Genomic DNA, 72,089 nt, shown 5'->3' with positions numbered 1-72,089 from the left:
TAGACCGGGCGTTCATACGCATGATGTCTCGACTTATGTCGAATCATTTCGCGTTGAACGCTCATTTGCAGCGTATAACTCTGGCTCAGACGAAGGTGTGTGGCTGCGGTGACGGATTTCACGATGTGGATCACCTTCTGTGGTCCTGCGTGGAGTTTGAAACCGCAAGACCCTCCTTGTTGGGCGCAGTCGAGAGCATCGGCAGACGACCGGGTACAGAAATAAGAGAAATTTTGGCGACTAGGGACCTCACCTACATGAGGCTCATCTTCCGATTCGCCAAAGACAACGGTCTTATCCTTTGATTCCACATCCTCATTATCCTTCCAAACCATATCCGCCATTCCTTTTTTGTTATTCGTTGTGTTGTCTTGGTCTTAAGTGTTTTTTTTTTTTTCTTTGTTTTTTGGTAACGCCCGAGTGATCCGTTGACGGAACAATGGCATCCGGGCTCAATGACTGCGTTGTCGTAAAAAGAGGGGCAGACTTTGCAACAGTGTTCTTCATCCCAGTCCAGCCATGGTGAAGTGGGTTCGGCCTTGCTGGCGTTGGGTTCGGAGGTGGTCGGCGGGTTCGATATCGTGATTAGCAGAAAGCCTGCTGTTACGGGATAGAGCTCGCCGATAGCTTTTGAGTTCGATGCTGGCCTGGTCGAGCTTTGACTATCACTGCTTGGGCGCACTGGGCTGCTTGAGGAACACTGTTCACAGGCAATTGTGTGTGCTGTCTTGTTTGTTTTTTTTTTTTTTTGTTTTTTGTTATTGTTACAGCCGAGACCCGATAGACGGAAGGACGATGTCCAAATTCCGATCCGCCGACACCAGAACCCCAAATCCAGCCATCACATCCATAGGAAAAGCAATAGAACCGGATCCCGATAACAAACATCCCTATCATATACACCAACAACCTGGATACACACCCCGCAACCATCTCACACTCACAACCGAGCATGCCCGGGATAAGGCAAATAACAGGGAGGAAATGCCTTGTTAATTTTTGTTAATTTTTGTGAATTTGTAAAAGTCAACACATGCGGTGTTGACAATACGGCGTCAAGCCGTAATCCTAAAAATATAAATAAATAAATAAAATTTAGGCATCTAAAGTAGCTCACCTATTCAATATTTCCTTTACGAAACAAATGTTTTTGTCCTTGTAAAAAATCTCATAAACTAATAACAAATAAACAAACGAGTTTATAAAAAGGAAATTGATAAAACAGAAGACAACAAAATTCAGTAGATATGTTACCATCAAACGCAAAATTCAACTTAATGAAACGTTTAGAGAGTACATAAAGCTAAAATAAATAAATACTATATTGCACTGAAGAGGCGGTCCTGTAACCGAACCAATAACGGCGCCGGTCCTCACACGGCAGGGCCGGGGTTCAAATCCCTTCCAGACCACCTTCCCCGTACGTAGGGCTGACTACTTAACTACGAGTAAAATTCACTCACAAAAAGTCAGAAATGGCAAGCCCAGAGGCCTCTTGTGGATGTAGCAGAAGAACTTGGAAGCGGCAATCAACTCCTGATCAGATCTTCACGATGCTTGCAAATCTTGGAGAAGATGGCAGAACAGCAGCTCCACTCCTTCCATCTCTTCATTGATTTTTAAGCCGCATATGACAGAATAGCCAGGGTAAAGCTATACGACGCAATGAGCTCTTTTAGAATCCCGGCCAAGCTTACCAAGCTTGTACGAATGACGATGGCCAACATCACATGCCAGGTATCCACCTTCACCTGGAAAACTATAAGGGGCCCTTTGCTACCACCAAGGGCCTGCGCCAGGGAGATGGGCTTGACTGTCTCCTTTCCAACCTGGCGCTACAGAGAGAGCCTTCCGCGACTCGGAGGTGGAAACTTCGGGGAAACCATCTTCTAAAAGTAAATCTAGTATTTCGCATACACTGAAGGAATGTACAACATTCGTTTAGAGGCTCTCCTATGGTAACAAACATTGATTTACGCAAGGTTGAGTTACTTATAGGAGATTGAACTGAGACAAGGACCCTGTCCAAAACATTACAAAACCCTCGTAGCCGCGTTTGATTGGAAACTGATCGGAAGGATTTTTAGCTCCGTATGTGTCGAAGGACATTGGAGGATCCGTTGCAATGACGAGCCCTACGAGCGTACAGACGCTGATCTCACTATCTTGGTTGGCTTAGAGACTCCAGTCAGGTCAAGAGAATGACATCGGACCATCCCGTAAAGTCCTTTTAGACCGTCCCAACGGGCAGAGGATACGTGCTAGGACCAAACTGTGATGGGCCTCCACCGGAACGGCCAGAATAATTGATTGGCAGTTGACGGTATCGAGAGATTTTCTAAAATTACTTAAATATTGATAAAAGCTATAAAAAATCTCAAAACAAAGGCTATGAAGTTTTTCAACTTAAATCTAATGTTTTTTTAACAAAATCATAAATCTCTAATTAAGGACTATATATTCTTACTAACACGTCAAACAATAACATAAAAAACAATTCCACAAAGTTTATTTAAAATTATCTTCGCTTCGTTCCGATGGAAACAGCCATACGTCTTCTTCCTTTCTTATGCTATAGATAAAATCGTTTGAACAATTTCAAAGTTCTTATATTCTTCCTTTCCCATTCCCGCTTTTCTTAAATTCCTCTATCCCTCCCTACTTCTCCGTATCGCACGCAGGATGTAATCCTCAATAGTAAAATTGAGATTTTCAAACAGCTTCCTATTGGTGCCCTCTTTACAACCGGGGTTTTACACCGACTGGCTTCCTTTGACAAAAAGGCTGAAGCACCACCATCGTTGGAGACAGTACGAAAAAAAAAGTGTATCTATTGTGCCCTGTAATAGGACACACCAACAACAACTCCACATACACTGAGAGAGGGACAGAAAAAAACCGACACCCATCGAGGTGTTTTCCATCCTTCGAAACGGAAGAATTCGATTGATCGCGAAACGCCTGAATGACAATCAATATCATCTCCGCCGTCACTGCACGGGAGCCAGCATCCTCTAAACGGCACCCACCCATTTCACATTCCCCCCAAGCTTTTTTTCCTACTCGTTTTTCTATGGATTTCATTTCGGTTTCTATTGAACCAACGGCACCAACCTCGGCCGCGCGTCGAACGGAACTGTGACGGATTGTTGGGAGCTACACGATCACGGATATTGTTTCCCACTGAGGTGCGCTTGGTCATGAAAAGTGGAAACGTGGCAAAAAGGGAAAACAACAAACGAGATGAAATGGATCCAATTTAATCAAACAAAGCAACTGATTGTGCTGATGGGAGGGTACGAAATCAAAGAAGCGGTTTTAAGGGAACAGAAAAAAAGTGCTTTAAAAAAAGTCAAAGCTTTAAGTGAGAAGTTGTTTCGCTTAAAATTGAGGCACGCGATGAGGTTGTTAAATTTTAAGCATCCTTTCGCCACCGAATGACAGATGAAATTAATCTTCTGAAGAAGCAGTGAGCGATGATGAAGCCAGCTCCATTCCGGGCCGGCCCCGGCAGCTTAAGATTATGGAGCTTTTGCTCGCCCTTTTTTTACTATCTTCCACTCAGGCCCCTTACGCTCAAGAAACCAACGCTAAATGGTTTGGGGTGAAAAATAAAATTGCTCACATTTCCCTTAGCTTCATTTCACCGGCCAAGGAAAAGAGAGAGGTTTTATTCCACTATTTCCAGCAACCCTTTTTTTCTGTTGCTCACCCGAGCCCTTTTTATGATTATCCCTTTTCGTGTGTTTTTTCCTTTCGGTCTTTCATCCTCCACGTGGCATAGAAATGTCCTCCACGAAAGGCTTTCGGCAGGCCTTCCGCACGATCACCGCACCGTGTCGGTTAATTACAAAAGTTCAAATCGTTCTAAGCTGATTTATTTTGTTTTATTACATTTTCATATCAGCCAGGCCGAGGCTGTGCCCACGTGAGCGATGCTGCCGCCTCGGTGTAGCTACAGTAGGCAGTTTTTTAACATCCCGTCGAGTTGGCTGTAATCCTGGTTTTTTCTCTCTCTCTCAATGGGTACATCTCAACCATTGGATACAGCCCATGAAGCATTTATGTAATGCAGAGTTTTTTTTTTGTTTGCTGTCTTCCTTCCGTTAATGATTCACTGCTCGTAGGTTAAGCCTTTGCGCGGTTCCTGGTCGGTAAATACCAACGAACAGGCTGGTTGTGGCGAGATAAGCATGAAATCCGTTTACAGGATTTATACATTTAAAATGGATGTGAAAGTACTAGATAAGAGTTATGTTAAGTGATGTTGAATAAATTATAGTTGGTAGGGATTTAAACCAAAAAAACATACCGTTTATAATTCTCATTAATTTTAACCCAAAATTTAATATAATTTAACCATGCATTCCATCATCCGTCATTTCCGCTGACTTTAACCGAAGAGTTCGTCTTATTGTTGTCACATAAAAAAAGCACTTTTTTAATTTAAAAAAACTTGTTTTAAACCCAAAAACCTGATCAATAAAACCACATCTAAATAAAATCAATTAATGAGAGGAATTCAAAGGAGTAACGGAGCGGATAGGCTCAACTCAAACTTCACAATGACACCAATCAATGATGAATGATGAAAGCAAACAACAACATTATTCTAAACGAGTAATTCTTATTCAATTCCTATCAAATCCCTATCAAAACCCAATCGAATCCTAATCGAATCCCTTTCGATTTCCGATCGAATCCCTATCGAATTTCAATCGTATCCCAATAGAATCTCAATCGAATCCTAATGGAATCCCAATCGAATGTCAATGGAATCCCAATTGAATCCCAATTGAATCCCAATGGAAACCCCATTGAATCGTAATCGAATCCCAATTGAATCCCAATCGAATCCTTATCGAATCTAAATCGGATTCGAACCGGATTTGGATCGAAGTTGAATCGAATTCAGATTCGAATTGGATTTGGATCGGATTCAGATATTTGTCGAGTCTGAGTCGGGTCAAGATTCATAACGATTCCGAATCTGATTAGAGTCCTTCATTTAGGATCCAATCGGATTCGAATATTTCTAGGGATTGGAGCTTCGAATCTTCCGAATTCCGAATCTTTATTTAAAAATATTCTATTACAGACAATGTTCCACTGATGAAAAGCGAGTTAAATCGCCTTGACATAGTTGATTTCAGTACAGAAAATCAGAAATAGTCATTGCATCAAATACGGGAAAAAACACATCCCAAAAGAACTGTTTACCCCAGCAAAAGAAGTAAACACTCCCGACCGGTGACGTAGCACTGTGCATTGTGTTGCGACCAATGTTTGTTCCAACAATCGTAAGCACAAACACAAACTCTCCAAACATTCGTATCAAGATGCGAACACCAAGCTCAAGCACACCATCATCCGTCCAGTAATCAAATACCGGACCACGCGTCCCGAGGCCTGCTAGCGTAAAAATAATCACTGATTACCACCCAGATGCAGTTGCACAATCGAAACGCGTCTGGCGATGATGCACCGGGTGATGCAAAACCACAATCAGCTTTTCCAAGACAAACAAAACCGAACACAATTATCGGTCTGTTTTCGGAAAGAAGCGTAAATATTGATCCGTTCCCTCAGACACTCGACGATAATCGTCAGAGGTCGTCTGTGATTATGATGATGATGATGATGGGGCCCTTAAAATAGCTTCATTCCAATACTGATCGATCGTTATCAGGGATGCAAATGTTTGTGTCACCTTGTCCTCGCTTTTCCGAATCTGGATCGCAATCAGGATGGATGGTGTCTTTCCTTTGCTCTGTATACGAATCAGTTCCTGGGTGAGAGATAATGGGGGAAGCACTGAACTGCACAAAAAACGATTTCGGAAGCTATCAATCAAGACCGAATGCTGCGGGTGCCTTAGCTCGATTCATAGCCAAAAGCGTCCAAACCAAAGGAACAAACTGTTAAATCCTTTCAATGTGTCTCAATGTGTCCTCCAAAACAAAAACAAAACGGCACCAATAGACATTCAGCGCAAAAAAACAAACGAACATTGACAAACAGGATAAACAAAAAGTCGTTAGTTGTGTTGGCCGTGCGAGAGAGTTCCTCAGCTTCCGCTAACCCTCTACGTCTCTTTCTCTCTTTCTCACTCTCTTAACCCAAAAAAGGGTGTAAAAATTTGTTTTTCTAATTACACAACCCTTTCGCGGGGTGCCTTGCCGCGAATTTTCCCTCCCGATGGGTAGGGGGTTTTCAGCAAAAAAGGGATTTTCCCCGGGTTAGACAGTGCACTGCGATGGAGATTTGTTTCGGCGGGTTCGAGCTAGCCTGCTGTAGCACGAAGCCACGGGGCGTGCCTTGCTGATCATCAATCATTTTTATTAAATTTACTAGATTAAAACGGAAAACGGTGCTTTCCAGTGCTGGGTGCCGCATTGTTTTTTTTCCCCTGGCCACGGTTTGTTGTTTTTTCTGCGCATTTGGATTTTTGTTTGTCTTTGTCGTTTTTTGGGGATTTCTCTGGGTGGAATGCAAGAACTAGAACTGGATTTTCAAACAACTCGTTTGACCATTAAAAGAGAGAGAGAAAGCAAAAACATTCCAACCGTACGACAAATGACTTTAGGAACAGGGCGAAATGTTTCAAATGAGTATTAAAAGCTAGTAATCTCGCTGATTTATTAGTGTACAGAAGCAAACCTGGGCGCTTATATTTGTGTGTGTGTGTGCTTTGTAAGAGTTTTTTTAGCAGCATAGTAACGACGAATGATACATTTTGTTTGGGAGTTTAGTAAAGGGAAGAAAAACTGTACTCCACTTGTTCACTGTTTTGGGTTTTTTTCTTCTAATCGGAAAAAGATTAAAATTTTTGGGGAAATGTGTTACCTTCCTATGAAGTTTCAAAGCAAGAAATGTTTTGGAGGTGGTTTTTACAAAGTTTTTTAGCTTGTGATAAATTTTTCGTTAGCAATAAATATGCGTGAAAGCACAGTTTATAATTTTCACTGGAAAACATTAAAAGGTGTTGTAGAACTGTTACTGTTTGATGATTGCTTTCATCATGCCTGCTCTGGAGTAACTAATACCACTCACGTTGTAGTGCCTACATCTGCTAAACGAATGAATCGTTGTCTGCTTGGCTAACGATTGGAAGGATAACGCATCAACGTCGTCACACCATCTTCGTTTAGGTCTACCACACCTTACTCTGTCCATGTGGGCGTCCTAAAAGGACTTTACTGGATGGGTCGTTCGGTGCCATTCTCATGACATGACCGGTTTATAGGACCCTGCCGATTTTAATCCGCTGCAGTATGATAAGATCACCGTACAGTTCAGAGAGCTGGTTATTATAATGGCACCTCCATTGCTCATCCTAACTCCTTCCTCTTCTTCTTAGCTGAATAGCCTTCTGAGCTTCGCCAATTTACTTGTAGCTATCTGGACTTCTTAATACCTCGTAGTTGGCTAGAAAGTCCTCACTACGAGGGACTCTAGTCACCTTCCACTCCCACAAAGTTAAATATGCTTCTGATCATCTTGCTTTCGAAGGTTGCTAAGAGAGATATCATCAGTGTTGGATATAGTATAGGACTCAGAGGCTTATTTGAGCACGGGAACTACAAATGCTCTATACAATACCAGCTTTGTCCATCGCAACAAGAGTATTGAGTGGAGAACTACTACTGCCTATAGCAGCCTCAAAACTATGAAGTATAAGTCAGAAGTATATGAAACGATCGGTATATCGTATAGACGATAGAAGATCCCGAAATTTACACTTTCTAGTCAAACGAAGGGTTCACGGGAAGACAGACAAGCCCATCGCCCCGGCGAAGAACCTCGGTTGTAGTAGCGATTGTCCTGCGACCTATCCATCCACCTTCTCCTGACATTCTGGTGACGAGGGACTTTGTCGCTCATACCAACCTGGTCAGCTTAGCAAGGAATCCAGAAGAGAACATTGCTCCGAATACTTTTCTACCTAGCTATGACCTATCACCTCGACGCAAGGCTTCACTCGGATGGCTCAACCATACGCCACCCGTACGCAGGATTGAAAGTCAAGAACTCCTGAGGTTCCAGAGCCAAAGAAGAAAGGGGATGAAAAAATCTTCTCCAAAAATTAGCTTTCTTAACTAAGCACTTTTTAAGTACAATCATCTCACATAAATCAGCCCTTAAACTAATAAACTGTGAGAGTTTATTTACATTCAACCTGAGTTACTTACAGATTCATTTACTAAAACATAATTTTGGAAGCTTCTTTCTTCTTTATTAACTAATATCTTCAAGACTTCTCCCACCACCGTATCCTTTGAACATGCAATCGTAAGTAATTACAAAAAAGGACACTCCATGCAGCAATTCAAAACGGGAGCAAAAAACCGTCGCCATGCATTACAGTAATAATTTGCATTCATACAATTCATTCACTTTGCTTGCTCCACCCTTAAAAGAAAATCGCTTTCCAACAGCGGAATGCGTAAGACGTGCCTGCCTGCGCTTCCTTTGGAGACCACTTACTACTTCTAACAGTTTCCCGTTCGTGTCGCGTCTTGTTTGCTTGTTGAGATGCAGAACAAAAAATGGCGCAAGGTGAGCTTTGCTTCGCGAAAAAAACCGAACCCGGAGCGTCAAATGAATTACACTGAAGTGCAATTAGCTGCATTCATAGGATGCTGAGTGCAGACGGTCACTGCCGTTTTCTTAACCGTCCGTTTGCCAGAACGTTAAGACAAAATGGTCGGCTTTTTTTTTGCTTGCCACCTGTTCTTCTTGCCTTCTATTCATTGGCTTTATGGTTGCTGCAAGGCAAAGAAAGTAACAAACGTCCGGCGACCGGAACGCAGTAACTTTGCCATCATAATTTCCCTACCATCGTAAGATGCAATGCAGCACCGGGCAACTGTGCAGCACCAGTTACAGGCTTAATCTTTCGCAGCTCTTCACCCCAGCTTCTGGCTGGTCACAGACCAAAGTCGCAAGATGGCGTGCTCAAGATGGGACGGCTAGGTGTCGACAGCCATGGGAGGACAATGCCGGCCATTACTTGGTGCGTTTTATGAAGATTGGATTACTTAATTGCGATGGAGGCTAAAGTGCGAACAATAAAGTAGAAAAGCGATGCTGTGTCCCCCTTGCAGCAGAATGTGTGTTAAAAATAAATAAGTATTCCGAGAAAAGGAAAAGCTGTGTGGTGAGAAGTGTCGCTGGCTTTAAGGTAATTAAATTTAACAGAAAAAAAGAGCAGGAACACGACCAAAACAATGTCGGACTATTTTTACATAAAAGATAAAAAATAAAACAAGAAAAGACCCAATTTCGATCCATAATAGATAGCCTGGATCAGTGAAGGAGGTCACGCTGTCCTTCCTGTTGCCTAGTAAACAAGAGCAACGAGAGTAAAGCAACAACTAAATTAGCATGTTGATGGCTTTCTTCGCGCCAAGTGTTGCCCGAAGGTACGTTACGCTGCTGCTGCTGCGGTACTACTGCTTCACCCGAATGTCATATTTGCTGTGGATCTTTTCCAGTCTTTTTTCTCTCTCTCGAAGGTTCGAAGAAGTCCTTCGCGGTACGCCTCGCTGCAATTGAATTAGATGTGTCGCGGGCTCGCGTTATCCTCACGTAATGTTGTAATCTGTACGGTGAGTTGGAGGGTGAATTTGTTTTCTTCTTTTCACCTCCTGCACGACACACACACAACAACAACTCGAACCCCACTGCTCCGAGCCAACCAATCATCCAGTAATACAATTTTCCAAATTATTCAATTACAAAAATAAACAGTATCCTCCTGGCAGAGTCGCGCCGGGAATGGACCGATCGCAGAGGAGAACAAGGACAACAAACAACGTGTGACAGTTCAAAAATTTGCTTCAACCATTGTTCCGTGCTTTGTTTTCCATGGTCTGCAGGCTCGATTTTTCCTTTCTTTTTTTTATTTGCCCCCCTCCAGCCAATCTAAATGGTGCACTGTTTGCTTTTCAGCTGGACGATAAATTGCTTGTTTGTTTAATCGTGCCTCCATCGTGCCCGCCGGGTTTTGCTAGCAAGTTTGTTGTTACTTTGGTACAGGCACAGCTCTGGCACGTCATTACTGGCACGTCAATTGACACACTCGGTCTCCGCCACTTTCGTTTTCCTCCAAGCTCCCTTTTTCCCGGTTTGGTATGATCGGTGAAGGCATGTATTTCTTCCTATACATTTCCGGTCGTTGCGTGCATAATAATGCGAGCCAGTTGAGAGAAGGAAAGGGAAAACACACAAATACAACAAGTTGTTTCCAATTTTTTGTTTTGTTTTATTTCGAGTGACAAACGTTGACGGTGCACGAGGTGGACAATAAAACAAACGAAATCGTGAGATAATGTTTTGTTTGCTTTACTGTAATAAATGGAATAAACCGAAGGGCACGAGACTTGTTCAATTAAAAGCATTTTAAAACACAAACTTTTTTATTAAATTAAATTAAGAATACAAGTTCTTGTATGCTAAAACATAGATTAAATTAGTAAAAGTATATTATATTTATTATGTACCACCATTCTCAACCGTGTCTAATTTATCTCCGACCTCGAGGTAGTCCTTGACCAGAAATTAACTTCTAACGATCTCTTAAAGTGCATCGTTTCAAAAGCTAACCAACCCATGGAAATGATTCGTGGTCTCACACAGGAATTTACTGGATCTATTCTGCCTCAAAACATTTTACTTCACCCTTGTTCGTTCCTCTCTACACTATGCTTCGAATGTATGGTGTTCTACTAGCAGGACACTTAAGCACTAAAATTAAGCACGTTCAACGCTGCTCCTCCATGACGGTTATCAGACGATTTCGAGGCCGAGCGAGCTTGTCACTTCCATCCTATCAAGCTCGATGCTGGATGTTCAGTGTTGTGTCACTGGAGGATCGGCGTATTCCTTCGGAAGATAGTCCTGATATTCCGTCTCGTACTCCTTTGTACATCCCTTCCAGAATTCTGCGTCCTCATTTAATTCTTACCTTTCCTAATCGCGCTACTCGTTATGGAGCGTCGGACCCTTTCCTTCTAAGTCAGAGTCAATTTAATGTTTTCTATTTATGTGTTTGAATTTCCTTTTTTCTTCTGCTATCTTTTGTCGACTGATTTTAGACTCCTGTTGATTATTTATTTACAAATTTTATTATTTAATGTAAAGTTGTTCGTTAGTTTTTCTTTATGCGGGTATTTATTTTGTAAATTAAATTTTAAATCATTTTGCAAGTTTTCTTTGTTAAGTTGTGGTTGGCAAACAATAAGAAATTGAACTAAATTAAAATTTGAATAAACTTGAGATGAACATCAAAAATCCAAAAACAAAACAATGTAAATGCACACATAAAAAATATAGCTTAAAAATAAAATAAAAATGGCAGGATAACAGGTGATGCAAAATATAAAACTCAAGAAAGCGATAGCAAAAAAACATCAACCATAACTTTAAAATATTTAACGAAACCAATAGAAATGAATACAATATAAAGCAACTGAAATCAGACAGTAACATTTGTAGGTTTGACTAAACAAATTAAAATAAACAATAAGTATGAAAAGCAAAACAAGTCAAAAAAATAGTTAAGCTTTGTTTTGTCATTAGTTTAATTCGATAAAAGCAATAAAAATAGAGTAAAATTTGTACAAATTCAAGTAAGCTAAACAAATTAAAGTAACAAACAATTGAAACATAAATAAAAAAAGAACTGAATTAAGTTAAAAAATAATGCAATCAATTAAAATATATAAAAGTGAATAATATAAAAAGGGAAAAAGTCATGTTACTTAAACAATTTTATAAACTTTACAATAAAATGCGTTTGAATTTTTTTTAAACTCAACGAAACAGCGCATTCGGTGTTGACAATACAGCGTCAAGCCGTCATACTGAAAATTTAAGTATATAAAGTATACTTACGAAATACTTTGGTAAAGAAATGAGATCAAAACATACAGATTTTCTCACAAACATTTTCCACCTGCGATAATTCATCAAAAAGGATTAAATTTACATGCAAAAGAGCACAACACAATAATACATTTTTAAAAGCGCGTCACAAAACTGGCAACATTTCTGGACGGAGAAAACATCTACACTCAACCGAAGAGGATAATGTAAAGCCCTCTCGGAAGCTGAACCTTTGCAACTGTAGCAATGGAGTTGTAGCGAATGCGTCATCCTACCTCCCTTATTTCCATCCCCCAGCATTCACAAACCATCACCAGGGACCGAGTCAAAATTCATCCATCAACCCGGAATGCAAGCCCGGGCAGGATTAATTTCCCGAATCCTGCTGTAGCTGCAATCAGCAGCGTACCGAGCGCACAACCTAATAAGACTTACGCGCGTCGTCCTCGGCAACCTGAAATGAGCATCGCGCCAACACTAAATCCCACCCTTGGGTGGCACCGTCTCTTCATTACACATGGCGTGCGCTTGTGCGCCTTTGAAGCATTCCGACGCAACCCAAAACGGTGCTGGGAGCTCTAATCCTTTCGGTAAACCTCTTTTTCTGCTTGGAAGTAACAGTGTGCCCATGTCATATTTGCACACACACACGCACCACATACAGGCACAGCAATGCGGCTGATACCATCATCGATGAAAGGTGATTTACTCCATCTGGTGGCTGCGAGGTACTGAGATGCCGTCCTGCTTGATGTTTGGCAGTGCGCTAGATACACGTCAGTTGGGCAGATGGGATGGGTTTGAAAGGAATGTTTACCCGTAACAGATCCAAGTTAACCGCGACGCAAAAAAATACGGCTCCCGGTGGGTTACTCTAAACCCTGGTGGTGTTACCTTGGCAACATTCTTGCAAGATTTTAATTGACATTTTTATCCCTCTTCACCAGGAGGACAGTCCTTCCTTGCTGGCTGTACTGCCTCTGGATTGAAGAAAACCGGAACCACCAGCATGCTACGGTGGCTTCTGGGTGCTGCTGCAGCGTAGGGTAGCATAAATAAACATGCGTTCCATTAAGCCCGGCCCCGATGACGACTTCAATCCCCTTTTGCCAAGCTGAAGACCAAGATGTGCCGTGTCCTTCGTGTTGCGTGTTACTGCGTAGTGGAAAAACGGGACGGCTCGTACACATTGTGCGCACAAAATAGTTTCCATCAAATCTCGTGGCGTGGCGATTAGTTCCGGACGAGCGGATCCATTACCGGACCCGGGGAGTGCTCGGAACCGTTTAAGAGCGCACTATATTACACAGCCAATCTCTTTGTGCACAATTAATTGCAGGGCTGCCGTGTGCTAACCAGGTGCGCTCTCCGGTTGAATTGCTCCGTTCGTTCGCTGTTATTTTAGACCTCATCCGGGTGACATCAAGGATTTCGGTGTCGCAGCGCTGGCTGCGCCTGGCTTTTGTGTTCCGTTGCGGTCGTCGTTGTACCGCGGGCAACGATTGGTTATTTTGTTTTTCGTCGTCCAAACAAAGCGAAAAGCGGTTTGCATTTGATTAGCAAAGTAAGCATCGGATACGGTTCCGTGGTGCGTGCGTTGGGATGGATTCGTTGTGTCCTACTGTGTCGTTCGCGAGTATTGAATGTTTTTCTTTCTACTTATTTTAACCTGAGGGTAAGCGGTTTGGTAAATTGGCCTTGAGGAGGATTTGTGAGGTTTGTGTGTCTCTCAAGCGTCAGAAGAGTTCTATTCCCGGTGCAAAGAATAATAGTGACAATCGTGTAATTGATGGGCCGATGGGACAAAGAGAAGAACATAAAAAGCAAAAGGTAATAAAAGAAGCAAAACAAAAATGACGCTCAACAAAATAATTTAAATAAAACTAAACAAATGGAAATATACTTTAGCAATTACGTTTTTCCATAAAAATATTGTAACTAGCTATCTTGTTTAATTTTTTCATGTTTTATTCTCTTGTTATTTGTTATTTATTTTATCAACTTGTTGAACAAGGTTGTCTTTCTTCTTATTTACGCTTTTCCCTTTTCTTGTCTAATGTTTTGTGTCAATTGTGCATTTTGCTTTCGAACTTTCTATTTTATTTTCATTTTTCTTATTCTCATCTTTTTTTTGAATAACGAAAATATATTATTTTAAACCATTCGCTTGCTTTATTATCAGCTCTCTAGTATTTTCATTAAAAATTGTACAATACTGTTTTTACATTATTTAATCCATCTCTCCGATTTTTTTTTCCAACTTTTTTTTTCAACTGATGGCTTACCACTGAGTTCAACTAGTTCTGTTGTTGATTTTTCGAGTTGATTCAATTCGTATTTATGTTTGTTGATTTACTCCAATCTTTTACATAATTGTTTTAAAATTATTTTGATTTTTTTTATTTTCAATTGCATTTGGTTGCTATTGATTGAAGTTGGAGTTGGAGCCTATATTTTATCTTTGTCTTTGTCTAATATTTTGATGTTCAATCCTATTTTTCTCTTTTATTGTAAAATTATAAAATAAAATCAAATAAAAAATTAAAAACGTTATAAAATAAGTTTGTATCTTTCAATGTCGTTTTACCTTTTTCTTTTTCTTTATTTAATTCAAACAGGCAAATGAGTGAGGTGGATTTATTTTTCCGGTGAATTCGTATTACACCTTTCTTAATTCCCTTTTTTTCTTACTAATTCGGTTGTTCCCAAGGTTTTAATTATTTTTTTTCATTCCTAAAAAATGGCTTTAAATGTCTTAATATTCAAGCAATCGATACTACTATTATCTGCTTATTTACGCAATGCATTTTGTTATTTGATAGTTAGTATGCATACTTCGTAAATATTTTCTTGAATCTACTTGTAGTTTACACTTATGTTTTAATCGAAAACTGACACTGCAAACACATGGTCCAATGTGTTACGAAAAATATACTCAATAGAATAATATAAGAATCTTCAGTAAATTCTACTACTAAGCAGCATCAAAAAAGCAAGTTATCTCTGTTTCCGCCCGGGATCGAACCGGGGGCCTTCCGCGTGTTAGGCGGATGTGATAACCACTACACCACGGAAACAGCTTCTTTTGTGCTAACCCAATCCACGGTCGGATCACCCAATCCATCTATCGCGATACACCCAACTCCCACTTAATCAACCCCGATTAACCACGAGCCCGTCATCCCCTAGCGCAGCACTGTAAAAATATAATCCAAGCAAACTTCTTGACTTCTTCATCATCCCCGATGGAAACTTACCCTTACGGCGCAGTGCACCGTATCAAACCAGGAATAGAATACGGGCAAGACACACCGGTCACGATTCGTGACAAGAGCCAACACAACAAAGTGTGGTGCATTCTTTTTCTTCTTCTGCCGGCTGCTGCTGCTGATTCAACACGATTCCATTGTTGCGTCATATTTTTGGCCCGAAATTCTTGCATTATCTCGCACGGGGGATGAAATTTTTGCCGAGAAAGCAGCATATTTTTAGCCGCACGCGATGATTGCCAGGACTGAGCGCTGTGACGCAAACCAAGCGAATCAAAGTGATCGTTTTGCTTTTATTTCACATAGCATGATTAGTGGCAGCACAACCCATAAAGCTGGACAGTTTTTAATCGGGATTTTTTTTTACTTTTTCTCTCTCTCTCTCTTATCTGTTAAGATTTTAAGCATATTTGCTATCGAAACACACCAGCTAAACAATAGCCTGCCTCCAAGTGCCATTTTTATAGCAACAGAAGCCATAAACGTATAGCAATTCTAATTCAATCACATTGACGTAATCATCCACCAGACACCAGACGTGGAATGGTTTATGGTGGATGATAGCACCGTTGACCCCTGCTACCCAGCTACCCTTGCGCTCCTAGCCATGCTGCAAATCACAAACGCTAATCAAACCAACCAATTTATTACACAAACATTACCTCCAAACGGCTGGTTCTGCCTCTACCGTTCCAGTCCGACGCATTATCAGCCATTGTTCAACGTGCAGCGTAGAACCAGTTCGGACCGGTAACCGTAGATTACTGGTGAGCCTGAGTTCCTGTAACCGGTTATCGGGCGGGCCACAGGAAATGCTAACCGGCCAACCAATCGTACTCGACTGTCCCTGAACTGCACTCGAACCGGCCGGTAAGATTGTGGTGCTACAACCCGGCGTGGATTATCAATTTATTGCAGGAACTCTCGCTGCTGGCAGAAGAATGGTTTTATTTGCGAATAATTGGTCCTCAACCATTGTGTCTGATGTGAGGAACAAAGAAGAGTAAATGATGGCTTTTAGCTATAAGATTGTTAAATATGTGCTTTATTAATCTTGAGACAAAATTAATCTGAAACCCCATTAAAACAAAATATAAAAATACGACCAATCAACAAAATATTCGAAAGGAATTAAAAAAAATCAAAAGAATAAAAAAAGTTTAAAAAATTTAACAAAACATAAAAAATGACATAAAAAAATCTGAAAAAATAAAAAACTGAAGAATAAAAGGATTATAAAGGATACAAAGGATTAAAAATGCAATGGCAATAAGACGTCAAGCCGCCGTGATTGAAAGAAAAATATCAAGAGAAAATCCAAAAAGTCTAAAAATGATTGATATTTCCGAAAATATATTAAATGGTGAAAAATATCTAAAAACATAGAATTATATTAACATAAAACGAAAAAAAAAACTTTAATAGATTATAAGATCAAACTTTTCCATTTTTGCATCAGACGACAAAGTGTTGATCCTAAGTTCTTCTAAAGCTCTTATTATAAGTTTTCAACTGAAATGACTTACCAAACGTCTCGTGAATGAATACAGCACCACCTACAAAAAAATGATCTCCTGTAGGTTCCACCGAGATTTGAACTCGGATCGTTGGATTCAGAGTCCAAAGTGCTAACCATTACACCATGGAACCCGATGATGTTTCCCTGACTGCCTTTATGATTTTTTCTTCCTATCCGATCCACATGATTACTCGAAGCCATTCCCCTAACACCCTCGTTACAATCCTTATCGCTGACGTAAACCAAAATCCAATAGGTTCGCTCACATCCCTTTTTCAATATTCACCATGACAACCCTGGTAAGGCACGTAGGAGCATCACACAGTACAAACGTCGGCATAGCAGGCATAGCAGTCAGCAAGAAAAATAGCCCTCACTTGCAGGAAAACGCAATTGAAGAACGATTCCTGGTGATGACTCCAGGACGTGTGAGATTCTTCCGCAGCCGGAGCCCGTTCCAGCATGATTGCTTTAATTAAGAATTGATTCTCGATTACTTCTCGACTCGCCGGACTATCGGTCGGGTCCGGAGTTGAGTTGGATGCGATGAGTTTTTATTGCCCATCGCGTCATGCGACAGGCGTCCCATAGCGCTTCTGTCGGCTAATTACTGCTTCTCACCTTTTCCCCTGCAAGGTACCCGTGGGGACTATGGTAAGAACTAATAGTAGGGAATGAAGGCGATGAAGAAGAAGCCGAAAAAGCGTAGTAGGATGGCATTAATAGAAGAGTCATAAAATAATTTACGATAGATAATACCGGCTCATTAAGGTAATCACAATAAAATGCCGAAAGTCCAGGCCAGCCTTCAAAATGGCTCGATTTTCTCGGTTTAATTTCATCCAGCGTTTGGCTAGGAACATTGGAACCAATAGAACCGGGAAACACTAACTAACATCCCTCCTCTCCCCCCTGACACGAATCTCGTTCGAATGCTAATCCCCGCGTACATTGGGTGGCCTTTTCGGCCGACCACTAGATGGCGCCGTAAATCATGCTGCTTTCCGGCTACTGTCCGGCCGGCTTCGATGGCACCAACTGTGAAATGGTGTGTGTGTGCCCGGGTGGTCAACGCTACCGTTACTGAGGTGGACCGTCGCTTGGCCTATAAAATAAATACCTTCGATTTACTGCCGAAAACATTAAAACAAACAGAGCACCATAATGGATTAAAACGAACCACTAAACGATGATGCTTGCCAGCCCTTGCCATCCTACACAACCGTATCAATAATCATTAAACTACGGCACTCACTGCCTCTACGGTTGGAAGCATAAAACGAACGTCTTCCTCGCTACCTTTTGCGGTATTGAAAACGCAAAAGAATCGTCCTTATGTGTACCACACCCACCGAATCCTCCGAAAACGGACGAGAACTTCCCAGTGTTTTGGTGGGGTCCTACACCACTAACCGACGCCGAAGGGGAAGCTGCTGCAGGTGAACATAAAAACAGAACCCCAGCGTCCCGAGCATCGCAAGCAATAAATGGCAAATTACTTCTGCCACAACAATTCAAATGAGCTTAAAATCTTACAGCATTGGTGCGCCATTTTTTTTTGTTTGTTCCTTTGTTTTGGTTCCTTCCGAAGACTGCATCCAAGTCTTCAGGACTACCTTGAAGACGTTTTCCCTGCTATAGGACGAACAGCGTGCTATACGGTGTGTGTTATGGCAATTAAAACGCACACCAGTTGGGGTTCACCGTGGCAGGAAAATTTATTAGCTATCAAAAGATTACGAGAAACGAGTAAAGCGGTGAGCAGAAGGTGAATTCTGGTGAATACTGGGTGGATATGTACTATGGTGGGATTCTGTACCATTCGGAAGGCAATTACATTAAACGGGCGAAGTGTGGACAAATGCGTGAGGCTAGGGGTTTCCAACCATTAGTTTTCTATAAGATGGAACGATGGAGATACTCAGGATCCTGCTATGTGTCAAGCTCTTGATCGCTCTAGGATTTATGTGTGTTTTATATGTTTCTAATAATTTGTAGATAGAAGATTGTGGTTGATATGGGATTATTTTTAAATTATAGATAACTTTAGTATTGACATAAATTATGTGAGTACTTGTTAACATCGTTCTTTTATTGTTTTTAAAGTATTTAAACTCTTATTTATGGTGATCAAAGCTAATGTGACAGTTTGCAAATTATCTCTAATAAAGTGATTGAACTTGCCATCTCTTTTCCGTACGAAGGACTGACTATCCAGCTTCAGGTTCAAATTAAGTCACGGAAAGCCAGGAAGCGCAGGCCAAGACCCATCGAGCTTTTAAGTGCCAAAGAAGAAGAAGAAGAAGAAGAAAAAGTAGTTGCCATGTAAGATATTCACATTTAGGAGGAATAAAGGTTCTTTGGATATGATTCATGTCTCAGAATTGTATGTGATTGTATGAACCAGCTTGAAGCATAAAGATATTTATTAAAAGTGAAGTAGCTGATTCGCACTGCAGTATGTTCGGATAGCCATTCTCACCATTTATTTGAGAATCCTTACCAATCTCTTAAGATTATTTTTTTTATTATAAATTTAGTGTATATCCTGGGTCTGTCTAGAACTTACTTGTAGGACACAATGGACATCTAGAATCCTGGGACTGTCTAGGACTGAAACTTCTCCACTCTAAATACCTGTCACGACGGACGAAGCTGGAACTGACCAGAACATTTAAAGTCCCAGTACTCACATACGCCTCTGAGACATGGACTCTGTCCAAAACTGACGAAGCCCTCTTAGCCGCATTCGAGAGGAAGAGGCCCAGAAGGATTTTTGGCCCCGTATGTGTGGAAGGAGGAGCCGCTACAATGATGAGCTCTACGAGCTGTACGATAGTCTCACCATGTCTGCTCCCTATATCCTCCTTGTGTGTCATGTATGTTTAGTTATAAGATAAATTGACTTTGTAAAGCCCTTGAGGCAAACAATTTGAATAAAGAATAATAATAATAATAATCGTGCAGCGAATTCGACTCGCCAGGCTCCAGTGGGCTGGTCACGTCATGAGAATGAAACCGGACGACCCTGCCCGTAAAGTCCTTTTAGGCCGGCCACACGGACAGTGCAAGCGTAGTAGTCCCAAATTGAGATGGAGTGATGGCGTTGATGCGTCCGCCAGAACGGTCTGGATAACGGATTGGCAGACGACGGCGCTAAACCGTGAGCGGTAATTAAGGAAGTAAGTTTAGGACTGAATGAAGTTTCACAGTTATTGGCAATCTTCATTGGGTCTCTTTTAGACGAGTCATAAGATTGATAAGCAATTGTTTCGTATATGGGTCACTGCTTTGTTGGAGTCCATAGTCTAAAGAGGCTGTCGATATGACAAATTCAGCTTATTAGGAATGTGTTAAGCTTGTTCGAAAAAATACCTCACTAGTTCAGCAGTACCATGCACTCTCATGCCATCGGAGTATCTTAGGATGGCTCAGGAATCTGGATTCCCTAGTCGTATCGAAGGATAACCTCTTTGAGAGGAATAAGAAAACGATCAGATAACTTACTAATATGGAATGGGACCTTTAGCTGGTCCTCCATAAATTTGAAGTCGTAAGTTGAGCTGTTCGTTGCGCTCTCCTACCGGTGGAGGAAGGACCAAGAATCTGGGTTCTACAGTAAATTTAGTTATTGTCATAAATTGAAACCTATTTTGATTTATTCATTTATAGGGACAAACAGTGCTTTATAATTTTTTTTAACAAAATCTGCTTTGAATCTGCCAATACTTACGCATGCTTATGATATTCGTGTATGATTTTATTATATTTTGAAGTCTAGCTTGATCACAAGCTATAGAGTGAAACTTTATGAAAGATTTATTGAATTTATTTTTACACAGAGATTGTGTTATTTACTTTTTCTGCTTCCAATTTCCAGCTCACAAAAGCCCCATCGATACTAACAACTGTCTAATGTCAAACTCGAATTCTCCAGCGTTTCCTATGCCACCAGATTGAAACCGTAATCAATCCTCATTACGCGATCAGTAAACACACACACCAAATCCCACGGCCAGTCAGCACCCCATATGTGGACTCCATGGTCCAGGCACGTGTGGAAACAACAACAACAACAGCTCACGCTAATCTGTCGCTCTCAATCGCTACCGGCCCATCATGATCCGGTCACCACATGGCCGTGCACGAACCAGATCCCAACTCAAACGATGATCTAATTTAATCACTCGCAACGTTTTACATTTCTCCACTAAGCCCTGCTCCCCTCTTTCCTGCCCCCTCCCATTCGTGTTACTTGTTGTGTTGATTTAACCATCGTCCAGCGAATTTGTATCACAATTAATCGCTTATTTAAATTCATCATGAAACCCATCGTTTGGCTCTCGCATCGCATCGCTCATTTACACGTGCCCGTAGAGTGTATGTTGGTAGGATGCTACTCCGTAGAGGTTTACCATTACGGGGCAGTATCGCCAAAAATGGTTGCGCTCTTCTAACAATGACCGCACAACAAAACGGCCGGCACAACCTGGCAGCACACTGGCACATGACCGGCACAACCCGAACAACAATGGACGCTTTTGTTTTGTACCATACACACACAACATTGATGGGGAGGCAAGCAGGGGAGGGTGGTCGAGTGCAAGAATTTTCATTATTTTTCGCGCTTTGTTTCACCGAAAAAGGGGGGAGGTCTGTTTGCCATTTTTAATCCACGGCTGCTGAATGCAAAACGGAATTCGAATCGCTTTCGGTTGGATTATATCGAGAACGAGCAGCAGATAGCGAAGGAGAAGCTTATCATTTGCTGCTGGATGATGATGATGATGACGTTGGAAAAGGTGTTTTGTACTGCGTGTTCGCATCTCACCTTAATCCAATCGGACACGAGAGAGCACGTTTATTTAAATGAAAACGACTCGCGGGCAATCACGCAAAGGGGATTTGAAGGTGCTGCTGTGCTGTGCTGTGCTATGCTCGCCATGATCAATCTCGAGCGGTTTTCTGGTGTGGTTAACAAAACGCTACAACAAGCAAGTGGGCATGCCATGTTGTTCGTGCACGCAGATTACTGTAGAAAATGTTTATCGGTGGGAAAATAATGCAGATCGTTCTCTCTCTCTCTCTCTCTCTCTCTCTCTCTCTCTCTCTCTTTTGGGAGATTTGTAAAGCAAAAAAACTTTATTTTACATAAATAAACAAAGTGCACATTAAAAAATTGCTCATACGATGGCAGTAAAAAAACCAGGAAATATTCAAAGCAATGAAAAAAGAAAAATCATAACGAAAGGAAGCAAAAAAAAGCTATGAATTGAAAAGAAACACTTAAAATCGACAAAAATAGCAATTAAGAAAAACAAATGATGTCAAAAATTACAGCATAAACGTCAAAGAAACGTAAAAAAAAAAATAAAGCAATGAACACTCAAAAAAACAGGAATAAATTCAAGAGACATAAAAACGAGAACAAATGAATAAGAAAAGAAATCAAAATGGAAATAAATCAACAACAAATAAATGAAAGTACAAAAATAAAAAATTAATAAAAAACAAGAAATATAAAAAAAGTAAAAAAATTATAAAAATCGAAAAAGAAAGCAGAATTGTATTTTTTTTACAAACAAGCAAGTTTTGTTAAAAACTTTTTTTATCTTATAATATTCAGTTACTTTACTGTTATCAAGTTTCAACGCATTTAACAATTCGTTTTTAGCTTTATATTGTTTCATGTTTATTTCTACTATTACTGTGAATTTATAAAAAACTTGAACTATATTTGCATATTTTTTCCATAAATTTTAAACAATGTTCTGAGTACTTTAATTGTGTTTTGACTCTTATGTTGTGGTTTTTATGTATTTGTGTGTGTTTTTTATACTTGCATTACCTTTTTCTTTAATTTCATATAAAGTTTTCATAAAAAGCAAAATAAAGTTCATCGAAATGATCGAATTTTTAATTTATATTATTTTACCAAAAGTATAAAAAAATCTGCGCAAAAGTTTAAATAATGCTTTTTTCCCCCAACGATCGTAATCAAGCACTTGCAATTACCGGATAAAAATAGCAACCAATCGATACGATATCATTATGTGTTAGTAAATAAAACTGCTTTCTACCTTACAAACATCATTAACTACAGTCGGCGAGGCCGTGCTACCAATATATGTAAATACCTGTTTTTCGACATAATTAAACCACATCTACCATATCCTTTTTAAATTTTATTTTTTGTGAATTGCTGCTCCATTTAAAAGAGCTCCATTTTATTCGCACACACACAAACACACAGAACAGAACCATCCCAAAATATTGGGTCCGGCAAATGATCCGCACATCGGGATAATGCATCGGAAGAGCTGGGTGGCGTGGGTGGGGAGGAAAAAAACTCACTTCATTATGCATTTCATTTGCACCATTCCCATTCCGGGCAGATATTATTCAACATCTGCCGCTACGTCGCGGCGTACATTTCTTGCTCCGCGCCTCGGTTGGCCCGGGTGTGGTTAGCCACCCCGTGTACCCAGCACACAGCTCGGTAGAATGCAATCGAAAACTGCATTCACGCATCGATTATTATGCAATCCGGGCGCTTGATGCCGGTGCGTTACACTCTGCTTACCAATACGCGCACGATGCCATCGCTTGATCGTGGGGTGAAACGGTGTGAAGGGAGGAGGGGAGAAGATGTGCATAGCCTTATTAAGCCATTTATCAGCTGTGGGTGGTGCGGGGTACGGGGTTGGAAAAAGAGAGAGAGGGTGTGTGTGTGTGTGCGTTCGTGTAATTGCGGAAGAGAACGGAGCAGTGTAGTCAGAATCAAAGGCAGATAAGCGCGAATGCGTGTGGATGTGTCGAACGGGCGCAATGGCACTTGCATAATGGGTGGGGTTGGGTGGTGAGTGAAGGAGAGCGTCCGACACACCTCCTCCCTTCTTCCAAAAGCGAAGTCTAAATGGAGTAACAACGAGAGATAAGCGCTTAGTCAAACATCATCATCTGTGCTCTGCCTCTAGCTTCTCTTGCTGTGTGTATAATCTCTACCTCGCTCTCTGCCCATCTCTTTCGCTCTCACCGCATTCAGATGGATTCAATCTTCATCTCACTCACCCGCTCGCAACACAATTTTCCGAAAACCGTTGTTTAATACGTGTGGAGCCGAATGTTCGATAATTGGAGTGCTTGTTTATTGATAAACATGCAGCTCGTGGCATGTCGGGTATCGGGTGGTGTGTCCACCATTATGAGGTCGCCGGGCGTGTGTGTGTATTTGGTACGAGGTTTTGTGCCACGAGCGTAACACCGGGCCAATATGCAAACAACTGGCAGCAAGCGAAGAAGCGAAGAACGTTTGCCTACTTATAGATATCTTCAGCGTTGCATGATTTACTCCCAGCGTGCGGATAGGGGTGGTCGGGGTGGTTCAGCCCGGCGGGATGACGGTGGGCGGTGATGCGTAAGACGATAATGCGAGAGCTAGCATCGAACCGGGCAGAATCCGGACGGGCCTCTACGCACCAAGGTAGCGTGGCCGAGCGGTCTAAGGCGCTGGTTTAAGGCACCAGTCACTTCGGTGGCGTGGGTTCGAATCCCACCGCTGCCATGCGAGATGATAATTTTTTTGCTACTAAGTTATGTTATCGGGTTTTAAGAAAAATATAACAATGTTGACAACCATATAGCTTCTTCGCAATCATCCCAGGCTTTAGTACTAAAAATTCCCTCTCTAGCAAAAGATAAAGAGCTCATCTTTGAAAGTATGCTACATAAAAGAAAATTCCTCAAAAATCTTTACAAAACGCTTAATTTCCACTGGATCGCTTCCCATTTTATCCTGGCACCAGCGCTGTCATTCACCGCCCATTACCCAGACCTGCACAATCCCGCGGGCAGCCAAACGAGATGCTCAATTATCGTACGATCACACTTTTAACGGTTTCCCCGCTTACATCACTTACATGCAAACTGCTAAGCAGCATCATGAATCTGTCATCAATTTATGGTTCCCGTCGTTCCTTCCTTTTGGATGAGTTATTTCCAACCATCTACCATGGACAAGAAATCGGGTTGGCAAAGAAGGAAACTAATCCTCGTCGAAAGCTAGCAAGTACGGCATAAGATGATGTAAGAAGAAAACATCACTACAACCGGAATACGAAAGTGAAAAAGGAAAAAAAACCCTCCGGACGATACGCAAAACCGAGTCAAAACTCATTTCGCAACACAGCGTCGTGTGTATCGTCGCTGCCTTTTTCGCAGCATCAGGGCGATTAAGGCGCATCTTGCCGCACCAGCACCAGCACCAACGTGATACATCGTTTGCGGTGGGGAAATGAGATGAGATTACATTTTTCGTCACCTCCTAAATCGGCGCTTTTCACGGCGCGAACCCGTTGGTGGCGACCGTTTACGGTGACATATTCGAGCTTTTAACGCTCACGCCATTGCATTCTCGGGTGGATGCAGATGGATGGATTTAAGGTCACAAAAGCGCACGAGTGTGGAAATATCTTGAAATAGAAATTTTGCTAAAAAATCTTCACCTTAAAGCATCTCACTACGTGATCTTCCCTTCGCATCGGTACAAAGCACCAGGCGCCTCCATGTGGAAAAACGATTAGCCGCGTTTGCCCCATACAAACAACAGCTCCAAACAAAGAAAATCCGGTTTTACTTTAAGATACTCCACTTCCCTGGCGAAACAATCGACAAAAGCGATGCTTTAATCATATCGTCACTAAGCAAACAGACGTTGGAAAAACACCGCAACGTCCCATCGTGTTGTGTTGGTGTGTGATGTGCCGGCATATACACAGCCGAAGCGAAAGATCTTTAATCTACGGGTACGGGTTGTAAAACATTATCAACCATCCTCCACCCACCTTAACATTCGGCTAAGGAAAAATCGATTTTCCCACCGTACCGGAACCATCACTCGCTGCGACGATAACGATCAACATGGGAAAAGTTTGTCATAAAATTTGAAAGCCACACCATTTAGCAGTCCACCGATCCTGGGTTTTGATGGTGAAAGGTACGGAAAATGCTGTATGGGGTGGGCCGGAAATGTCTCGCTTGTTTTGAAATAGGTGAAATGGTACAATGAAAATAAATTGTCCGAACTGAGCGGGTTCCGAGCTTGACGATTGTTGCAATGGTAACCCCTTTTTACTCGTAGTTGTGAAAGGAAAAAGGACATTTTCACACAACATTTCCCCTTCACGATTGATCACGTTGGCGATAAGGAAGATGCGTTCACTAAATAAAGCTGCTAAGTGTGCGTATCCGGAACAGTGTGATGGTCACTTTCTTCAAGCCATATGTGCTTTAAGCGCCTGTTTTCTTCTCCATCACCCATTAAGATGAATATTTTCATAGTTTGTGTAACCATCTCGTCAGAACCAACACCACCACCAGCATCAAGAACAGCAACACAAAAAAATGACTTTTCTACCTATCGCCCGGTCGCTCCTCACAGTTTCGCTTCGCATAGCTGGCGCCATCTTTTATCTAAGCTTCCACTTCACTGTCACAATATTTGCCATTCAATTTCCTGTACAAACAAGGCCACCTACACAGACGCACAGGCACACACATCGCCTGACTCGTTCCCAGTCGTTTCGTTATCTTTTGCGAACTTAAATCCTTTTTCCTTCTCTCACCAACCCCAGCTGATGGGGTTGGGCGGCACTGGCGATACATTTTATCAGAATAGCCCAAGACCGGATCTTGGGCTCGTGGAAGGGGGGGGGGGGGGAGGTGAAAGACTGTCAAATTGGTTGCTTCCCGGTTTGGTTTTCTGGTGCCTGGAGGCGATTTTGTGTGTGGGGTTTTTTATTCCTTCGGGGTTGATTTTTAGCTTGGAGCTTTGATAACTTCAAGCTTTGCCAATTTTCAGTACAGAACTGCACTAGTCAAATTTGTTTGTTGAACCTAGCCAGCGTAGCTTCGTAAACCTTTGCACTCCTATGTCTTTAGATCTCGAGATGCTAACATGCTGATATACTCACGTCCTGGATACCTGATATTTTAAAATTCTAATATTCTAACATAACCTAAAGAATCTAGCCATCTATTGTTCTACTTATTTAGGAATAATCAATCCTGTCCGAATGGGATTCGACACTTGGTCCTACCGTGTGAAGACTCTGTGCCGTGACTAAACCTAATTACCGAAGATTTACGTTGTAGGGATTCTAATAGTAGAATTCGTCCTCAGAACAACTGACCAACAAGTGGATAAAGGTAGAATCACACTTTGAAGAAGGATCAAGTACCCTAAAGTACCCTAATCCTGTATTCTAAGGGTATCGTCCTCACGTGCATTACCAGCAATTCTGTCGTGCTCAAACAACAATTTAAATTCCTTTAAAGTTCTAGCTATTGAAGCTGTACCTATCAGGACAAATATTCTTTTTTCATTCCCTGAACAAGTTTTTTTTGTAATAACAGACATTTAGTGAATGCCGTATTTGAATTTAGCCTCCAAAACTCGGCATTTCAAGATAAAAGATCCTAGACCTCTGGATTCTTAGAGTTCTGAGGATCTATGTCCTGCTCTTCATCCTGCTAGCGAACGTGATAAAATTTCATATACTTTTCCGAAGAGTAATACATTTAAACGACCATCAAATACCATCTCACTACACCTGAGTAACATCTCTCTACATTGGCTTCTGTTAGTCTACGCTATTGGAAAGCCGTCTGATAAGACTGCTTAAGACGTTTGAGAATCCTACTCCGAGAGCAATTCCAAATGGACATATGTCTGTGGTTATGTTTGTATATGGGTATTTTTTTCTGGCACCTTCCCTGTTATTATATCGTCAGCTTGATCCACCCCAAAAAGTTGAAAACAACAACCCAACCCTCCTTGCCGTGTAAAACACAGAAAACAAAGCTAACGACCTTGACGCCAAGCCCTATCTGACAGTTTGCCAAAGTGTGTTGTTTTGATAATCACCAACACCAATCCCTCATTCGTGTTTCATCGGCCCAGTGCTCTATCTCTTTCGCTCCCTTATTCTCTCTATCTCACTCTCCTTGAAAAACATGCCCCAACGTCTAGATTCTCTCCGAGTACAGACGCACTCAGTCAACAAGCTCGTCGACTTCCCTGTGCACGTACGTGACAAGCCCCACATCGACCACCATCCGTGGATCTTGTACCTACACCAACACACCCAACCTCTCACTGAATGTGTGGTCGTTCACAGACTTATTGAAGAAAATACAACAACACCAAACACATGGCAAAAATAAGTAAAGAAATCGAAAACAACAACAAACAGCGTTACAGCGTAAATGCAACGAAAACAACAACTTACCCTCCTTAACCGGCTTAACTTAACCCACACCAGCGCAGCGCGAAAAGTACGGCGATCCACCAGACGCGCGATAGAATCAACTCCATCATCACTCATTGTACACCGGGCTTTCGGCATTCTCCCGACCCCTTCCCACAGCACCCAGTTTGGTAAGCAGGGTGTAAACAAGGCAAGCATCCCACCACCCCACAAAGAAGAAGAAGAAGAAGAGGAAGAAGAAGTTGCCCCCCTTACACAATCACACACATAAACACACATACACACAGATACAGAATTTAAAGCGTGGTTTTTGAAATTGCCATTTCGCTTTCTTTCATTGGGGTGATTGGGGGGGGTTTGGTTGTCGGGGGGTGGGTTGACGTGGGGTCGTGGGCATCGTCGTAGTAAACAGTTTAATAAATAGACACTTTTTATCAATTCATTTTACCGGGTCCTATTTTTAACAACTCGTCTTCAACACCGGTTGATCCGGTGGGAGTGGTGGAAGGGTTAATTCGTTCAACGGTTTTAGCAAAGAACTTTTTCAACTGGATGAGTGGAGGAATGGGCAGGGGGGAAGAGGTAAGAAGGCTGTTGGGGATGGTTTTACTCTGCACAGAGTTCTTTTATTTTGGGTGGGGTGCTGTGACGTTACGGGGTGAGATTGACATGTTTTCGTTTGTCAAAGATGAATTAGAACCGGAGAACCATTTTTAGGCCGTTGTTTTGATTAAGTTCAAGCACTTCTACTAGAAAGGAAATTTATTATCTGCATTGGATTCCTTACAAAGCAAAGGGTTAATGTACCTTTCCATCATTTTTCATACTTTTTCAATATTTTCTTCAAAAGTTTAATGTAGAGAAAAAAATGTGTTCTCAATTTCCATCTTTGGTGTCTCTGAATTGTCTTTCTGGCGAAATCCCTCTGATTTTTTCTGAATCACGAGGGCTTATTATTCATTATTGCTATAGGTAACATTCCATTATTCGATTGTAAAGATTCCTTACGGCTTCATCGTATTGCAAACAGCTACTGTTGTCTACAATAAAATAAAGAAAAGCGATAATCAAAATCGATCGCATTATCGATGCCTTTGCTAGGCTAAATATTTGATGACGTTGATGATGGAATATTCACCAACATCTGTTAAACCATTTTCGCTTATCACTCTGAATATGAAATAAGAGAGATTTATGTTGGAATTGTCAGTCATTTTCCTCATAAATTCCTGTACCAATATTTTTAATAATGTAAACCGTTTTCTGTTTAGAATTCTAAAAACCCGTTAAGTTATTTTATCTTGCCAAGTCTCGTAGCTGAAACGTAGATCGGTAGGTCCACTTTACACGACTAACTGAGGCGCGAGTCTTCAAACAGCACAAACTGGTTTCAAATCCAGCTCGCACCGTCTCCGCTCTATACGGAAAGCCGACTACATAGCTATGGGTACAATCAAGCACAGAAAAAGACGTCAAGTAATGACAAGTTTTACCTATATTGTAGAGCCAAAAAAGAGTTGATCACTTCAGAAAGCTATTAAGATGTGAATATTGGTACTTCCTTCCTAATTTGACGCTACCATCTCGAGAGGTCTCGGCCTGCTATTTATTGACTTGATTTTACCCGTAGCAAAGCAATGCTTACGGGGAGGAGGTCTGGATGGCATTTGAATCCCGGTTCTGCCATGCAATTTGAATATTGGCCCTTAGTGTATCTTAACATTAACTTTAATAGTTCTTATTATTCGTTTTGATCCTAAAAAAATAAATAAAAGAGGCTTAAATTGACCTATAAATCGCTCATTACGCTCCATAACACCCTACTATTAAACAAATTTATAAAAAATATTTCCAAACAAAACAAAGCCAGTTGAGTAACGCTTATCAGCAGGGCACACCATCCGAATCGCTTTCATTAACGAGCCCCATTTCATTCTAATCACTCACTCGCTTCATAATAAAACCATAGCGAGCGGCATTTAAAAAAACACACACACACAACACAAACTCACACCAACTTATTCCGACGTTGAGTTGGTCATGAGCAAACAGGCGATAGAACAGAACACATGCTGTAGCGAGAGGAACGACGAGATTGGACTCAATTTAAATACGCAGCTCACACACACACACACACACCATCCGCCTTTCCGATCGCGAATAAACCACCCTCCCCACCCGTCCGATGGGGGATCCTCACCCTCGTATGATCCCTCTCCGCCACCCTTTCTTCCCTTTTTCCGCTTCTTGCTTCACGTTCTGGTACGAGCGAACAGGGCCGAAACTGGGTCAAAATGGTGCGCAGTTCTACCATGTGCAACCATCGTACGATTCTTCGCGCTCTCTATCGCTGAACGTGTCTAAGCGTGCCGGACTTTATCTAATCGCGGATTCTGTGCCTCTGTGTGAGTGGCCGCGAGAAGAAGAAGAAAAACAGAACAACAAAAAACGAGAATGCCGCAAACGAGAACGGGGTACGAAACTTCGATTCCATTCAGCATCGGACAAACAACAACATCAACCCCTCTGTTCCTTTCTCACCACCCCCCTCCATTTTCACTCCCCAATGCCCCCACTTGTTGCACACTGACCAACCGGTTTCATCAAGTTTGGTTCGTCTCGAAGCCCTCGGAAGGCGAACATGGGCGGTGGTTTGGGCTTGGCAAATATCATAACAATTTGCGAATTTTGTGATTGCCTGAGCTCGGTGGGCCCGTCCAGCAACAACAACAACCGCTTGAGCACATAGTATCAACCCCCATGCTTCCGGGCGGGGGCCGTCCCGGGACGCGGTGATGATGGAGTGAACAAGTTTGTTTATCGATTAGGGAAAGAGTTTCTATGTCTTTTATTCATTTTTCTTTCTTCCACTGGTGGTGGCTCCATATTTATTTTCCATTCATAATTGCAGCACACCCAGCAAAAAAAAATGCATACAGGGGTGTTTTGTTGTCTATCGGTCGCCGAGCCGGTCGCGGTAGGGCGGTAAAGGCTTTAATGGCAAACAGATTGAGAGCAAACAGGGAGCGACAACAAAAAAACGATGCCCACATACACCAAACACACAACTCTACAAAATATTAAAATAAACCAGGAAGCAACCGATAAGCCGGCTATCATCTCGTGTGCGCCACCGCCACTGGCGGAGCAATGCCGTTTTTTTGTTGAGTTGTTTTTGATAGTCGAAAAATTGCGCAGTTGAGTTTCGAGATTTGCGTGGCCGAAACAATGTGCTTCCGACATGCGGAACCACACCCGTGATCGATTTTTTTTCTCGGTGTGTGTTTATGTTTGCAGTTAGACAAATGGATCGGCTTTCGAAAGTTGGAGGAGAATTTTTGAGCTAATCATCACGCACTGTTTCAAACAAAGCAAGATAGGTTGTTAAGCAATGAGATAAGTATAGTGATGAATAGAAGAATGTTCCCAACAAGTTTAATCCTAGAGCTACCTCCACAATATTTAATTTTACAGGCGGTCAAGAAGTACAATCGTTCCTGGGTAAAAGTCTCTAGGGGACCGTACTTTTCCTACATCATAGCAGGATTGATAAACTCTGCTGTTGACATCATTACTGAGGCCACAGATCGGAGATCACAGATGAGAATCGGACTAAACTCCACCATATCGCTTGGATCCTCAAACTCAAAGGCATCTTTCAGTAGAGTTGTGCCTGAACTGCGACACAAGTTCTTATGTCCGATTATTAATCGCAAGGATCAAACCGACATAGACCATCATCGTAAAAAGACACGATCATCTCCATCGGCTGTCATTTCCTGGGTACTAGGCTCCACCAAAAAGTCTATCAAACCCATGGGGACTTTTTTACCATCAACCGATCTAGGTGTTCGTTCAACTCTTTGTTACGGAGAGAGATCAGACTTTTGAAGAACTCTAATGATATCTGTGCCCATTGGTATTCCACGTATAGTTCATTGTAGATCTCCAGCTTATTGTTATTCATTGAGTTAAAATTATCGTCTTCTCTGGAGAAAAAGCTGCAGAGATATGGTCCAACATTCTTGTTTGGACTGCTACGAGACCAGACACATCAAGGAAGAGGATAGACGTAGTTGGCTGAAACTCAGTCAAGTACACACGTATCCTAGGACCTAGAACCAACTCACATTGCTGTGAAACTAAGTTGTGGAGCTTATCGATGGTGGATAACGAAGAAATACATTCCTTTTAGAGTACTATCACTGCACGAAAGCATTTTCTTTATATATTCATGTCCCAATGCTAGACACCTCGTATCCATTTTGCAATAACTAGAGACACTATTAAATGGAACATTCAAACAGTAGGCCTATCTATAATCAGACTCGCAGCGAAAGCGATGATTGTATAAGCCCACTTTACCATACTGTAACTCATTGTAAACTGTTGCTTCGGAAGACGCCTCAACAACTGCGTCATCGAACTTCCTTACTACACACTTATCTTTTCTCCTCGAAACTCCGCTCTGTCAAACACAACACTGTACCTTGGAACCCCTCTGCATTAGTCACACTCGCCATGAAACACTCCTATCTTCGCGACAGGTCCAATCGTTCACTTTGCAGCTTCTATGCCGTTGAAATTACGGCCCGCCAAAGCCTCTCTCATTTAATAAATAAAAATAGGTAGACGCCTTAAGAAGTAGTTATCTTGAATATGTTATTCTAAGCCTTCAAGCTAGACCACCACCATCTAACACTCGCTATTGAATTCATGGTATACAGTCTCTCAACAGCATCGAAGGATCATTCGAGTTAAGAAGAGTTAAGCTCAGAGTAATTCGAGTACCAGAGGTTTTCCTTCAAGTTATTGGTACGCCGACTGCTCATTGCTCATTTCAGTAAGCAATCATGGCTGAATGTCCATGATTCGGTTGCTCATTTCAGTAAGCAATCATGGACATCCAGCCTACCTTCTATGGAGACTAAGCTAGGAGCTTCATCAGATCCAGCCGTTAAACTTTTTATTGATCAGCCAACAGTTAATCAAAAATTATAATCGAGACTCTAACTACTATATTAACTACGTTTTTGTTGTTTGTAAGAAGCTTTGATTTCAGAAACTCAGCGATGACCTCAATAAATACGATCAGGATATTCCAGGGTGGATTGCTATGGGACTGTTTTGATCCTATATTCCGAACCGCAGTTTCTGGGCTCAGTCTCAGTATTTCACTAGAATACCATCGGCCAACTCAGATTAATACTCATTCATCTGAAGTTAAGTTTAATGAAATTCCTCATGGTTGTGACAGCAAATGTAGTTACATTTTCGATTATCTTCAAATGTTTTGCCTGAGTATTTATTCCACCACTTTCAATTCAAGATTCATTTACTCTTTTATCATAAAATTTCCACACACTAGATTAATTTAACATCACTCCCTTCTCGCTTTGCTTATTTAATATCCCAACTGAACCTGCTCTAATTACAGCTAAAGGCATTAGTGTAAGCGTGCCACCATAAAATCGAACGATCGCCATCAAACAACAGCAACAGAACAATGGGCCCCGCTCAAATTGTTTTACGATCCACATCCACAACAAGCAAGTCTGCAAGCTTCATTAAAATGAGCCTCTCCAAGGATGATGAACCATTTCGGCCCCGGAATGTAATGTGTTCTGGAATGTGATGCATTCGGCGGGGGGTAATGACAAAATGTTTACACTCCGACGACGATTTTAAGACGATGCGCGTTCTGGCTCGTAAAACCTGCCGGCACGGGATGAAAATTTGCACAAAACGCGACGTCCTTAGTTTTCCCATACAGGCAGAAAAACCATCCCGTGAGAGGCACGCGAAAAACAAACGCCAGCCGCACAGTTAGCAAAAGTTCAATTTAAATAAGCTTCACCGGATCGTTCGTCGCCCGTTCGGGGGTTTTATTCTCAGCCCAAGGCATTATATCGGCCTTTGCGGTTGAGATTAGCAGCTCGCGGCGTGAGGATAACGGTCTGGGACAAGGTTCATTGTCACCCCAGAGGTGGAGCTGAGGGGCAAACCGCAACTCCACAAGCGCGAAGTAGTGGCGCACGCGAAAAACAGTAAAATTATCGCAAGAATGAGATTAATAATTTAACTTTATTAGCAACCGGAGTGCCATTTTCATTCCCGCGACGTGTTTCCCACCACCACATATGCACACACGAGCGCGAAGGGTCTTGTAGCGCCTTTGGACAGGAGAAGTCACAGAAGTAATAACGAGACCGGTAAACCACACGCTTTGCCCGCCAGCTCCTCAAGAATGTCCTACCCGTCGCGAAGTGGGAAGCGTACTTTCGCGCAAAGAGGCAAGTGTGTCTCCGTATGCTCCCACAAGGGGAAAATCTACCGGAAAAACATCCCCCCACCCAACCCAACGTCCCAAGCTATAGGGGATGAATGTTTGAGCAGGTTTGTGTCAGGGCTGGCAGCACGGTGGAATTTACGGTGTCAATTGTTAATGCCATCGCCTCGATCGGGCTTTGCGTGGATCTTTGCATTTTCCAACCAGGCAAAGTCCGCTTTAATATACAACCGAGCATTAATGAAGTGAAAACTACCTGCCCGGGATGCTTGCTTGGGAGAGAGAGAAAAGGGATTGCTTCTTAGGTGAAACCGTCCAATTTTCTCTATTTTGCCATAATTTATGTGGAATTCCGCAAGAGCGCAGTGTGTCGTCGAGTGAGCGGTTTCGATTCATTTCGAAATGTGCGTCATGAAGATGTTTTTCTTTCGGTTTCATTCTTCTTATTTTCATTTCCAAACACCTTCACCAACGAGCCCGGGTCGGTAGCACGCGTGTTTTGATAGCTCAACGATGATGACATCAATCTTCCACGCCAGCTAATCTTCCTTGCGAAAATTTAAATCGTACACACGATTTCCACGTACGCCCGGGTGTCATTAAGGGGCCGGGTGTAAACAAGATTTTCTCCACTCGAAATAACCACCCGAAAGTTTAATTCGTTTCGTTTTTGGCTCGAAAAAGGGTACAGGCCCTGTTATGCGATAAGATTGATTTATGTCGGGGGAATAATTCGAACAACACGTTGTTTACAACAGAAGGCGTTCCAATTTGCTATGGAAGACAAAACGAAAAGATACAACATTCGGTAAAAAATTAATTTTATCTGAATTTTAAATCTGAATGAAGTACTTGGAAAAGAAGTGAAGAGAATTGAAACGTTTAACGTCAATTTTGTTGTCGTTTCTTCAACTGATTTAAAACGGTCAACTGATTTAGTTCGGTGTTAGTAATACAGCCAACGCATCCTTCTCGGATAAACAAAATTCATGGTTGATATTTACCTTGCCATTCAAGTTGGTGATCAGCTAGGGATGGGAAGATTCGACCATTTGCCGGATCGGATCAAGCCCGAGCGCTCCGATGCCGAAGTCGAGTCCGGATCACGATTTCGCGATCCAGAGTGATATATTTTCCTGTAATAACATATGAAAGAAATGAGAACATTGAGCTATACTGTGACAGGGTAACCTAGCCACAACTAATCACCCAGAAGAGGTCCTCTCAGTGTGAAACCCAGCGCCCATTAGAAGAGGAAAGAACCGCTCTCTTCTTGATCAAACGACTTCTTAGGTCATGCCTGCAATTTCTGGCTCACTATACTTATTGTTACCTCATAGTTGAAACTTGCAGCTGATACGTGAATCCCGAGTCCGTTATTAAAATCAAGTTCAAAATAAATAAAAAATGAGTCTAAAACTAAAAATGAGTCCGGAATCTAAAACGAGTCCTAAAAGCGAAACGAACCGGAATCAAGTACGAGTCCAGAATCAAAACGAATCCGAATCTGGTCGGCATCATTCTTTAGGATCAGAACGGACTTGTTAGTATGTAGGTTTATCCGTATCTAGTTCAAACCAACGAATTGAGACTGAATTGATTGACTGTTGAAGCTCCTTAACCGCGGACACAACTACGAATAGTAAACTTAGTTAGTAGCTAACCTGCGAACCTGCTATAAGAGCTGCTGTAGCCATATAATCCTATGTAAATGAATATGAATGAAATATTAATTTCAAAGTAAGCGTAATGTGGCAAATAAACTAATACACAAACTAAAATATTTGGAGATCAATAAACAAAGAATTAATGGCTTTAAACGTTAAACATTACAAAAATGTAAAAAAAAGAAACACAACCGTTCCACAACAGTATAATATAGCAAAGTTAACAAAAACATGAAGTAAAAGTTGGAGAAAATATATAAAATTTTAAAATTCAAACTAAGCAACTCGGAGCTCTGTTCAACAATTGAACAAAAAATTACAGAGATGAGCAACTAAGAAAATATATGAGTTAGAACTGGTTTAACACTGCTAGAAAATGTTATTTACCGCTGAGCTGTAGTATTTTTATTAGGACTTCCCTGATAGCTGCTAACCCCGTTGTCAGTGGAACACGAGTTCGGGGTCTTCTTAATACAACCATCAGGCGATTAAGACGAACTGCGTGAAGCAGAATTTAAAGCTTTCAATAGCTTAAAGTTAACAATACTTGGATATTCGGGAACATTTTGAAGCCTGATGTCATCGAAGGACGGTCTCACTCATTTACTCACTAAATTAAGTGACTTCGGCTAAATGTTAATATCTTTGTAAGCCTTAAACTAGCCTTCTATACATTACTCAAGTCTTTTTATTTTTTAAACACCTTCTACAGTACTACTGCTTGAAACACTTCATTTATGTGAGTCGTTATTATATAAAAAAAATCCTAAATGAAAAATGGAATCCAACTCGCTAAATTATCTGTTATTTGAGGTTGATTGATCGACATCATTTCCATGACATGCCCAAACACTTTGTTATGCGTAGCACAACCCGTTTTACTGTATTTTTTTTATTTAAAAACGATTTAAATTATTTTCAAACATTTTGTTTTGCCTTTAAGCCAACTATAACACCACTTAAAGCACCACACAACCTTACACACAAACTTCTAGGACAATGCACCGAAAACATTGTTTTTTTTTTTCCTGTTCATTCCTGCGCGATAACTTTCCCAACGCCTATCTACCACTATGCTGCAACCATCCCTCCCGAACCCAACAGCAACGGATAAACGGAGAGCCAATTTAATTAAATGGAATTGATTTTAAGTAATAGGATAAATCGAGGCTTATGTAGACACTTTATGGCATCACAAATTCGAGTTCGGCACTGCTCCAAACCTCTCTAGCGAATGTCCCCTTGTGAAGCTGTGAGTGCTTTTCGCGTGGAGCAAGTTACATTTTTTGGGTGTGCGCTGTGTGTGTGACTGTGTGCTGTTGCACAAGCAGTCCCTTTCATTCGGGAAAGGGGTTAAGCAGCGAAGCCTCCCAACCCCTGGTGTAGCCTTGGAGAAGCTTCTTCGGGACGTACGGCACCTCCGGCTGCTGGGTGGAAAACAAAATAGCCCGCCAGCTAATAGCGTGCTGGCGATGTGTTCGATTGCTTCCAGGCGGATTATCGGTAGAGCACTCTGTTTTTTTTCTTCTCTTATCCCTCTCTCCCCCATTCCCTTCTATCTTCCTTATAAGCCTGAAGACAGCTTGCTAAGCGAACACTTCTTCTGGCGACCCGAAACCCCCTTTGACCAATTTCGGACGGTGATAAGGGGCTCCAGTATCGAGTAAGTATCATCCGTAGGGGACAATATTTCGTCGACATTCGATACATGTCGGCTCGCTTTAAGGACCCGGCACACTACCCGGCAGCTTCATCCACGGCTCGAACGGATAACCTCACTTAACCGGCCGACCGTAAAGCACGGAGCACGAGAGCACATCGAGGGAAAGGATATCTGCTTTCCAAGGGCAATTTCATTAAATTTGAGAGAAAATATGAAACCCATAAGTAATGGAAGCTGTGCAGCAATCGACCAGTGTCTTATTCACCCCCAACGAAAAGGCGATAACCGACAGGACACACACCCAACTGGCCCGAGAGCAGTCTTTGCAGTTGGGTAAACTGATGCCACACACACACACACACACACACAAAATGGCAGCGTGTTGTGTTTTTCTTTCCTTCACCACGATAAGATATGATGGGCAATCGTAGCCTTTTCTTACCAGACATTTGCCCTGATGACATGAGCCTTGAGTGCGAAAGAAAAAAAACTCGAGGATTGGAAGCTGCGTCAGACGAAATTCAACTATTTTGCCGAGTGGTTTTGGAAATAAATTTGAAACATCATTAGCAAAATTGGAACAGAATTATTGAGATACCATTAGGGCACGCTATCACTTCGGCACTCATCTAACGAACTGGGCGAGCTGGTGAAGATGAAGACCGTTGAAGAATCTTCTCTTCAAGAATTGTGTCCTTGTCTTTGCTTCGGTTCGAGGAATTTTATTCTAATTTCAATTTCTAGTTTGACTAACAGCATACTCTCTCTCTCTCTCTCTCTCTCTCTCTCTCTTTCTATCTCTTATCATAATAAATACAGCAAAGAAAAAAGGGGAACATCTCGAGAGAGAAAAAAAACTACTACACTTAAGAAAAAGTGGCCCATCAACGCAGAATTATATCGCAATAAATCAGATTTAATATTTTATGAAAACGACATGTGCCACCGGTTGGCACACCACAACGGGACACACACACACGCACGCACACACACAAACATACAAACAGTGAGAGAAAAAGGAAAACGAAAAGTCGCCCGTAGCTCGCTTTCCTTTTGCGCATTTCTTTTTCCGCTGGCCAAAAGCGCCAAGGAGGATTGATGTAATAACGTCGGAATTTATGAGCGCTAAAGATGGTTTTGATAAGCGTTTCCGTTTAAGTTCAAGTGAGTACTATCTCCAACGTGTGTGTCTGTCTCTATGCTCAGCGGATGTGTCCCAGGAATCGTTGTGTGTGTGTTTGGGACTCGTTCACGTGATGTTAAAAATCATCAAGAACAGTCAGGAGCGATGGTAGCTTCTTCGGTTACACATACGCCTGGAAAGAGCAAATGGGAACTTAATGATGGGTGAGTGGAGGCTGGGGAAATGCAAACGACATTTGTAACTAAAGAGTGAATCGAGGAATGTTTTCTTTGCTTCGAACAAGCTTGATTCAAATGTGTGGCTGGTAAGGAGTCCCGTGGATAGTTTACGTTTTTTTTCTTTTGCTTTAAAATGCTCGCTCTGAGGACTTCATTAGCTATATTTTTAATTATGTTATTTATTGTATAATTTATTTATACAATTTTATTGTAAATTGTGACTAATGAAATCATTGCTTTAAGATAGTTATTTTGAAACCAAATTAGAATAAACCTTTAAGAATGCTGTCTAAAACATCACAAAGACTATAAACTGTTACTTAGATACTTTGAACATAGCTGTCAAATTATGATCGACGAATTAAAAATTTCAATGTCGTAACTCCTCCCCCCATTAATTGTTATAAAGAAAAGATCTACATTTATATTATGAACTTTCAATAATAATCATCGCGATAACAAGAAAAAAAGTTATATTAGAATGATATACTAACTAATAGCAATACAGCTATGGGTCGTTCTATGAGAATAAATACTAATTTTCTATACTAACTGTTATACAAATTATGACCTGTGGTACCTGCGAAAGGGGCACCGGTTTTCACATGACAGGACCGGGGTTCAAATCTCATATGAGCCGTTCCCTTCTAGTGAGGAATGACTAGTCCAAATATGCGGTATCAATAAGTCTAGTTAGCTAGAAATGTCAGGCATAAGAGATCGTTAGGCCAAGAAAGAAGGTATATTAAATGTTATAACAAGTCGATTAATCTCTTGCAATAATTACCTATAGACTTATTGGAAATTAAACAAATGTTTTGGGAATTGATGAACCAAAAAATGAACTCCATCAGAACAATCAGGTCAAGGAAGAGCGCTGTATAGTGAGCTACTTTTCGGTATAATGATATTGGGCCTGCAGCAACCGGGGTCGGATCCCATCCAGATCGCCTCTCCATACGCTGCAGGACTGACTAACTATCCAGCTGCGAGTAAAATCAAGTCACAGGAAGCCAGAAATGGCAGGCCGAGACCTTTCGAGGGTGTAATGCCAAGAAAGAACGGAAAGAAGAATATTTTACAAACTTCAGAACAATTAAGAAATAAACCTACCTCATTTGAGTATACTCTTCTTCTTCTTCTGTGGCACTACAACCTCGAGAGGTCTCGGCCTGCCATTTCTGGCTTTCTGTGACTTAATTTTACCCGTAGAAAAGTAGTCAGCCTTTCGTACGGGGAGGCGGTCTGGATGGGATTTGAACCCCGGCCCTGCCGTGTGAAGACCGGCACCGCTGTCGCCTCGGCCACCGGACCGCCCCAAGTATACAGATTTGAGTATACAGATCATATTAAATAATCTATTCAATATATTATTGCTTAACATATAAAACATTAGGAATGTAGGTTAAAGTCTGAATAGATGAACCCCCGCTCACCACTCAGGGGCACTCATTTGTGCAACTGAGATACGCAAAGGGGTATCCTTTTCAGACTTTTTACTATGAAAATTATTTTATTTATTATTTATAATTAATTTAAATCATTAAAAAAATTTCACATTTTTGCTTAAATTTTACCTAAATTTTAGGTAACTCAGTAGCGAAAAGTAAGTGAGTGGGGGGGGGGGGGGGGGAGGGGCATCTATTCATACTTCAGCCGGAATATACGAGTTTTGTCATTAAATTTTTGCACATAAAACATTTTATTCGAATTAATTATTGATGAACTACTGTATAACAAGGACTTAAAAAAATAAAAATTAATTTCTTAAAATAAACAATAAAAAAAGAGGCGAATGAGGTCTCAAAGACTCAAAGACTCTATTAATAAATGATATAAAAAACAATATAAATGCCACATACAAGCACGAAACGCAACGATTTGAGATCAGATAAATTTTAAGATCACATTTCTGTAAAGGTTTTTATTTCATACAGACTACATAAATATAGATAAAAAGTCAAATCAAAATTACAAGTCCAATTTTTCCCAAAAAAATATAAAAAAGAGAAGAAAATCGTGTAAAACATCCAACAATCTATACTGAACAATTATTGCTATAATGTGTTTAAAAGCAAGTAGAACAAATAGTGTTTGCAAAATCAAACCAGCTAATCCCATTTTAGCAAAGCTGTACAATAATAAAGTTTAATTTTCATGCCCCGAAAAGAGAAAACTTTCTTAATAAAACCCCACACCGAATAGTCTTAAAACTCGCCCTTAAGAGGACGCGCCCTTAAACGCACGAACTCAAACAGACGCATCGCACGTGCAGGGTCCGGATGTGGGAATGATGCTAAAAATATGAGCATTAAAAATTATGGCTCATCAAATGAAAACGATTGTGCTGTGCCAGGTCGGTGCTCTTTTCTCAAGAATCGACCGAAACATCGGCCCCACAGCAGCAACATCAGTTAACGGCAGTGAAGGACGCCTTCCCAAGAAAAAGGGATTGCCTTACGCCCTCGAACGACAGCGGGCTTCGTTCTTTATGTTCTTTTCCCTTTGCCTCTGGACCCGTCCGGTCCACCCCGGTCCCGAACCGGTCTCCCTTCATTCATTCAGCAAAGGCCACACACACACACACACACAGTGAAAGTGAGACGATTTCTGGCAGATTCTTTCCGCACAACGAGTTCCCACACTGCTGCCCGGGCAGGCCAAACCAGCGCCGGCAACGAATGCGATAAATTTATCATTAAATGTATAGGAAATGGAAAACTGCTGCCGCTTCTGCCTTTCTTCTCCACACACGGCACACTGGGATGTTCTTCTCAATCAGATGTTTTGCTTGTGCGCTGTTGCTCCACAATCAGTCAGTCTGTGTACAGAATCCCCGTGTCGTGCCGGCAGCGGAAGACGAATGCCAGCTGGCCGGTGTTGCTTACCGTGGGTGTCTTTGTGTGTGTGTGTGTGTGTTTGTGTCACCCTGGAGGATGGAAGGGGACGCATGGGGACGACCCCATTAGTTGCAGGACATTAATTTCCTCCTGAAGCATTATTTATCAATAGGATGAACGGGAGCACCGGTACCAGGCTACGAAGGGGGGCAATGGAGAAGTTGGCCCGAAAGGTGGCCCCACGGAAGGACTTTATTTCCGCTTTGCTTCTTGTTTTCGGTTTACCTTCTTTGCACTGCAGCGCAGAAGACGTAAAAGCGTTGAAAATAGCTGCTGGATGCTTGAAACGATTGAATGAAGTGTTTCCGATTGAGTAGGAAAACCTACAAAACAAGACAAAATCACTCCACAAATGATGAGCATCTTGTGAAACTGTTGAAAAGAGTGTGTATACTCTTCATGACTTTTTCAAACCATTTGTTTAATTTTCAACAGTTTTAAACTTTCCAACAGTTGATGGAGATTTATGGCAACTTTGAAGATGGCCTTGCCATAACTCTAAAAGAACAGGTCTAGAATATTGTGGGATCGAACTTCATAGTTCAAGAAATTGGATATTGGACTTCATCAAGAAAGACAGTTTCATTATTGATTGGACCTTAGACTAGATCAGAATTTAGAGAACTCAGGTTAAATCACCTCTGTTAGTGAAACCAACCCAAAGATACGTCATGTCCTGCGTTCAGAGTCATTTCAACCGTAGAACCGTTCCTTAAGAGTTCTGACGAGTCTGGTTATCTTCATTATTGTGAGAAAATCCTTGAATCGCTTTGCTCTACTCATTATACCAACCAATACCAATAATTATTCTTACAATTCTTCTTCTTGTCCTTGGCTTGACTACATCCTCGAGAGGTCTCAGCCTGCCATTTCTGGCTTTCCGTGACTTGATTAGACTTTTTTGTGAGCTACAAGTAGCTACCATTGGACCGCCCCATTTATTTAGCATTTCTCATTTCATTACTCAGAGTCCTTTTATATTAAGACAAGGACTACAGTTCATGGCAGATATAAATGTGCACCAGGATCTAGTAGTAGAAGCTAGTCCTCAAAGATGGAGCTTCCAGAGAGCCTAGGTTCAGGTGCTATCCTACTGAATCTGAAGATTGAAGAGGAGACAAGTGTACGTTTCGCATTGACGCCGATGCCGAAGTGAGGGCATCAGATGAATCAGAGTTCCAATTTAGCTGGATATATCTTATAGTTATAACTTGCCCTTGCCAGCGTATCCTTCCATCTTTAGCTACCGTCAGGATGTCTGCATAGCCAAACGGCTCAGCTAGCTCGTGGTTCATTCTCCTTCTCCCCACCTGCTCGCACATACCGCCAAATATAGTCCGTAGCATCCGTCGCTCGAAGATGGCCAATGCATTGGTGCATTCCACTGACAGCATAGTCCAGAACTCGTGTCCGTAGTGGACTACTTGCCGTACCATTTCGTGCTTGGTAGGAGTCTATGAAGTAGTAGACACGATTCCCCTGAACAATGCGCCTTCCGAAGTCGTTCGAAGGTACGATCGTGCAGAGATGGCAGAAGTCCTCTACTACTTAAAAATCGTCAACTAATACTCTGCTTCCGAGTCGTGCTCTATCACGGTCAGAGCCTCCGGCAAGCAGGCAGGTTCTTCGTCGCATACTGCCACAGATGTCCGGCCGATAATGTCGATGTCATCTGCGACGTCAAGGAATTGAAGCGACCGGGTGAAAATTGTGCCATTGATGTCAAATACTCGCGCTTCGCACGACACCTTCGAGAGTGATGTTAAACAGTAGACAGGAGAGCCCGTCCCCTTGCCACAGTACCCGATGAGATTCGAACGATTCCGACAGCAAGTTTGATACTCTCACCATGCACTGCACACCGTCCAAAGTAGCCCTCAACAGCCGTACAAGTTTCGCAGGGAAACCGTACTGACACCGCATGATGTTCCATAGCTCGGTCCGATCTATGACTTTGAAGTCGATGAACAGGTGGTGCGTGGGGATCTGGTGCTCCCGCTACTGCTGGAGGATCTGCCGTTGAGTAAATACTTTGGTCGGTCGTGGATTTCCCTCCAACAAATCCAGCTTGGTAGCTTCCGACGATATCTCTAGCAAGGGTATGCGCCAAAATCGTTACTCTAAGTAATGAAGAGCGAATGAAAATTATTGATTTGTATACTATTCTAGTCATTCGAGCACTGTTATGACCAAATGTACCAACAGACATTAAATTCAAAGCAATTAATATTCCACAAAAATTATCTCTCGAACTAGCGAAAGCAAAGCACTAAAAGAACGCACCGCAAAAACAAAACGCAAACCTGCCAAACCCAATCTTCTCCAAATGGAAAATAAAGCAAAACGCCCCCCCAATCCCCACCAAAGTAATGTCAACCAGCGGACAGAAATACCAACCAAATCCCGTATGAAAATCCCTTCGCCGGGCGAACGTTGCAAACGGGAACCACTAGAAAGGAATCACCCCACACGCCCCCCATTCGCTCGGCGTTCAATTTAGAAGTATCGTTTTCATTACATTTCTGTACGGAACTGCTAAACTTACTACCCATCGGTACGCCGAGCAGAAAGTACCAACCAAGAGCTGCTGTACGCTGGGAACGTAATATGCAAGGATGATAACTGCTTTAAATTAAAGAGACATTCTGAGACACGAACCAGCAGAAAAAAGCTGAGAAGGGAACGAAGAAAGCGGGGCCTCGTGAAAGAAAAGGGAAACGAATCGCATAAATTGTATTTTTATTTATTATTAAAAAGTCGTGCGCCTTCTCCGGTGGAGCCATCCGTGTGGCTCATATTTCATGCGGTTAATTCTGCTCGTGACAAGCAGCCACCGAACCAGTTGGGACGTTTTGCGAAGAGCGGGAAGCGGCGGGAGGAACGTGAAGGAGGAGGGCACTGGTGACTGATGTGATAAAATTGTCTCTCGGCTTCTTCTTTTTCTTTCTTCTTTGCCTGTTGTTCGCTGCCTTCGGTTATCAAAATTGGCTTCCCGTTGGTGGGGTGCCTTCTGCAGCCTGTGTATGCTTCATTACCGAGCAGGGCTGAAAGTTTGTGTGCGGGATTTGCCATTTTATTCACTGTGTCCTTTATATGAATGTGTGTGTGTGTGTGTGTTTCATGTTTAAATGTTACGATCAAGATGAGTCCCGGAGTTTGGGAAAACGGTGAAGCACTGACGGGGGTGTGGGGAAAATTCGATTTTCCGTTCGCATAAAAGGTGTAATATAATTTATGTGCGGAATTGCTAACGATAACGATAATGCTGGTATGATGGTGGCTTTGTAGCGTTAGGAAGTGAAATATAAAAGGAGCAGGTGTCAGGCGGTAGTAGGGCATCTACTGAGAGGCATCTTCATTTGGGGCCAATATTTGATTTTTTTCCTTAAATTAAATAAGATATTAATAATAATATATTAAAACTTGAATAAAATATTTGAAACTTATTTATCCCGAAATAGTGGACTTATTTACATCACTCAACATTATATCTCAGAATCGAAAAATCGGGCTCATTATACTTCTAGAGTTTCTTAGATATATCTTAGTAGAATATCTCTTGGTACATGTGGCTTTTTGGATGACATGGTCTCTAGACAAAAGAGAAAGTTTCGCTAGCAATGCCACTTAATTGCTAAGATCTTTTGGACTAAGGAGGCTCCTGAACTCATTTGACGACAAGGTCTCTTCGGTAAGCTAACAATGTTGGGTCTAGCTAGTCCAGTCGTATAAAGCGTTCTCTTGCTATGGAGCTTTGATGACGACGAGTCTTCAACTAGAAAGTCTCTTGATACAAGAGACTTATTGGACGATAAGTCTTCTTCTAGAAAGTCTCTGGGTGCGAAAGACTCCTAGCACGATGAGGTCTCTAGGACTAGGACTATGAGGACACCGAGGACTCATAGTAGGTAAGGCCTTTGACGGGAAACTTTGTGGTAAGCTTCCAATTTTATGTTTATATTATAAATGGTAGATGAAGCATGAATGATGGGTCCTATGGACTACGAGGTCCCTACGATCATGAGATTTCTTAAAAGATGAAGCTTGACGACGACGACGAGTCTTCAAGAGGACGTGGTCTTACAGTAGATAAAGCACCTTGGATGTTAAGGTCTCTAGGACGACGAGGACTTGATGAGGTCCGATGAGGACTCTTCAACTGCGAGACTTTCTGGGATCCAAAGCCCCTCTGAACAATGTATTGCCTGACATATGTAGATCTTTTTCAATATAAAGAGAAGAGATAAGAACCAGCCCATGAATCTGAGCCCATCGAGTAGTTTGCAAAGAGTTTAAGAAGTTTAACGCTTCAAAACGGTCCGGCTAGTGCTTTGGCACTAAAACGCGCCTTTATTAAACAATAAAATTAGCCAAAACTATCATTCGTATTTCTGTTGAAAGATGCAAAACAAATATTTCAAGTGATGAAGATGAAGATGACGAGGAACAATTAAAATATAATTCAATAAACGTCATACTGAGAACTCAATATTTTCAATTCTCTGTAATAAACCGTTTTCCCCTTAAAACTACTAAATAATCAAAGACAAATTATCTAACCATTTTCAAACTCCCAACCCCTCCCTCGTCAGGGGCAAAATCACGTTGCCCGTTACACAACACAAGCAAACGGAATGAACTAACAGCCAGAAGCCGACCTCACGGGCAGCTCCCGGTCGAAAAACTTTTCAATTCAAACACCTAATCCTTCGCTGAACCAAAGTTTTTTTTAGGGAGCAGCGAGTGTGTGTGAGAGAGAGAGAGATCGAGCACAACCGATGAAAGTGCGGAAAATGCTTGCGCTTACGAAACTTGTTCCGGCCACGTGCTTCTTACGATGGGTTTTGGCTAGTTTGCTTGCCTGCCCACGTAACCGAAAGCGACTCGCACACACACACACACAAAGCGTCTCCCGTTCCCGAAACTCATTTCCTGGAAGGACCGGGAACATGCCGTGCCTATATTTACCATTCACCCTGTACAAAGCACAAATGGAAAATGGACACACAGAGACAGCGACGGAGATCTTAGGAAAACCTTTCTGTGCATTTTTTTCTTCCTCAACAGTCATTTAGGTGAACGGTCAGCGGACTCTCCGGGCAAACGCACACAAGTACGGCAGGTTGAGGAGCGAATGGTAGTGCTTCATTCAGAAATACATTTTGATGAAGGTACGAAACATGGGAGCTTAACGCGATTCTAATAGGTGAGTGGAAACCTGTTTGACAAAATTTACTTCAAAGTTTCCGTGTTTCTAAGAAATGGACACATTTTGGGGTAAGTTTTTAATCCACTACATGATTTCTCGGTACCGTTCGAGGGTTCTGGCAAATGTTCGATGGACTTGTGAAAGGAATTTGGGGAAGAATTTTCGAGGAAATTCATTTACAAATGATACAAGTGATTATTTTCGGTGCTCTTAGTTGCAAACACAAGTTCACTTCAGGAAGTTTATTCCGACTTAAACCTCTGTATATGGTTTGGTAGGGTAAATAGAAATATTGATTTGTTCATCTTCAACGGGTTGGAGATCCATTAAAAAGTAAAAGGAAGCTCTTAACTATGGTAGATATTCTATGAAATAGATTGATGCACTTTATTGTGAATTCCCTTGCCCTCAAGCCCAAGAACTCATAATATAACGAAATGACCGGTAGGACCAATATTAGATACGGTACTGTGAGCTGCAAAATCCCGTTGCAAAATATTACTTACTTTTTATAATTCGCACATATTTTACATCAAACTAATATTAAAATACTCTCTTAAAATCGTAATATTTATGATAAACAAATAATTTAGACGAACTAGAAATGATATTACAAATACAAAAATATTTAAAAAGCCCCTTCCGATATTGTTCACTCCTTAAATCAGCATTTAATGTTAGTGCTTTAGCAATATTTAATTAGATGAATAAAGAAAAATATTTTGTCATGTTTTTCCACAACCGATTTTCTCGCTAAAACATTTTACTGGTTTCTTTTCATTTCATTCTAACAAAACCAAATTCTAACCTTAAAACACCCCTTTGCTGATGGAGGCGCATGGTACTTCATGATGCTTTCCGTGCAAAAGAATGACACTGACCACCTACCATTCTACGAACCCACATTTCGTAACCACAGCACGTTTGTTTTCAAATTCAAAATACAAACAAAACCCCCTCACTTCCTAAAAGGGTAGAAATAAAGGCCAAACCCAAACGTTGCAACAATAACAACATTGAAGCGGGAGCAAAAAAAAAATCCCTGCGCTTCTTGCAGATTCTACAGGAATCTCTTCCTGGAAGGGAACATCCCACCTTACAACCGTCCATCGTGCACGGTTGTTTCACGTTTTGTTCTCGGGTTCTTCTCACCGAAAGCAAAACAAAAAGAAAAGGGTTGCCCACCTGTTTTGTCCCCACGGAAACGTGACGTGCGAACATGGATGACCTTCGGAGCGAAAATAAGGGGCGGGGGAAAAAAAGAAATAACGAAAAACGCCCGAAAACAACCGGGCAGTACGCAAGAAACAATCAACCATTCACTTGATTCAAAGCAAAACAAATGTCGACCACAACAATCCGGCATCGTTAACCCATTTTCTCTTTGTGACAGTTTTCTACTTCTCCTTCTTCTTCTTTTTTACTCGTACGTGTATTTGTTATTTTTCCACTCGCTGTAAGTGTGGAGCCAATGGACCGAAAAAGGACCACAAACGACACACAAATATAAATCCGTTTTAGCACAAAGCTGTTTGTCGGTCTTGCGATGTTCTTGCATCGGTAGGACTATAGAGCAGCAGGGTGTTTTTTGCAGTAATATTTTCCCTTGTCTTAACGTTGTGTGGGAAAATGAGCGGGGGAGGTAGAAGCATGGCCCTGTATTTCCACCCTATTTGCAAACTGGCTACTTTGCTTTGCTACTGCCCCAAACATCGATTGACGTCAATGAGCAGAAGCACTCTCGGTCGCGAATGGACGGAAAAGTCCGTGGTCAAGTAAGGTATAAATAAAAATGTTGTTTCCTCATTTTCCAATCCTCCTTAGCGGAAGGCAAGTACTCAACGGAAATTTCTGGCTTTTCTTGTGACATCTGTCTGTTGAACTCTAAAACGACCAGGAAGGAAGCTAAATCACGGAAAACTTTCACCAAAGATTTGGAATATAAAGCGGTTTAAGGGAGGCGATGTACAGAAATGAAATATTGTCAAAACAGTTTTTCTTCGCCTTAAATAAGAACTTAAATATGAAGAAGAAAAAAATAAAATTGCATTCTAAATTATTGATCATGTACAAAAAGAATAAATAAAATATTAAATTAATTAATTAATCAAGAACTTAAAATACAACTGAAAACAAAATTTGATGAAAACAACATTAAAGAAAAATAAATATAAAAATAAAGGGAAACAAACGAGGAAAATAAAAACATACCAAAAACGACAAAATCAACATAGAAACGCATCAAAAAGTAAAAAAGTTTTACCCAAACAAGTGCAAAACAAAAATGAAACATTCCAACACCTCGCTAAACAACAACCCCAATTAAAAAGTGTGTAGGAAGAGGAAGAAATGCAAGCATAATTTCCACTGTTGTTTTCCTCGTATCTCTAAGTGGTTGGAGGTGTGAAAAATTCCGGTCCACCCATCAAAGTAACCTCGCGCTCGAGCTGCCACGTCAAATCAACTGTCACAGGGAAGATGCGTTTGACGGACGTGTGTGGTGGAGCCGTAGAAGAAGACAAAGAAGCATAATAGCAAGCCAGAAGAAGAAGCAAATCTCCCAACGCACGCACCATTTCCACACCGCGTTTACAGTCACGGTTGGGTCTTGGTTCTGATTTTTCTTACCCCAACCTTACCCTACCTACCCACCCCCCTTTTTTTCACCGTCGCTACCGGTGGTGTTCAGTTGCCGCTGTCAAAATTTTTTTTTGGGGCCTACCTGGTTCGATTTTTCCCTGCTCGTGTTCGTTTTTTCTTCACACTCCTTCAAGAGTACTTTAACCTTCCGTTTTTTAGTAGCTCCACGTGTACAATTTATTTTCCGCCCGGTGCAAAAACTCGATGCTCCCAGATGTCTTCTCATTCTAGAGCAGAATATTCCTTCTTTCCTGCTCACTCATACACAAACCGATGGATGTGTTAGCTTTCTATCTCTTTCGAGCACACAACGCACAACAAAAAGAAAACATTCCAACCAGAGGGTGGAAACTGCTCGATTCTAGCAGTTCGCACGGGGGTGTGGGTAGGGGAAACTGTCCTGCCCACCCTTAAAATAACACCCAACCACCACGCAAAGCAAAGAAGGGGGCTCGTCACAGTACATGCAACACACAAAAAGCGGACTCTCAGCTGATCGGGCTCCACTTTTCCTTTCGAACGCAAAGGGGGAAACATATAACTCACCTAGCGCCATCTCACTCTCCCGGTCCCCTCACACGTTCGCCCCACAAAAGAAGGGGCACACTCAGCTCAGCTGATCGCGCGGTGACGTTGACACATGGCAATGTACTTCACTCTCGTTTGGAGGAAAAATCGAACAAATCCGCCTGCTGTACATAAGGGCACGTTTGCTTGTGTCTGTACAAGGTAACATTTACCGGCTTTATCCTGCCACACCAACACTACCGACAAGACAAGCAGCTGCAGCGACCATTCTGCTCCCCACACACACACAAACACACCCCGAAAGAAATGCATCCCTTGTCCTCTTCTGTGGGACTCGAAAATAAGGGGAGATCTGAAGCGATTGCGCAATGCACGCGGATTTCTGTTCCCTGGAATTTTAACCATCACGCACACACACTCGCACACTCGTCACGGAAATGAAATCGAAATCTCCTATACACGGCTTGCTAGCACACGCACACAGCTGCATACCCAAAAGCCGGCTATCGGTGTGTTAGTGTGTGGGCCCTCGCTACCTGGAAAGCATGCGTATTGCGAATTTTCTAACAAAAGCGTTCTCTCACACGCACACCATTACACTCAGTTCGCCCGTGCAGAAAGAATTCTGAGAAATTCATCCTGCCACGCTAGAACTATTGCTCGAGACCGGGACCTGAGAATTACATTTATTCGCACTTAACAAGAAAATGAATACAATATCTTCCCATCTCAGTTCAACGGTCATATCGCTTACCCTTTACATCGGACATCTGAAACAGGTACTGCTGGACCCGCTCGTAACAAATCGGCTTCATGGCCACCGGTACCAGCCCGAGCAGCGGATAGATGCGTATCATCAGGAAATCGTAATCATTGTCCGGTGCCACTCGCAGCGAATCCGTTATCGGCGCACGGTGTACCGGACGGCGGAGTGCCACGGCACGGCCCGCCTGTTCCTGCAAGTCCTTCAGGAAGTTTTGCTTCGCGCTGCCCACCACCTTCACTCGCCCCGTACTTGGCATCTGTTCGATCGGAATCAATTTCCTGCAGGCCGCTTGCTTCTGCGAACTGAACATCGGCGAAGGTTTCGTGCGCGAGCAGCTGGGCGATTCTGAATCGCCACCGTGGGACGCCATCGGCGGCTTCTCCGATCGCTGCGATGATTCCGCGATTAGAGTCGACCCAGCGGATGGCGAGACTGGTTCAGCTTTGAAGCATTTCATCGGTACCACTAGTGGCCGTTGCTGCTTCGCAATCTTGCGCTTCGGTGACGTTGGCCATGCCGGCATCGGGATCGGTGAAGTTGGTGAATGCGGTTCGCGTTTCATAGGCGGCGGCTGCGGGTTTTGCTTACCCTTAATCAGACGGATACGCTTCAGCTCCGTTTCCCGGACGAACGACATCTGCACGAAAAAGGCCCATTTCGATTTGAACTCTGCCGGAGGTGTGATCATCTCGCGGCGCAGCTCGGTCCGATACCGGTCGCACAACCGTTTCCACTTCAAGCACATCTCCTTTGCTGCAACATGCCAATGGATGTTTTGTAAATACTTGCGTTACGCCTCTTGCTTCACGAAGCACCATTATACGTACCACTAAGGCCCGTCACCGGGACCAACTTTTCCCATTCCGGCAGGAGACGCTCCGGAGAGATGCGCGACTGCAGCTTGGGATAACGCTGTACCAGTGCGATAAAACGAGCCACATCATTCTGGGAGGCAAAGTTCCAGCCAGGATGTGTATTAGACCTGATGGTGACCGTATGTACCGCTGAGGATGGCTGAGCGTGGTCCAGTTCGGAAGACATCATGGATTGAGGCGGCTACTTCGGGCTGCGTATGATGCGTGACTGCCGACAAGCGCAACACGTTTGACAGATGTCATGTGTGTGTGTGTGTTTTTTTTTCTTTCGACCTTGGCTACCTTGATCGTCTCACCACTATCTAACATATGTAACGGCTAGTTTTTGCATTACATTCACATACCAACTCGAGCAAACCACATCAAGCAATTGCGTAATTACGACACGTTTTCTTTTCATCTATATCTATTTTGTTTTAATTGATGATTTACGATATCTTCATAAAATTGTAGTATTATTGGATATGTGGCTTTTAAAGGAAAATTGTGAAACATCAGCTGTACAAGTTCAAACCTTTTCGAAAGTACACAGACAGGTGTCTGTGGCAATTCTGGCTACATAAATTGGGAATGATTAGCTTTCAATTGAGTAATCGAGCAGGTGGAGTGGGCTTTTTTCAGGGCTGTCCGAGGGGCCTCTTGCTAGGGACTATATCAAAGCGTTCCCCGCGTATCCCAAGGGACTTCACCTGCTTCGAGTCCTCTAAGACGTTTTCGTCCATTTGCCGCTTCCTAACATAACTTTAGTGTCCAAATTATCTACACTCTGTTACTACCTCCTAATATGTCAAGCTCAAAAGTATGTCCAGTAGATGGACTAAAGGTCCATCCACCACTACGAACACGTTGTCTGTCCCAGAAGTGGTATAGCTCGAAAGCGAAAGGGCAGAAAACGGTATGCCTGCATGCGCGTTTTACGATTAAGGACCATGGCAATACAACTTTTGACTATAACTGGATGGAAAAGAGTCAACGGATATTTTTCACTGGATAGGATTTTCCTGCAACACACGGCGTGTGCTGAGTAAGTACATGAAATCAAAGATATTTGTAATTAATTTTTACGGTATTTAAAACCCAAAATCAGCTAGTATTGCCCGCAATCTATTGCGGCTACAGAATGCTTTGCAAAATTTGGAATGTGTAACATGCAAAACAAACCTTGCAATCATTTAATAATTTAACAACTATTTTACCCACATGTTTCTACCACCCAACTGCGTACAACTCGTTGCACTAATATAGTAAAATAATTCCGTTTAAATTCGGGTCGTTTACAATCTTCTTCCTACTTCCTTTCCGAGCCATTCAAGCTTTGCGTCGCATGTGCTATCAGCTGCAACACCTTGAGACGAATTTCCAAATTTTTATCCATCGGTAACACGCTCAGAAACGGTACCAAGCTCATCAAAAACTGGCTGTCGGTAGTGTCATGCCCGTGTGCGTTCCACCCCTCGCCACCACCCTCCGGGGAGATGGGATCGGAGCGAAGACGTGACCGAAACTTGTTACAGTAGGTCACCTCACTAATGCCAACCGGCGGCGCATCCTCCGCTTCGACAACGATTAATCTACCGCTGTGTTCGTCTAACATTTCGCTTCCCTGCTCGGTGCAGGTTGGTGACGGAACGTGTTGAGCGACTTCTTCCCTCTTAATGCTAGCCTTAATCGGTTCTTTCGACGCGGTCAATGTAACATTCCGCCTGGCAAACGCCGTTGATACCCTGTGCCGAACGTTAAGCCGAAAGTGTCCATCCAGAAACTTCATATGGTCGTACAGGGGCCAGCGGCTCGCGGTAAGGTCACCCGACTCGAGCCGCTTCGATTCACGCCGGAAGCAATCGCGCATCGTTTTCCAGCGCACCTTCAGTTGAGGAACTAAAAGCAAACCCCCCGGGCGGGTGGAAAGCATTAGTGATGAATTAGTGAAGAAAATGAAGGGATCATGACGCGTTCCGCACGTTCTTACCCGTGTACCCGGGAAATTCGTTCTGCTGGATATCATCCCATTCGGCCACGCAGGACGATACTCGTTTGCGCAGGTACTGTCGATGCCACAGCTTCGGTTTCCTTCGCACACACTCGATCAGGTGCAACGTTTCCTTGTTGGTAAACATCCCCATTCCGGTGGAACCGTCCTTCATCGACGAAGAGAGAAGCTCTGTAGTTGTTTCTTCCATACTAACCTGCTCCTTGGTGTACGGCTTGAGGGTCCGTATATTTACAATAATACAGCTCCGGTCGCTAGCTGCAGTCATTAACCTGCTCCGCCTATTGCCGATCGATGCGATACGGGCGCACGTAAACAAACACGCGCACCGGCGGTCTGAGCACCGGACGGCCGTACGCAAGATCGCCGATAGTGTTCCCACGCGCGTTCAGCCAGAAAACAGAATCTACAGTCTCAGCTAGCAATAAGCACAAGTGAGTTAAAACTAGAACAGGGAATATGTAAAACTATTGGCAGGTTAGGTGCTGCGGGTGCTGATTTGTGCCGGTTCGTGCTCTGGATGTTGCTGCGCTTGGAACGCTGCCGGTACGCAAACAAATACCAACGACCGGATTTTTTACGCCCATGAACAATAATGTGGTATGTAATATTAGTACCAGTAACTTACCACAAAAATGTGCTATTTTCCTACCTTCAGCTTCAATTTTCTTGGCACAATTCAATCTCAGGGGGAATTGCGTGACGATGCCCGCTCCAAATGCGCACCAAGTCTACTTTGATTGCAGCGAATGAACCAAAAGATATCCCTTTCGCCGTTTTTGACACACGTCTGCGGCAAGTGACAGCTCCTGGCAGGACGTCGCAAGCGTGAGCGAGATAGCACTAGATCACACGGTTCAAGTAGGCGTGAAGGCGTTTTGTTTACATTACGAAATCGGTGGTGCTAATTATAAGTTGCCTTGTTTTAATTGAATAAATTGTGTTTTTAAAGTGTTCTCGTACATTTGCCACCACTAAACTTATCTGCTTCAATGTTTGTCGGTAGCAAACGAGCGTCCGCAAGAGGTGAAAACAAAGGTGCGTGTACTTCGAAGAAAATGCGCAAGATTACTGAAGCCCTAACGCAACCCACTCCGGAGTGGCATGTTATCGGTAAAAATAAGTATGCAGTTAGGCATGCAAAAAACTTGTTGAAATGTATTCGAACGATAAAATTAGAGGCACGATAAGAACCCCTCATGTTACGAAAAAAACTTGGATGAGAGGTAGGTTCCACCGAGATTAGAACTCGGATCGTTGGATTCAGAGTCCAAAGTGCTAACCATTACACCATGGAACCGCTTGATAAGGGGAGGAAAATAATCTGATTTGAAAATGTGAATGACTCAATCATCAAAACATTTTTAAACAGTAGGCAGCAGGAATGCGAGTTGTTCAGCTTAACGGCTTAACTATTTTTGTTGAAACGCGATTTAATTTTTTAGAAATCGTTCCTTGAGGAAATCCAAAAATTAGTACAAGTTTCAACTTCGGTTCGTGGCTGATCCTGCTAATCCCCGTCGTGTAGGCGCGACCTTCCTTTTCCGATCATTCTTCTTTGCTCTCCAACTGACAGATCGTTGGGAGCCCTACACAGTTTCCAACAATTTTTTTTTAAATGAATAATTTTTAGGATTCGATGAGAAACGTAATTGGATTGAAATAACTTTATACTCGCTAATAATTAAAAGGCGATCAAGCTTCAACGTTCTATTCCATATGCTAGTCCTGGTACCGGTGCATACACTAATGTGAACGAAGATAGAGGTCGTACATTATCCTAGGAACTTTATCGGGCCTTTGCAAAAGTTTCCCCATTGTCAAGAAAGTACCTTGAGCAGGATATTCATCTTCATCTATTTGGAATGACTAAAAGAGGCTCATTCGGTGAAGGATGTTACTGACGTCACTACTCCCGCCATAAGACACGAGATGCACACCCTTGAAAACTTCAACAGCAGACGAACAACCACAAAGCGATTGTAATAATGCCTAATAAGTACCATCATTTTGCATTTTTTTCGCAAAAAAGTAAAAGAAGCCTTTTCAATTGCTTCATCTCTTTGAAGAATTGCTCGCGACAAGCCTCCCTTGTGTACGGGGCGGAGAAGTCTATAGAGAATCCTCATCCCTCAACATCGAATATGACAGCCTGTCGCTTGTCTCTAATTAACACTAAGGCCTCCCCGTCTAATTAGCTACCCCTCCTCGCCGGAAAATGGAACGGTTGTTATTTGCGCTTCCGGGCTTGCAGTTCCGTGGTTCAAGGAACTACTCGCTGCGTTCGGCGGCTCAAACCCGGAATCAACTGCTTGCTGAACGAGAACTGAACAATGCGGCACGCTGATGAAGCTGATGATGAGTGTTCGCCGTCACCGCTCGGTGTGCTCCAAGCTCTGGCATTATCTCCTCCAGGAAGAGGGGAAGGTGTAATTAGGCTACATTTTAGGTCCCGCGTCAGAAATCAAAGTCTGGCGCGTTTGCCACAGCCCATCCAGTTGTGACAAAGTCAAATCAGAGTAAATTTAATCAGACAGTAGTAGTGCTAGGGGAAGGCTTTCGGGCGCCGCCAGTCGCTACAAAGTTCGCAATTCGGCCAAAACGTATTCGGTGCCGGTTGATGCTTTGGTGCTTTCTACCACGCCAGAATGGCAGAATAATTATCCTGGCGGGTGCTGAAAGCATCAAAAGTTTTCGGCGAAGAAAATGACATATAATTTTAATTTAGCCGCGTGATAATTCGCAACACGGGCACGTGGTGTTGCAGCTTCCGGGAACGGAAGCCGAATGCCTAGCTAGCCTTGCCATCCAACAACCACCAAGGGCTAATTCCTTCCATGCTTTCATACCATCCAGAAGGACTACCATCACGATCGCGTACCGATTCAGGGACAAAGTTTTTCCGCCCAACAACCGTCGCCGGGTGGAAGTAATTTAAATTCAAAATGTGATCGTTGTGCGAAAACTTTCAGTCGCAGCACAATGCAAACCTGCGGCGTTCGAGCGGGAAAACGGATACACTTCACATGTACACACATATGCAACCCGAGAGTTCACTGTTGAGGGTAGACTGGGGATGTGGCAATTCGTCTTGGAAAAATATTACCACAAAGTTAGCGCCAACTCCTCCAGGGACACTCGTCCGGCGCAGTGGTGGTGGTTCGATTGTAAATCAGATGCTAGCTGGTGCCACCATCCCGGAGGAACCCGATGGAGTGGATCAGCCAGTTGGTAGTTTATATGATGCTGTACGTAAGTGGCGTAGGTAGTGCACACCTTTAACAGCGTTTTCTCTCTCTCTCTCTCTCCATAGACTTACCACCATAGTTTGGTGTGCAGGTCACACATTTTACGCCAAGTTACACATGGCACCCCGCAAGCGTCCCCGGGCTGAAAGCTCGAACTTCATTCCCGGCGAACGTAAGTAACTTCATCGAACAAACTGCATCCGAGTGGATCGGAGAAACTTTGCCCACATACTCTTTCGAACACGCACGCCAGGGCTCCCGGTCTCGATAACTCATCGGATAAGGATTTAGTGGTGATATATCATCAGCTTATCGGTTTTGCCGGGGATTTTGCAATGCAAGTAGCTTGGGGTACACGCCCTTTCTCCCGGCAAATCGTTGGGGAGCGATTAGTGGTACGATGGCAAAATGTACTCGCCTCGAAGTAGTAGTGGATCATTATTGTCAGCTTCTCAGGACCAAGTTGAGCTTCATTACCACATCAATTGCGCCATCTTGTGTGATTAAAATGTAATTTAAATTTACATTTCGTTAAGATCCCACCGAAACAAGGGGCTTCCGCTAAGTCGTTTTGAATATCCAGAAACATTCCAGAATTCTTGCGACAGTGATAAAATGTACCATCGAATGTACACTGTGGCGTCCGGTACATGCCCTTTCCGTCGCCGGTTTATGCATCAATGAAAAAGTAGGGAAAATTAAGCACGAACCAGATCCACCAACCCTGCCTGCCAGAGACCGGTTGAGACCGGATGGGCAGAAGCGGCAAACCGATTCTGACAGCCGTGGGGCCGTGTGTCCTTCGTCTGCGATGGTTATTATGCCAATAATGTTATTTTGAAATTCAATTCGTTGTCCTCCGGACCAGCGTTCGGTTTGTCGTGTGTACCACTTACATTCTGGTGAAGATGTTTCTTCGTACTGGCAGACGGAGAGAGAGAGAGAGAGAGAGAGTCCTGGTTGGTGTCCTGTGCGAAACACCGTAAACTAAATATTGGATTCGAAAGTTTCACCCAGAAACTCCCTTTCCTGTGTTATGTTGGGTTTCTGTTTTCTCGAGTCCACCCAGACCTTCTCGGGCAAACCATCCAAGGGGTAGAAAATCCCAAGAACCAAGTAATGGAATACGAAGCGTAAGATATTGTTTCGGGGCTTTCGCCCTGAAACAGGCTGGTGGAAAGGTTCTGTGTGGTTGCTCGTAGCCGGGTATTTATGAGCTAGCTGTCATCCATTTCCACTTTACGCTCACCCCTTAGTATGCTCCTTATCCTGGAGCCTCTGAAGCTGAGCGTGTCTTGGGCGCAAAAAGCAAAGGGATGAAGATAGAGTAGATGGGAAGCAATCGATAATTGGAAGCTACACAGGCATTCCAAAAACCTTCACCGAAAACACTAATTGTTTTCGGTTATTTTTCTGCAAAGTTTTCTCTCCACCGTCACGTCCTCCATCGGTGCTCGGTGCGCTGCATTTGAGAAACCCAATTAAAATCCTCCGAAACAAGTACAATTTCACATTCCATTGCATTCCGGGAATCAAAACTAGCTATTCTCCTTCGGTCTGGTCCTTCGGCTTTTCCGGAGTTTTCCCGCAAAATCTCAGTGCAAACTGAACGTAAGAAGAAGAAAAAAAAACACACACAATGGTCCATTTTCAAAAATCGAAAATCGTGACTTCGTGCTCGTGAGAAGAAAATTGGTAATTATGATCCTGAGCTGAATGCAGGATGAGTTTCCGTTTCATGTCCTCTTTCACACACACACACACACACTTGTACTATTTCCAACTTTTCCTATTCGTCGTTTCAGCCGGAGTACCGGAGGACACAATGTCACGTCCAATAGATGGGCCACTTCCGGGTGGAAGAAAACCGAGAGAGAGCGAGCGAACGAGCGAGACACTGGACTATCAGTTGCATTCGGGAGCTGACTGTTGGGCGGACTTTTGGAAAATTGGAAAGGATTTTATGCCCAAGTAGTAGGTAGCACAAGAAAAACAAAATCATCAAGGATTCATCCAACATGAAGGATGCTTTCCCCATCTCGAGTCGAGAAGAAGGTCTTGATTAAAGGTTTACAATCCTGGCACTTTTTGCTGCAGCCGATGGGCGCTGTTGTTGTGAATCTCTTCAGGCGTATCACTTGGAGATTGGGAGCATCGAAAAAACGGGAAAAGCGGGGTCCATAAATATGCTTTTTAGGATATGGTGTGCGTTTTTGCGTAGCCCCTTCGGTGCCACGCATTCGGTTGGAGTGCGTGTAATTAAGTTTTAATTGAAAATTCCTGCCCGGTGGTGTTTTGTGCGAAGAGGTTCCTTCACACTCACACGCACATCCCAGGAATACTGTAAGCCGGGTATGTCTAGAATGTAGCAAAAGTTGGCGTTGTGCGGTGGAGAGAGAAAGAGAGCTCAACACACCCAAACGTTGCACGCCTGAATTGCGTGTTTTATTGCATGTAATTCTGCAGTAATTCCTGGAAGGTTGATGGCAGCGTGGAGGACGTAGTGGACGAGATGAGCTCATAAACGGCTTCAGATCATCTGGAAGTACGTACGCACGGGAAATAAGCGCGTGCACATCATTCCCGGCATTGTACGGTTGGAACTGTGGAAGTCGTAAAAAATATTTCGCTCCTGGACGCTGGATCTCTCGTCTGGGTCTAGGCTCTTTACAATGCTGGGAGGCAAAAGGCGATATGGACAGTGAGCAATGAACGTGTAATGGGCAGGATAAAAGAGTCGTGTAATGAAACCTACAATCAGGGTGTTTATTTGCACGGTAACGTATCGTGCAATAAGTATAGAAGGTTTAGTACCATCCAAGCGTAAATAATACTAGGTAATATATGATTGATTAAGCTAGATCCTCTTCAAGCAGATAAGGTATGTAGCCTTTGTAAAAATCTTCAATATTTAAAACTGCGGCGACTCTGGCTCGTTCTCACAATCCACCCGCGGGTTGGCAAATTATGAAGTAATTATTCACTCTACGACACCTCCCCCAAAGGCGTACCGCCATAAATCCGTTGAAAAGGAACAAAATGAAATACTGCAACCGCGGCAAATGGCTGCCAGAGAATGGCGAGGAATTTTAGTTTAACGGGTGAATGATAATTATTTAAGCGTGGGTACAAACAAAACTCACCCCCCTTCAAATGGTTTTAATGTCGTGGTAATGATTTAGCAGCCATTTTTTTCGCTCATTCACAGACTAGAAACAAAAGGAAAATCATGGTGTACCGGTGTGCACTTCCCTGTCCGCTGGGAGAGTGGGATTATCGTTGGTTTCTTTTTGTATCGAGGCCATGTGTTTCGGCTATGGGAGTTCCGAGACGCGGATAGATATTAGCGATGAGTTGTGCCACCGGAGATGAGCATTCCTGTCGATGGAAAAATTCCTTGATATCACTTTTCTCCTCTTACAAATAAAACTGTTTAGGGATAGACTCCTACTGGACTCAGTGACAGTCAGTGACATACGGCCAGAGATTGCAGCTCGCGCCGTACCTTTCTGTTGGATGCCATTTTTTTCTTCTCTTCTGTAAATGAAAATTCCCACTGGTGGTGTTTTGTGTGCACCCTGCCAGCGCGTAGGGTTCCCTTTTGCGTTACATATTTTTTGTGTTCACGCAACGGCAAAAACCAACGGCACGTCACGCAAGCAAGAAGAAGTACGATTCCCCTCCGGGAGTTTCCCGGAAGGATTCGTGTGGAACGATAGCTCGGAGGGAAAATTGAAAGAACGCGAATGCCGCGGAAACCACGGAACCTCGAACATGACAGGCCCACAAATGACCACTGACACGCGGAAAACGGAACGGGACGGAACGCGCTAGAACCGCTCGTTCGGCCGGGAGATATTCACAGATAATTATGGTAAATTATGGACGCGCAAAGTATTTTTCGTGTTGCTCTGAGCGAGAGCTGAAATTAATACCACTCCCCAGGACGGACGGATCGGTGGCGTCAGTTTTTGTGATGTGAGGAAGAAAATAAAAACGGCCAGCATAAAACCACAACAAGATAACACCAAAGCGGAAGGAGATATATAGTAAATGCCGCCTCGTCGAATGGAATGGATTGAATTACAGCGCGGTGCACTGTGCGTCGGTCATGATTAAATGCCTCGCTTTTACTATTGGAACTGGAATGGAAGGCTTCCATGCGGTTGGGAAGGATGGAGAGGGAACCCTTTTTATTCATAGTAAAATTCCTAAAACTGTCCTGCTGGTGAATGTCGTGTTGCATTGAATAGAACGCGCTTTTCTGTAATACGCCCTTCCTACCGATTGCCTGTCAGGAGGAAATTTTACTTCGAACGTGCGTTAACATACAGAACACAACGGTAACAACCATTCGGTTGATGTATGAGCCACATAACAGCATGTTGATTACATCGCGAACAGTAATTAGTGAATATGATAGCTGACAGCCCGGTTGTGTACAACAAGCTCATAAAAAGTCTTTTTTTTTCGGGTCAGTATGTTTAAGAAATTAGGATTCTCTCGGGTCGTGTCGAATAGCAGATATGTCGTGTGAATGATACCGACCAACCCGCGAAGTAAATTTTGCAGAGGGATGACAGCAAGCTAAGCGACCTATCTATAAGAACACTTTCACTAAAAGTAACGTATTTTTAATGTGTTGGAGCTATTCGAACGATTTGCGCCTGCAGATAGGCAATATTCAACACAAAGCAAAATTTTTTCATAAGCGTTTCGGTCAGATAGGGTAGATATTGGTATAACTTTAGTAAATGTTTGAAAGTTAGGCTTAGAGTGAACCCTTTCCATTGCTATAGAAGAACGATTCGAAAGTAGAGTTTCGAAACATAATGCAAGAAGCTTCGTTAGGCAAGCAAGCGTTCTGTTTGATCGATCCGTACTCAGGACTCTTGCTTAGCGAGCTCTTCGGTTTTTTTTTTTTGATAATACAGGTCTTAGAGTAATGCCTATTTAGTTCGGCGATTGAATTTAGTTCCATACAGCCGACGTCCTTGCAAGAATTAGCGAAGCAAATTGCTTGTCTGACAGAATCGATATCGAGTCATATTCAGACCAACTAGCGGGTGGATAAAGTCATAAATAACCGGCTCAGATTTCTTGATAATTTAGGACCAAATGAGAAGAAAACTATTATCCCAATCGTACTTTGGCTTGATATTGTAGTGACCGGGGTAGCCCGCTTTCTTTCAAACCACTTTTTAATTTACTAAAACAAAATAAAGGACACAGAATGATATGTTCTTCCGTAGAGTAATCCAACTCGACTGATGTATTTTTCTACCCCAGCTTTCAATCTCATAATCGCTCTCTCTCTCACACACTTTCTCTCTCTCTCTATCTCTTTGTCTTTGTCTGGCCCTGCCTATCCTATTCCCTACAGATATATTGGCGTTAAACCCTTTCCCATAGACCCTAAATTTAAGATCTTTTGAATTGTTTTTCTGACAACTTTCTGGCACACATTACGATAAAATAGATCTCTGGAAGCTGGTAGGATTATTTTGCTATCTCCTCGTCATACAGAGCACAAAAATATTTTCCTAATGATTTTTATTTTTCTACAGCAGTATCGGCTGCGTCACATATGTATTAATGCAATTTAAAGGTCTATTTAAACGCTTATCGCCTCTTAGATATTCTCTTCGTCTTCCATGGCTCTACCAAACCTCGATAGGACTCGGCCTGTCATGTAACTTGTAACTTTTGTTTTCGTTTATTTATAGAGGCTTTGGGTGTTTGAGGCCTCATTCGCCTCTTTCCTGTCTATTATTACATATGTGTGGTAAACACTATAGTGAGTATGGCTTAGCTATTGCTTATCTATTATTCTGAGTGTAATATGGAATATATTGTGCTATAAATTTATAGTTCTCGGTACAGGTTGCTGATGTGTAATCGGATGAGGCGGTTCTATTACTGTTTGACGGGTGAAAGAATGGTGGCAAAGTCGGTATCTAGTTGGCAGGTGGTTCGGTGTGTAGTGTATCCATGGCAATCGGTAAGGATGTTGTGCTTGATACAGCGGAGTTTTGTGGAGAGGTCTAGGTTGTACCAGGTGGTGTTCCAGTGTTGAGCGACTATTTCGGTAGTGAAGCGGATGGCGTCACGGTGCGAAAGAGAGCTGTGCGGTTTGGCCGGACGGAGCCGAGTAACTTGTAACTCTTTCCGTAGCAAAGAAGTCAGCCTGGGGGTGGGATTTTAACCCCGGTCCTGCCGTGAATCGGGGCTTTCAGTGCTTTCGGTCTCTTAGGCCAATATAATACACCATTTCGTGTGATTAAATTTCTTACTAGAGACAAGAGTAAGAGAAGGTTCTACATCCTCACCTTACGAACCTGTGCCTCTGTTCACTAAACTATTTCTTACTCACTATTTCATCGTAAGACGCCAAGAATGGGTACGTTGCATTGCAGTGAGCTCCTCTTAGCAATTTATCAATCGTTATCAATATTTTCCCGTGTTTTTACTTAATTTTATTGCTAATTAGGTTGCTTATTTAATATTATTTCATCCCAATAGCGTAATATTATTTTACATTGATTATCCTGCTCGTTACTGGAACAGCACTTTCCCTGGACCGCGCAATTGGCACTAATGGTAATTCAAAACGCAAAGCAGAAAAAAAAACTTAATGTTCAATTAAGGCAGAGACATTCAATTCTAAACCATTCTCATCGACCGCACGCAATAAGGGTAATATGACAAAGGAGAATGAAAGCAAAAAACCGAGGGAATAAAATACAATAAAATCTTACGACCTGCAAGCGGACACATTGAACTTGTTTTCCAACCCCATGCTCTGTTTCATGCCCCGAAGATTGATCTGGGGACCGAATTTTAGAATTGAAATTCAATCACCTTCTTTTCCGCTGCTGCTGTTGCTGCTTTCTCTTCACACATTCTTTATCACCCTTCGTTCGGCGTTCTAAGTACAGTTTAAACCCAACGCTTCTAAATTTACACACAAATAATTTAACCCTCTAAGCAGAATTTTTCTCTCCGTTTTTTTTCTATTTCGCGTCGGTCGATTTGCCCTCCGTTTTCAATAGCTAATAATATTGGCTAAAAATTTTCGATTCTCTTTCTGCACCCCATTCACCATCGCGGATAATATCGTTTCGCTTGCAGATACAATTTTTAATATTAATAATTGAATCCGTTTACAGAGCGAGCGATAACGATGTGTCCTCGGTGGTGCTTCTTTTTTGCAGCCAAAGAAAAAAAAAACACAAACCCCCCGTTAAAAGCAGGATGGCGGTACGGAAAACCAGCGCACCGTTGTGTAACCCGTAGTGACCGAGGGTGAACCGGATGGTGTTGCAATTTTCGCGCTTTTTCGCGACTTTACACGTGCCGCGCGTTTATGGGTGTCGCACGTGGATATGCGCTCGGGCCGGTCGAAAGTAAGGGTTTCCTCGACCCGCCCTCCGTTTGGAAAACCCTCAGCAAACAAACGGCTCCATAGCACCCCGGTGCCTGGTATGTGTGTGTGTTTGGCAAGCGTGCAGATAACACCCGGATCGAAGAAGGGATTGCTATTAGTTTACGATTATGATTATGCTTTGCTTCCTATCGCGTAGGGCAACAGCACCGTGTGTGGCTTCATCTCCGGTTGTTAAAGCAACGCAAAACAATGGGATGAGAGGTTGCGAGCGCCAAACATGGACACTCCGAAGCGGAAGGATAACCTTTTAGGAAAGGAAATATATTTTTCCTTTGCTTTCTTCTAGATGGTGCGCGCTACTCCGTAACCTCTCACACCAGTTTTGAATTGATTTTTCAATTTTCAATCTACGATATTTTCCTGTAATGCTGTCAAACCGTGAGTGGAAAACCGGAGGAAAAAAATAACGATTCTAACGAAGAATTACAACCTGCGCGTTTAAGGGGTTATCCCTTCTACGCTAAACGTGGTGAAAGAAGAAAAACAAACTGGGAATAATGCAACACAAAACCCATAAGAAGCCTGCTCTAGAGCCACTAAACAGCTTGACGTACTCGCGAATATCCTGTGCGCGTTCCATTCGCCCCATTTCGAGTGCCCTTTTGTCCCTGGTTCCGGTCATGCGGAGAAGGGCAAAAACGAAAAAAAAGAAACAAGGGAGGAAATTGAAATTGCCCTTTCCGGATACCGAACGGGCCTGGGTTTCTCTCGCTCTCTCACTATCTGCGCTTGGAACAGATGTGATTTGAATAAAGCGTCCTGTAGCGTACGGCAGTACATGCATGACCCCACACGACTATTGGCACACCGTAACACACAATGACACACGCAATGAATCATGATGCCTTTGGTTTGAGGAACCTACCGGGGGAACCACCGTTGGGCATTGGCATGGGAACCGGCATCCTTTTGCCTCACCGATTATGGAACCTGTTGAAGATGAATGCCCGTTAATTAATATCTGCCACGCGGGGTAGATAGGAGTCCGTAGGACCTTTTATTGCCCGAACTGTTGAACCACTTTAGTTTCTGTTTGTTGGGTTGTGCTTCGGAATCACCGTACACGTGTGAGCGAGCGAGATGTGTAGCGAGACCATATTAGCGTGTATGATGATGTCGAGTTATAAATGATTATGAGCGTCGCTGGTTTTGGGTACGTTCCGCGTCTGTATCGGTCTGGAGGTCGCAATGTTAATCACTATCCTTCCTGCTTTGATGAATGGAATGGTACTTGATTATTTATCGATTGGTTGGTGCATGTTACACGTGGTTTTGCTGAAGTCTTCATATATCCGGTCTCTACTTTTTGATGGCACTATTGCAATATTAAAATGCAAAGACTTACAGAGCTCACCATGAAGCATTGCATCGATGTTTGTCCTGCAGAAATCGAATGGAAGATCAAACTGATACGCATTAGGCGGATATTCGTTTAAGGTGTAATATCTTCATTATTTTTGAGCTCTAAAAAAATAACTAACGCCTCTGAGACATGGACTCTTTTGCGAAACTGACGAAACCCTCGTAGCCGCGTTCGTTAAGACGATGCTCAGAAGGATGTTTGGTCCCGTATGCGTGGAAGGACAATGGAGAAGCCTCTGCAATGACGAGCTCTACGAGCTGTACGATGATCTCAGCGAATTAGACTCGCTAGGCTCCGGTGAGCTGGTTACGTCAAGCGAATGTCACCGGACGACCCAGCTTTTGAAGTCCTTTTAGGCCGTCCACAAGGACAGAGGAGGCGTGGTAGGCCCATTCAAAGGCCACAGTAGGCCCCCAATAATTCAAACAACTAAGATCAAAGTTGGACCTTACTAAGAAACATATAGCATGAGTTGACTGCGAAGATCGATTTGTATTTTAGTTAAGCTGCTTCTTTGACTGAATTATTACTTCGAATAAGAGTCGAAGCAGGTACATTTAGAGGCTCATATTTTCTGGTAGGATGATACACCTAATTATACGTCCGATGGTTCACTGTGGAAACGATTTCATGCTGATGATGCAATGGCCTATCTTCGGCGGCGTATGTGTGCCATAGCAAATAGGATACTGGACTTATGTTCTTCCCGGATTCGTCCGACGCGAGGACCTATTTATATAGTCTTGGTTATCTAGTAGTGGATCAACCTAGGAGCGCAAGGAGCGGTCTCTCGGGGCCTTGTCGGATAGGGGGGGCTTAATCGACGAGAGAAATCCTATTGGTCTTACTCACAAACGACTCACAATCAATTGCTATTTCGGTCAGGGCCTCCAAAGACCTTGACCCGCCACTGTGGAAAAAAAACTGAATAACTCAAATCTTATGACCTTAAATTTGTTAACCAAATGAAGAGTGAAGAAATTGAAAATCTGTCAAAGCAGATTTTAAAGAGTGCAGGATATTCTCGAGATAAACAGCTACCCCTGTAATTCCCCAAACTATTCATCACAAATAACTTATACATTAGAGAGGGACGGCCCCGGCGATCTTCACACGGCCGGACCGGGGTTCAAACCCCATTTGGTCCGTTTTTCTATAGTGAGGGTGAAGATTAACTATCCAACTATGCGGAATCAATAAGCCTAGTAAGCCAGAAATGGCAGGCATCATGACCTAAGAGGTCATTAGGCCAAGAAATAAGAAGAAGAAGAATGTATAATTTGGATTTATTGCGAACAAAATTTCCCAGATTGCAGAATAAATTGACCCAGTGATAAATGGTTTGAATTGTATTGTAACTTCATACAACTATCTAAAGAGAGAAACAGTCAACGAAACAGATGCAGGCCCTCGGATCTTTCTTTAGAAGCAAAATCTGGATATCTGAGATTTTATTTATTCTCCAAACCCTTGTTGATGCAATGCCGGTAGCATGAGCAACGTCCTGAATAAGGAGTAAACCTAGTAAGTAAATATTTTTTTATTTGAACTGAAGCTCAGACTAAAATGTTTCCTTTGAGTGGTATTAGAAGATTTAACTTCTATCCATTCTGTCAACTTTTTTTTTTAAATTTAATTATAAATAATCTCTTATCGAGAATCCTTTCTGCAGTCGTTTGTTTGACAATTACATTACCAAAACAAACACGCAAAAGCATCCCGTAGCAGCAGATAACATCAACACTATTGAACGTTCTGTCCCCTTGGTAATATTTAACTCCCGGCCCAACACAAAATCGCACAACACAAGCCACAGAACGCTCGGGTTCAGTGCTTTCCCACACGTTCACTCGCGCTCTGTCTCTCGCTTCCAATTAGCGCCGGTTTCAATTTAATCAACATTCATTAGGGGAAAAGTGCCACTTTGAGGAAGAAAAAGGTTCCATCCCTGATGGACCTCTTAACACACTTTCGCTCAAACGCATCCGCATCCAACCAAACATAACAAAAAATACCACAGACACCAAAAAATAATAATCGAAAACACGCATAAAACTCATCCCGCTGGGTGGTTGCTGTTGTTGCTGTTGTTGCTGCTCGCCAAGGACCCAAGGGAGTCGTAAAAATGCGTGCCACACATCCTGGCGTTTGCTGCTTGCGCGATCGCGTGTGTGCTTGTGTAGCCTCCGGACGCGTGTCCACTTGCTGCTGCATCGAAATAGAAATATATGTGCGCGTCCTCTTGGCTGTGCCACAATTTCCATTCGACACCCTGTACGCACCGAGTCCAACCGTTTCCCGACGGCCGATTGTTCTTCTTCTCAACGTCGCTTGAATTCAATTATAAATCCGATCGGCATGCGGCATGGCATGGTTTTGTGCCAGAAAAGGTCGTGGGCCATAAATTTCGCTAATTCGCCACATGAAATGCGCATTACACACACCGCTGGGAAAATGGAACCCGGGACTCGTAAAGGCAAAATGCTCGTAGATCCCGTGCGCCGATATCCCCCCTCCCGACGGGAGTAGTGAAGTGCGTGCGTGACGAACGCAAAACGGTTGAGTGCCTTTCAATCAATCCGATCCCGTACGGGCTGGAGAAAGTGCGATGTGAAATAATGGAAAACTCGATTTCCGTTTGGTCGCAGCACCGTTGTGGTGAAGGAAGAAAAGAAAAACCCCTGCGCAAGCACACGCACCGCTCATGAGCGAATGGAGGGAGAACACAGGCGCGTATCATAATTCTGCGGCACAGATTTATGCGCTGCTACTCGTATGCAAATGTGGCAAACCCATCGAATTGTGATGGAATAATGCGGAACATCGACGCCGCGCACAATTAAACGGGGTGCGGTATAATAAAAAAAATGGATAAAAGCGTAGTGCGAGGTTTTCGGGGCGTTTTCTATTCGCAAAGAGGGCAGATAGATATTCAATGGAGATGAGAAGATTGGAAGCAAATAATCAAGGATTCAAAACCTCGATATCCCATAGAACTTGTCCGAAGTTCTCGTCTTCTTGTATCTTTTCTTGAAGTCCTTCATTTCTAAGTAGTCTCTGTAAAGCCTTCTGAGAAAGGAGAGTCATCTAATGGTTTAAGCATTTCATGCCATCCTACTGAAGTCCTCTGATTCAAGTCTTGAATCTTCTGACTCAGGCTAGTCCTTGATTAGTGTCTGTAGTCTCGTATAGATTTTAAGTAAAGTTGACAACGTTGTTCGAGGCTTACGTTCTAGAGCCATCCAACCTTAAATGTACTGCCACATTTTCTCAAGCGAATGCCTTGACGATGGCCCCCTTCTGGATACAGAATAATTGGAAATAATTTTTTTCCAATCAAGACCCACCCGAAATATTCGTTTGTTCGTTGGTGAGGTCAGTTGAGAGTATATTCCAGCGACCACTTAACCGATGCAAACGAATTATTCACAGATTGTGTCGCTAGCTCATTTTAAAGGGTTGTGTCAGGCATATTCGGAGTGTTTTTTACAAACCTGTTCAATCTCATTCTCATCTCTCTCTTTTTGGCCTAACGACCTCTTAGGTCATGACTGCTATTTTCTGCGGCTTACTAGACTTAATGATACCACGTAGTTGGATAGTCAGTCCTCATTATGGAGGAACGCGGTCCGGATGGGATTTAAATCCCGGTCCTGGCGTATGAAGACTGGCGCTGTTTTGCGTCTTTACCACCATTGTGTCCAGGATAATTTTCACCACTTGGACGGATGCCGTGCTAATAATTGGATTCACGCATCACAAGAATCAATCTCTTCCTTGGCACTACAACGTCGAAAGGTCTCTTGATTTTACCCGCAGCAAAGCATTCAGCCCTGCGTACGGATCAATCTACCAGCCAATAAAACCTTGGATTTCTCGTAAATGTTTCCTGCATCATAAGGATTGAGCTGACCTTGACAGTGTTGAACAACTTCGTTGAGTGACCGACGTTATATTTTGTCTGTACATAAAGGACGGGACAATTGAAAACATTCGATGTTTGGGGATTAATAGGACACAAGGGCCATCGCATGGAACAAATGTTAAAATCTTCCTTTACTTTAATGCTTAGATTATCTGGAAGAGCTATCTATTAATCAGAGGCAGATCTATTTTTCTATAATAGTTTTAAAGCAATTCTCAGGAATAGTTGAAAGTACTAAGACAAACTTCAAAGTCCTTTTTATGGTCGCTGCCTTACGTGATTCATATGGATTTTCAGGAATTTGGCGCACTCAATCACCACTAGCAACTTTCCAAGAACATTCTCCAAGAAGATTCTGAGGGTACTCACATTTACGAACTCAAGGCGGAGCTAAAACGACTTTAATCAAGCTAGAATTGATCTGTGGGTATGATAAGTTCATTCAATTCTTTCACGTGCATATCCGAACATCTGTTGTCTTCTATTGAAGCTGTTATCGACTTTGAAGACTCATTAGGCTTTACAATCGTTGATCATGCATGGATCTTCTGGGTGTTCCTTCAAAGCTTTTAAAATCAACTCAGTGTCGAAAACTCTTAAGCCAATAATGTCGTTTGACAGCCAAGAGGCATAGAGACACTGATCCTTGAATTAGGACCTTGAGTCTAACCTCATCTGCGCCGTCCTTCAATAGCAAGGTTAATGGCTGTATAAAATGAAATTAAATAGTTCAATCTTTTCAATCAGGTTTCATCATTTTGTTCAATCTATTCAGAGTTCAATCAATACAACCACAAAAATCCCCTCTACCTTCAGCTCAGAGTTCCAGAGACCCTTATTCCTTTCAACTTAGTGGTATTTGATATTGATTCCAATTTTGCAAATGAAGCAAAACAGACACGTGAAACTTCTGAAATCCTCTGCAAACAACCACCAATCCAGTAGCGATCCGGAAAAAAATCCTTCCAAGGGTGTCAAATGCTTCAAATTTCACCCCCCACGAACCGAACGCATCCTTCACCAAATGTGTTTTGCAATTCAGCCACATTAAACTCACACACTCTGTAGGCCATCGAGGCGCAACGGTTTCCCACAGATTCACCGAAAGTGAAAGCCAGATGATGACAAGTGGTGCAAAATTTATTGTCCTTTAACGCTGTCACCAACACACGGAACGCGCGTACACGCACGCCCGAAAGGTCAGTGCGCCTACGGCGGGGGTCCTGGCAACATTTTTGGGAGAGATAGAGAGAGAGAGAGAGAGAGAGAGAAAAACCCCGCAGGACGCGTCCATAAATATGGGTAACAATACTATCATTTATGTCAACACGGGGTGCCGCGCAGTGGGATGCGTTCCCGGCGGTGGTTGCGTGCGGTGCCACAACGAGACTCCGGGCCGGCCCAAACGGCAATTCCCTTCTCGAGAAAATGAAGTGTCGGGTGCTGCTACCCATTGAACCGGGTTTGGTTGGGCCGTGGGGCATGTGTGAAGGGAATTTATGTTATATTATATTTATGACATAAAACAAACGGCCCAGACCCGGTGGAAGACACCGGCTTGGGTTTTGCACACGTGCTCGTGCTTTCAAGGACTGGCCTTGTGCAGTCTCGTTACTGCAGTTACTGTTCCAGGCGAGGCAGCCGGCGATTCGATTTGATGATCGTTAACGTTTGCTGATGAGTAGACATGGCCGGGTGGGCGCTGCTGGATTCGCGTACGCTTCAGCAAAACCTGCACAAGAACTGTCCTGATGAAAACGACACATTTAAGGACACACATCAGCACTTCTCTCGGTGGCGAACTCGGCTGAGGTCGAACTGTGAGTGGGGTGGGGTGAGGCACGGGAGGATTGTGATGATACTACAAATTGTGGCTGACTGGAGCTACCTTGCGCAGTACACTGCTAGAGAGGCTGCTGGTGCCCCTTGATGTCGGCTCACGTTTCCGTACAACTCCTACTCCCGTAATGATGATTTATGTACGGTGATGACATTTATTCTGCCACCAGTTTCATCCTCGGCCCCTCGGTGCCCTCGAGTGCCGCCGTTTCATCGCCTGGCGCTGGTTGTGTGATTTACACGAAAAACGCTACACCAGCAACGCCTTGATAAGCATTCTCCTTAGCAACAACCGTCCATGCTTTATTCAGTGTCAGATGAGTCGGAGTTCTGCCACGACAACGTCAGCTGCTGTAGTGGAATTTAAGTGCAGTTTTATTGTTTACCCTTCTTGGCGTACTTGGGCAAGGATTAGAACTTGACGAACTTGTGAT

General features: G+C 42.8%; 2 protein-coding genes, 1 long non-coding RNA gene and 4 other non-coding genes across 18 annotated transcripts; 2 read left to right on the top strand and 5 right to left on the bottom strand.

The window, feature by feature from the left end:
- Window positions 1-14,893: 14,893 nt before the first annotated feature.
- Window positions 14,894-14,966, bottom strand: Trnav-aac. Its single transcript has one exon. It is a non-coding gene; the product is annotated as a tRNA-Val (tRNA).
- A 1,770-nt stretch (window positions 14,967-16,736) lies between these two features.
- Window positions 16,737-16,808, bottom strand: Trnaq-cug. Its single transcript has one exon. It is a non-coding gene; the product is annotated as a tRNA-Gln (tRNA).
- Window positions 16,809-24,159: 7,351 nt separating this feature from the next.
- On the top strand, window positions 24,160-24,241 carry Trnal-aag. Its single transcript has one exon. It is a non-coding gene; the product is annotated as a tRNA-Leu (tRNA).
- Window positions 24,242-50,868: 26,627 nt separating this feature from the next.
- LOC118503129 lies at window positions 50,869-52,888 on the bottom strand. The gene is made up of 2 exons (XM_036036087.1): window positions 51,796-52,888; window positions 50,869-51,721 (listed from the first exon to the last, which is right to left on the bottom strand). The coding sequence occupies exons 1-2, from the start codon at window positions 52,010-52,012 to the stop codon at window positions 50,937-50,939; spliced, it is 1,002 nt and encodes a 333-aa protein (XP_035891980.1). The 5' UTR covers window positions 52,013-52,888; the 3' UTR covers window positions 50,869-50,936.
- Window positions 52,889-53,038: 150 nt separating this feature from the next.
- On the bottom strand, window positions 53,039-54,655 carry LOC118503130. 11 transcript variants are annotated; one of them, XM_036036089.1, is made up of 4 exons: window positions 54,462-54,655; window positions 54,069-54,373; window positions 53,813-53,981; window positions 53,039-53,721 (listed from the first exon to the last, which is right to left on the bottom strand). In XM_036036089.1, exons 2-4 carry the CDS (start codon window positions 54,099-54,101, stop codon window positions 53,132-53,134), a joined length of 792 nt encoding a protein of 263 aa, XP_035891982.1. In that variant the 5' UTR covers window positions 54,102-54,373; window positions 54,462-54,655; the 3' UTR covers window positions 53,039-53,131. The 11 variants fall into 11 exon arrangements, with proteins under 11 accessions (XP_035891982.1, XP_035891984.1, XP_035891986.1 ...); XM_036036091.1 differs by having other exon boundaries at window positions 54,069-54,300; XM_036036093.1 differs by having other exon boundaries at window positions 54,069-54,251.
- A 6-nt stretch (window positions 54,656-54,661) lies between these two features.
- Window positions 54,662-61,167, top strand: LOC118503131. 2 transcript variants are annotated; one of them, XR_004905126.1, is made up of 4 exons: window positions 54,737-54,871; window positions 56,690-57,081; window positions 57,147-57,253; window positions 58,887-61,167. It is a non-coding gene; the product is annotated as an uncharacterized LOC118503131 (long non-coding RNA). The 2 variants fall into 2 exon arrangements; XR_004905127.1 differs by lacking the exon at window positions 56,690-57,081 and having other exon boundaries at window positions 54,662-54,871.
- Window positions 55,062-55,133, bottom strand: Trnaq-cug. The gene has a single exon. It is a non-coding gene; the product is annotated as a tRNA-Gln (tRNA).
- Window positions 61,168-72,089: the final 10,922 nt, after the last annotated feature.

This window comes from Anopheles stephensi, chromosome 2 (genome assembly GCF_013141755.1).
Source record: "Anopheles stephensi strain Indian chromosome 2, UCI_ANSTEP_V1.0, whole genome shotgun sequence".
NCBI lineage: Eukaryota > Metazoa > Arthropoda > Insecta > Diptera > Culicidae > Anopheles > Anopheles stephensi.
This window is presented reverse-complemented; position numbering and strand designations above follow the sequence as displayed.

Excerpts from the sequence above, each read along its gene's own strand:
- LOC118503129 (XM_036036087.1), bottom strand. The coding sequence starts at position 52,012 with ATGATGTCTTCCGAACTGGACCACGCTCAGCCATCCTCAGCGGTACAT. Across the intron at positions 51,722-51,795 it reads CCCGGTGACGGGCCTTAGTG|CAAAGGAGATGTGCTTGAAG; the intron begins GTACGTATAATG and ends GGCATGTTGCAG.
- LOC118503130 (XM_036036088.1), bottom strand. The coding sequence starts at position 54,101 with ATGACTGCAGCTAGCGACCGGAGCTGTATTATTGTAAATATACGGACC. Across the intron at positions 53,722-53,812 it reads CGAATTTCCCGGGTACACGG|TTCCTCAACTGAAGGTGCGC; the intron begins GTAAGAACGTGC and ends GTTTGCTTTTAG.